The sequence below is a fragment of the Hibiscus syriacus genome, unplaced genomic scaffold, assembly GCF_006381635.1.
Source record: "Hibiscus syriacus cultivar Baekdansim isolate YM2019G1 unplaced genomic scaffold, ASM638163v2 tig00003507_pilon, whole genome shotgun sequence".
Classification (NCBI taxonomy): Eukaryota; Viridiplantae; Streptophyta; class Magnoliopsida; order Malvales; family Malvaceae; genus Hibiscus; species Hibiscus syriacus.
Genome location: NW_024061975.1, coordinates 1,183,207 through 1,255,295, shown reverse-complemented (window position 1 = coordinate 1,255,295; position 72,089 = coordinate 1,183,207). Strand labels below are relative to the sequence as shown.

The window sequence follows — 72,089 nt, the reverse complement described above, 5'->3', positions numbered from 1 at the left end:
TTAATAATATGATAATGGTTCTAATATGAAAGAAAAACACCAAGGTGCTCAAAAGAGATTGCTTGAAATAAATCCTAGAGCTTTATATATGTCATGCGCTTTTCATAATCTTAATCTTTATCTTTTTGATATGACACATTCTTGCCATAACGCTATTTCATTTTTTGGGATTGTGCAATGTATATATTTATTGTTCACACGTTCTACTAAATGGTGAAAATTTTTATGTTATAATATTCCAGAAATTATGAAATATTTATCTGATACTCGATGGGAAAGGCGAATTAAAAATGTCAAAGCTATAAATGTCATGCTCCTGAAATAAGGTTAATTTTGTTACAATTATATGAATCGTTTGGTAATGATGTTAAAGCAAAAAGTGAAGCAGAAAGGTTAGTTAGTTCCCTTCAAAGTTTTGAAATTTTACTTGGAATTGTTATATGGTATGATATTTTATTTGCTATCAACTTGGTGAGTAAGAAATTGTAATCTAAATCAATGTGCATTGATACTAGTATAAAGGGCTTGGAATGCGGAATGTTATATTTTTGAAAACTATAGAAATAAGGAGTTCAAAGCTAGTATAAATATTGCCAAAGTCTTGCATTGAATACGAAAATAGAGTTAATTGTTCTGACTAAGCGTCGTATTTTTTAAAAAAGACAATTTGATGATAATGACCATGATGAAGAAAAGCAATCAATAGAGGAGTCTTTTAGACTTAATTATTTTTTTCGTTGTTGTTGGTATAATGATTGCTTCTTTGAAAGATAGATTTAAGCAATTAAAGGTTTTTGAACATTGTTTTGGATTTTTAATTGATTCTATAAGGTTGAAGTCATTGGATGATAATAAATTAAGAGAATCTTATAATAATTTTAAAATTATTTTTCCTCATAATACTTTTTTGGATGTTGGTACAAATCACTCTTTTTCCTGAAATGAAAGTGTTGCAATTGACTTTGTCAAATGTGTTCATGTCAACGCTTAAATTCTTGAGTTTGTTAAAGCTATAGATTGTTATCCTAATGTTTCAATTCCTTATTGAATCTTATTAACAATGCCTGCGATGTTAGCATCTGCGAAAAGAAGTTTTTCAAAGCTAAAATTATTGAAAATTACTTGAGGTCAACATTGTCACAAGAAAGATTGAATGGGCTACCTATGTCATGTATTGAAGAAAATATGTTAGAAAACATTGATGTTGGCATTATCATAAATGATAAAAAATGACTCGAATATTGTGATAAGTAAATATTTTAAACAACAAAATAAAAATATACGAGTACTTTTTAGAGTTCTTGAAAGTGGATAATACATTTGGATTGAAGTTTTTTAATGAATTAGTAAATATATTGTAGTCTCTTGAGTTGAATGTTGATGACGTGAGGGGTTAATAATATGATAATGGTTCTAATATGAAAGAAAAACACCAAGGTGCTCAAAAGAGATTGCTTGAAATAAATCCTAGAGCTTTATATATGTCATGCGCTTTTCATAATCTTAATCTTTATCTTTTTGATATGACACATTCTTGCCATAACGCTATTTCATTTTTTGGGATTGTGCAATGTATATATTTATTGTTCACACGTTCTACTAAATGGTGAAAATTTTTATGTTATAATATTCCAGAAATTATGAAATATTTATCTGATACTCGATGGGAAAGGCGAATTAAAAATGTCAAAGCTATAAATGTCATGCTCCTGAAATAAGGTTAGTTTTGTTACAATTATATGAATCTTTTGGTAATGATGTTAAACCAAAAAGTGAAGTAGAAAGGTTAGTTAGTTCCCTTCAATGTTTTGAAATTTTACTTGGAATTGTTATCTAGTATGATATTTTATTTGCTATCAACTTGGTGAGTAAGAAATTATAATCTAAATAAATGTGCATTGATACTAGTATAAAGGGCTTGGAATGCGTAATGTTATATTTTTGAAAACTATAGAAATAAGGAGTTCAAAGCTAGTATAAATATTGCCAAAGTCTTGCATTGAATACGAAAAAAGAGTTAATTGTTCTGACTAAGCGTCATATTTTTTGAAAAAGACAATTTGATGAGAATGATCATGATGAAGAAAAGCAATCAATAGAGGAGTCTTTTATACTTAATTATTTTTTTCGTTGTTGTTGGTATAATGATTACTTCTTTGAAAGATAGATTTAAGCAACTAAAGGTTTTTGAACATTGTTTTGGATTTTTAATTGATTCTATAAGGTTGAAGTCATTGGATGATAATAAATTAAGAGAATCTTGTAATAATTTTAAAATTATTTTTCCTCATAATAATTTTTTGGATGTTGGTACAAATCACTCTTTTTCCTGAAATAAAAGTGTTGCAATTGACTTTGTCAAATGTGTTCATGTCAACTCTTAAATTCTCGAGTTTGTTAAAGCTATAGATTGTTATCCTAATGTTTCAATTCCATATCGAATCTTATTAACAATGCCTGTGATGTTACATCTGCGAAAAGAAGTTTTTCAAAGCTAAAATTATTGAAAATTACTTGAGGTCAACATTGTCACAAGAAAGATTGAATGGGCTACCTATGTCATGTATTGAGGAAAATATGTTAGAAAACATTGATGTTGGCATTATCATAAATGATAAAAAATGACTCGAATATTGTGATAAGTAAATATTTTAAACAACAAAATAAAAATATATGAGTACTTTTTAGAGTTCTTGAAAGTGGATAATACATTTGGATTGAAGTTTTTTAATGAATTAGTAAATATATTGTAGTCTCTTGAGTTGAATGTTGGTGACGTGAGGGGTTAATAATATGATAATGGTTCTAATATGAAAGAAAAACACCAAGGTGCTCAAAAGAGATTGCTTGAAATAAATCCTAGAGCTTTATATATGTCATGCGCTTTTCATAATCTTAATCTTTATCTTTTTGATATGACACATTCTTGCCATAACGCTATTTCATTTTTTGGGATTGTGCAATGTATATATTTATTGTTCACACGTTCTACTAAATGGTGAAAATTTTTCTGTTATAATATTCCAGAAATTATGAAATATTTATCTCATACTCGATGTGAAAGGTGAATTAAAAATGTCAAAGCTATTAAATGTCATGCTCCTGAAATAAGGTTAGTTTTGTTACAATTATATGAATCTTTTGGTAATGATGTTAAAGCAAAAAGTGAAGCAGAAAGGTTAGTTAGTTCCCTTCAAAGTTTTGAAATTTTACTTGGAATTGTTATCTGGTATGATATTTTATTTGCTATCAACTTGGTGAGTAAGAAATTGTAATCTAAATCAATGTGCATTGATACTAGTATAAAGGGCTTGGAATGCGTAATGTTATATTTTTGAAAACTATAGAAATAAGGAGTTCAAAGCTAGTATAAATATTGCCAAAGTCTTGCATTGAATACGAAAATAGAGTTAATTGTTCTGACTAAGCGTCGTATTTTTTGAAAAAGACAATTTGATGAGAATGACCATGATGAAGAAAAGCAATCAATAGAGGAGTCTTTTAGACTTAATTATTTTTTTCGTTGTTGTTGGTATAATGATTGTTTCTTTGAAAGATAGATTTAAGCAATTAAAGGTTTTTGAACATTGTTTTGGATTTTTAATTAATTCTATAAGGTTGAAGTCATTGGATGATAATAAATTAAGAGAATCTTGTAATAATTTTAAAATTATTTTTCCTCATAATAATTTTTTGGATGTTGGTACAAATCACTCTTTTTCCTGAAATGAAAGTGTTGCAATTGACTTTGTCAAATGTGTTCATGTCAACGCTTAAATTCTTGAATTTGTTAAAGCTATAGATTGTTATCCTAATGTTTCAATTGCTTATCGAATCTTATTAACAATCCTTGTGACGATAGCATCTGCGAAAAGAAGTTTTTCAAAGCTAAAATTATTGAAAATTACTTGAGGTCAACATTGTTACAAGAAAGATTAAATGGGCTACCTATGTCATGTATTGAGGAAAATATGTTAGAAAACATTGATGTTGGCATTATCATAAATGATAAAAAATGACTCGAATATTGTGATAAGTAAATATTTTAAACAACAAAATAAAAATATATGAGTACTTTTTAGAGTTCTTGAAAGTGGATAATACATTTGGATTGAAGTTTTGTAATGAATTAGTAAATATATTGTAGTCTCTTGAGTTGAATGTTGATGACGTGAGGGGCCAATAATATAATAATGGTTCTAATATGAAAGAAAAACACCAAGGTGCTCAAAAGAGATTGCTTGAAATAAATCCTAGAGCTTTATATATGTCATGCGCTTTTCATAATCTTAATCTTTATCTTTTTGATATGACACATTCTTTCCTTAACGCTATTTCATTTTTTGGGATTGTGCAATGTATATATTTATTGTTCACACGTTCTACTAAATGGTGAAAATTTTTATGTTATAATATTCCAGAAATTATGAAATATTTATCTGATACTCGATGGGAAAGGCGAATTAAAAATGTCAAAGCTATTAAATGTCATGCTCCTGAAATAAGGTTAGTTTTGTTACAATTATATGAATCTTTTGGTAATGATGTTAAAGCAAAAAGTGAAACAGAAAGGTTAGTTAGTTCCCTTCAAAGTTTTGAAATTTTACTTGGAATTGTTATCTGGTATGATATTTTATTTGCAATCAACTTGGTGAGTAAGAAATTGTAATCTAAATCAATGTGCATTGATACTAGTATAAAGGGCTTGGAATGCGTAATGTTATATTTTGAAAACTATAGAAATAAGGAGTTCAAAGCTAGTATAAATATTGCCAAAGTGTTGCATTGAATACGAAAATAGAGTTAATTTTTCTGACTAAGCGTCGTATTTTTTGAAAAAGGCATTTTGATGAGAATGACCATGATGAAGAAAAGCAATCAATAGAGGAGTCTTTTAGACTTAATTATTTTTTTCGTTGTTGTTGGTATAATGATTGCTTCTTTTAAAGATAGATTTAAGCAATTAAAGGTTTTTGAACATTGTTTTGGATTTTTAATTGATTCTATAAGGTTGAAGTCATTGGATGATAATAAATTAAGAGAATCTTATAATAATTTTAAAATTATTTTTCCTCATAATAATTTTTTGGATGTTTGTACAAATCACTCTTTTTCCTGAAATGGAAGTGTTGCAATTGACTTTGTCAAATGTGTTCATGTCAACGCTTAAATTCTTGAGTTTGCTAAAACAATAGATTGTTATCCTAATGTTTCAATTGCTTATCGAATCTTATTAGCAATGCCTGTGATGATAGCATCTGCGAAAAGAAGTTTTTCAAAGCTAAAATTATTGAAAATTACTTGAGGTCAACATTGTCACAAGAAAGATTGAATGGGCTACCTATGTCATGTATTGAGGAAAATATGTTAGAAAACATTGATGTTGGCATTATCATAAATGATTTTGTATCAAGAAATGCTCGAAGACAATGTTTTTTTATAAGCATTTGTATGGTTAAATATATTTTTGATATTTTTTAGATTGCAATGATTACTATTTATTTAATTTAATAAAAAATTAATAGAAATTTTATATCACATATTTCTTAAAAAAAATTAAATGAGGGGCCCCTTTTTTTAATTTGGCCCCGAGCAAAAAAATAGTTAGGACTAAACATGTTATGTTTATTTTTATTTTAGACTATATGTAACACCCTAAATATTGGGTTAGTAGTTTTGGGCTAACCCGAGATTATTTAGACAAGCTCACTAGTCTTATAGAAAAGCTTGGACCAATTAAAGGTGGACTTTGGCTTGGGTTAGGCCCAAATAGTAGAAAAAATGGCATTTTTAATAGTTAAATGTACGAGAAAAGACTAAAAAGGCTATTATACCCTCTTGAAATTTAAAAGTTGATTTTGTTTTAAATGGAATGATACAATGGCTTAACTACTCCCTTATTTTCTATTCTTTTAGCTTTCCTTATCCCCTACCTCCCTTCACTCCATCTTGATATTTTTTTTCTCCAAGTATAGAGTAAAGGTGGAAACTTGGTAACCTTACAAGTTCATTTAAGAATTTATAAGGTAAGAAACAAAATCCCTCCATCCTAAGCTTTTATTCAAGCTCTCAATCTCAAAGTTTAGTCATATTGGCCATAGGTTGGGGTATAGTGGAAGTTTAAGAAACTAGGGATTTCTAGTTCGTTTTTTGTAAGATTGAGATTATGAAAGTGTTCATAATTTCATTTTAGTCTCTTAATTGAGTTAGTAACTCATTTTCCCATATGACATTAGTGAGAGATATTGGAGAAAGTTCCAAAGCCAAAGGAAAAGTGAAGTTGGTTCTTGGTTGATTTGGGAGACCTTACATAATCTTGACACTAAGGTAACACATTTATAACCTTCTATACCATTTGTGGGTCATTAAGTGCATTTGCTTTGCTTGCACTAGTTATGAAGCAAATGAGCATAATCATGGTAGATTCTAGTTTATGATGTTTTAAAGTATGAAATATGATTCGTTATGACCCCTATAAACCTACATAAGACTTAAACATCAATCGATGACCTTAAGGGGAAAATGGGTAGAATATGGTTGCATTTTTCATGACAAAGAGGGCATTTTTGTACTTTTGGTATCGATATTGGAAGAACAATACCAATATTGTTTATTCAGTGGTTAAAATAAGGGGGTTTAAGCTAGAAGTATCAATACTCATTCATTGAGTATCGATAATGAGGGTTGGGTATCGATACTCGTAGGAGGGGTATATATACAGAGTGTACTTAACACATTCCAGAAGAAAATTTTGGTATCGGTACTCCTATAAGTATCGATACTGAGGGTAGAGTATTGATACCCCAAGTATGAGTATCAACACTAGGTATTTTCAAAACGTCAAAGCTATTTTTTATATCAATACTCGGGGTAGTATTGATACTCTTATATAGAAGTAAAAATATTATAGCTAGGAGTATTGATGCTAAGGAAATTTTCAAAAGATCGAAACCAAATTGGGTACTGATACTAAAGGTAGTATCGATACTTTCGTAAGGTTGTATCGATACTCAAACTAAGAGTATTGATACCATCATCTTGATTTGGGTAAGAAATTTTCTTATTTTTAAAAGTATGAGTAGGGAAATTAAAGGCCATCGAAACTTCCTAAATAAGATTTCAAGGGAGAACAATGCTACTAATTATAATTACATTTATAAACGATTTAAATTAGGAAGTCCTAAAACTATCCTTGGGTTGCTCTAGTTACAGGATGAACGTTTGTATGTTAGGATGTCTAAAAAATTCTCATCTAGTGCACAAGGCACTTATTTACCGACTGGGTATAGATGCCCCAAGTACTCGTAAGGCGTTGGTTGGTCGAGTGAACATTTCTGATGTAGAAATTTTGGATCTCACCCTATGTAGGCTAGATGAGTGTGTGACTCTAAGATATAGCGAAACCCTCTGACAACACCATGATGCCTACCTCTATATATATGTTTAACTTAGCATCTTCGTATACTAAATTATACAATTTCTAACATGAACATATAGTAGACACATGTAGTATAGTTTGGTTATTAGTATGTCACTGAGCTAGTGAGCTTAACGTTCAAATTTGTTTTTGTGTTCATGTTATTAGGAGAAGCGTTCAAGTAGCTTATTGAACAGTCCAGAAAGACACAAGCTTTTGAGTCTTGAGTATTTTTTTAAGGGCTTGTATTGTATATAGATCTTTTTGTGTTTGAGTCATAATTGTATTTTGAAACATTGTTAAACTTAATTGGGATGTATTTTGGGGGCTCACAAATTTTGTAAATCAAATACTATTATTTTATTTATTACTCCCTCTATCCCACTAAATATGTCCACTGTTGAATTTTTTTAGTTAAACTTGTTGAATTTTGACTCATTATTGTTTCAAATTATTATTGATAAAAAGATGAAAAATATATTTTAGAAACCTTAAGTCAAGTAGTTTTCAAATATATATTTTATAAAATTTAATTATTTAAAATATTAAAAAAACCATGCTCAAAGTCTAAAATTTTTGACTTTTTAAAATTCAATAATGGACACATTTAATGGGATAGAGAGAGTATCATGGATGAATTTGATGGATATCTTTTTTAAAGAAATTTTTGGGTTAGCCATTTTGGTGGTCCCATGTGACATTTTGGTCCTTCGATCTTCGGTTCGAATTGGATTTGGACGTTACATTAGTAGTATAAGAGCATTTGGTTCATTCGTTCCTAGGACCCACGAATTATAACTAGTAATGGGTCTATATGTGTAGATGCTCCTAGAGTATTGCCATGTACTTTTGTGTGTGGAACATTGATAATGACTCATTTTTCCTTATTTATTTTAGCAAAAAAGGTTATGGAAGATAGCAACCCATAACCACGAGAGTAGAGAGGAGAGTTGCACCTCTTTAGCGGGTGACACCAATGATGAGTTTATCTCAAACTCTGAGTTTGAGTTTCCGGGGGACATTCGGGTCGACGAGGTAGTCTTTTTAGGAATCTAACTGTGGTGAGGCATATAGAGAGGGTCATCCATAGGACTCCATATGTAGCACCTACCCCATCCACACTATTAGTTCCTTCATTCATAGCTCATTAGGAGTCTTCAGTTGAGAGACTTTGTCGATACAAGATGGTAGATCCTTTGGTTTTGGGGATGATGACCCTATCATTTTTTATCATTGACTTAGATAGACCCTCTGCATGCTCTAAGAGTTACACTTGACCCTTAAGGGTAATTTGGAGTGCATCATCGCCCAACTAAAGGGTGATGCCATAGACTAGTGAGAGACTATTGAGATGGCTATGAAGCTCAAAAAATCGATGTGTGAGCACTTCTTGTTAAAGTTTTGAAAGAAGTATATTGGAGAGGCTTACACCAATGATTTAAGAGATAAGTTCCTTCATCTGACCCAGGGAGATCGATCGGTGTTCGAGTATGAGATGGAGTTTCTCTGACTGAGTCGGTACGTGTCAGAGTTTGTGTCATCTGAGTATCATCGTTGCAGGAGGTTCAGGGACGACCTTCATCTCGATATTCTCACCCACTTGACTGCAGACCCACCTGAATCTTCGTTGAGCTGGTTCGCTAGGCAAAGATGATTGAGGAGATTTTGGGGAAGAGGTCTAGAGTATCTATTATTATATCAGGACAGAGTTAGAGGATAACAAAGTCTTCGAGACCCACTCAAGGATCGTCTAAGAGAACTAGAGATTCTTAAGGTTGTGGTGGACCCCAGTAGAATAATTCAAGAGATCAACCTAAAGTGTATATCGAGGGGGTAGATCAGGGCCACATAGGATACCCTTAGCGATAGCGTCAGCGGTGAGTGCTAGCAGGTATATGAGAGAACCTTTTCCAACTTGTCTGACGTATGGACAGAGGCATCTTGGGGTGTTCTACTTAAAGACTGTATGATACTTTGGTTGTGGATCACTATACCATTTTATCTGGGATTGCCACGAGGCATAGAGTGAGACTCCATCACTGATCCATAAATCAACTCAAACAATCCAGAAGGTCTAAAGACCCTCGATAGATGGGAGTTCTATTTTTGGACAACACAATAGTGGCATTGCTAGATCTCTGGCCGGTGTAGAGCCTTGAGTAACCTCACGCCAATATATTGTTCGAGCTTAGGAAGAGTGTGACACAGTTAATGTGATCTCAAGTACTTTTATCGTGTTTTCCATTGAAGGTATGAGTCATGGTTTATAGCCTTTTAAGGTTAGATTTTATGGTCGACAAGGTTCACCACCGATGTCTAGTCAAAATCCAAGGTCAGGTTTTCCCAACTAACCTTAAGTGTTGCCATTTAGAGAGTTCGACATGATCTTGGCATGGATTGGCTTTCAGAGTACGATGTTAATTTGAGGTGTAAATCTATGCAACTCAAGCTTAGGAAGGATGATAGAACCAAAGTATCGATGGTTAGCGAGAAACTTGGGTGTTCAATGATTGTTTCAGAGGATGATCGATCGAGGTTGTGAAGCCTTTTTAGCTCATGTGATCGATGCCCAAATTTTTCTTCACATACTCAATGATATTTGAACCATTCAAGAATTCCATGACGTGTTTCCTAAGGAATTATCAGGTTTACCCCTAGGTCGGGAGTTAGAATTTAGCATTGAGGTATTACCGGGTTTCATTCTGGTGGCCATTACTCTCTATGTTATTGGAATCGACAGAGCTTAAAGAATTAAAAGTCCAACTCCAAAAGTGTTTAGAGAAGGGTTTTATCTGACCAAGTATTTCTCCTTAGGGAGCACCAGTCCTTTTTATAAAGAAGAAGGATTGATCGATGAGGTTGTGTATCAACTATCGTCAGTTGAACAAATTAACCATCAAGAACCATTATCTTCTCCCTATGATCAATGACCTCTTCAACCAACTTAAGGGAAATTGTATGTTCTCGAAGATAGGAGATATGGGTACTACCAGTTGAAGGTTAAGGATGCATACATAGAAAAGACAACGTTTAGGACAAGGTATGGTTACTACGATTTCCTTGTGATGCCTTTTGGACTCACCAACACCCCAGCGATATTCATGGACTTAATGAATCGATTTTTCCACCCGCACTTAGATCAGTTTATGGTGGTGTTCATAGATGATATCCTAGTGCACTAGCAATAAAAGTAGGAGCATGACTAAAGTCTCTGTCTGAGATATCATTTTTTGGTCATGTCGTAATAGCGGATGGCATTCGGATTGACCCTTTGAAAATTCAAGAAGTGTTAAAGTGGGAACCACAAAAAAAACGTGTCAAAAGTGCATAGCTTTTTAGGTCTTTTCGGGTACTACTGTTGGTTTGTAAAGGATTTCTCAATGATAGTTACCCCAATGACTAAACTACTTCAGAAGGGAGTTTCTTTGGTGTGGGATGCGAAGCGATAGAAAAGCTTTGATCAATTGAAAACCATCTTAACTTAAGCCCCAGTGTTGACCCAACCAGAATCGGGCAAGGAATTCACAGTGTTTAACGATATCTCACTGAATGGCCTTGTGTGGGTTCTTATGAAAAAAGTGAAATTGGTAGCTTATGCATCCTGTCAACTCAAGATGCATGAGAGTAATTACCCCATCCACAACTTAGATCTTGCCAGAGCAATTTTTGCTCTAAGATCTGGAGACAAAAGAAGTTGTATCTGAGACAATGTGGATGGATTGAGCTGTTAAAGGATTACGACTGCGTAATTGACTACCACCTGGGAAGGAAAATGTGGTCGTAGATGCGTTGAGTATGAAGCCGATATATGAGTTGTGAGCTTTGTTTGTATGCTTGAATTTGTTTAGTGATGGCATGTTACTAGCCAAACTTCAAGTAGAACCTGAGTTAGTAAGTAAGGTTCAAAGACTGTAGAGTTTGAACAATCCCTTAAGGGCTCGTGTGGAGAAAGTCCACCGAGGTGAGGTCTTGGGTTCTGAATTACGCGAGGGAGGCGTACTCTACTTCAAGGGTCGTTTGTGCGTACCTACAGACAAACAATTGCGTAGTCAAATCCTCTATGAAATACATTGTTGCCCACTCTCAGTTCTTTCAGATAGTAACAAGATGTATCAAGAGCTCCGACCGTTATATTGGTGGCTGGGTATGAAAAAGAAAGTGTCCGAGTTCGTCGTTAAGTGCTTAGTATGCTAGCAAGTTAAGGTTGAACATCAGGTTCCTTTAGGGTTGCTCCAACCAATTCAGATACCACAGTGGAAGTAGAATAGGGTGACCATAGACTTTGTGACTGGGTTACCAATGACTAGACAAAGACACGAAACTATGTGAGTTATTGTGGATAGATTGACCAAATAAATCATCTTTGAGTCCATCTCCGATAGCTCCAAAGTTGATGACATTAAACATAATGCCACTATAACCATCGGTTTTCTTTTTCATCTTCTCCAATGGACGAGAAGATTCAGTCAATGTGGTGCATTGAATCAAAAGTACAAAGAAGAAGATTTTCTTCAAAGTTGTCACAATGATGAACTTTTTTTCACGGGTATATGGAATACAAGGCACTTATACGTATAGGGTATACATATAATTTGTTTTTTAATCCAAGGATGAAAAGGAATTTATTTTTGTAAGACGAGTTAGGATATTTAAATTTAACCCACATTCTTTATATTTGATAGAATCAGTCCTTGTCATACTACAACTATCTATATAACAATATAAATATTTGTTTTTATTATTTTAGTAATTATAATCGAAATCAAATACTAAAAGAATGAAGTTCAGTAGAAGTAGGAATCAATGATCAAAGAAGTACCGATTCATTGCTAACAAGCAGAGCCAATGTTCCCAGTTGTTTTCCTTCTAGATATTTCAAAATGGGGTCGATTTCTATTGATGAAGTCACCTTCTTCCCAGAATTTCCCGCTCTGATCATTTTTCTTCTCTTCCTGATTTAATTCCCCCACAAAATTCTCTTTCCGTGATACGCACGCACTGGATTTGGACTCCTTGCCGTATCCACTATAATGGATCCTAATTCTTAAGTTATGGATCCAACTTTGTTCTTTAATGGTGTTGTTTGTTTGATTTGATATGGTTGACAGTTCTATTTGAATATTGATCTGAATATTAAAAATAAGATAAACATTTGATTCACATTTGATTCACATTTGATTCATATTTGATTCACATTTGATTCATATTGTTTAGTTAAGAACTAGTGTTTAGGGTTTATCGTGACGTGTTGGCAGTGGAGGTGTGTTCTAATTCTCCCTCGGATTCAAATTTTAATAATCGGAAGAAAGAGATATTGAAGAAGCTAATCGAGCTTGAAAGTTTGCTAAAAATCTTGGTTTTATTATTGAAGATTAAGAACAAGACGTGGTACTTGAACTATGCCAAGTTGGATGGGTTAGGGATGGACATGGGTCGGGTCAGTTTTCGGTCCACCTACCCGTCCCGAAAATTATAAATCCTCCACCTGACCTGAACTCCACCCGAAAAATATATATTTTCCACCTGACCTAAACTCAATCCGGTTTTTTGAGATAAAATCCGAACCTGACCCGACCTGACTCAAAATAATATATTTATTAAAAATATTATTTTTATTTAATAAAAATAGGAATTTATTTGAAAGAAAATAATATATAGGGGGTATTATTGCAATTATCCCTAAATATATAAGGTAAAATTATAATTTTTTGGAATCGGGTATTTTTCACCCTAAATCGGAACCCGACCTGACCTGAACATAATCTTAGAAAAACCCGACCCGACCTAGACCCGAATATTTAAAAAAAATCCAATTTGATCGGGTCAGGTCCTGTCGGGTTCGGGTCTCATGCCTATCCCTAGATGAGCTATAGATGTCTCGTTTTTTGGTGCCTGTGTTGACAGGTATGGAGCTAGGACTGAACTATGAGACAGCGCACGTTGTTTAACTTTAAAATAAATGGGCAATTTAAAATTGAATAAATCATAAAATTTAAAGAAGTTAGGGTTTGATTTCAATAATTTTAAAGTTGAAGAGTCTTAAAAAATAATTGGGTTAACTACATGGATGGTAACTTATCTTTGTGTTTTGTCCACTTTTGGTCACTGATTTCAAAAAACATAAGATATGATTACTTTTATTTTTATTTAATTAAGATATGGTCTCCCCGAGTTAATTACTGTTAACAACAATTAAATATTTTGATATATCCACACATTTGGTCATGTTACTTACATATTCTCTCAATTTAGTCATACTTTTAAGAAATTAAAATAAATTATATTTTAAAATTAAAATAAAATATTTTTAAATTAAGTTAATAATAAAATATGTTTAATAAGTTGATATAAAAATATTTTAAGTTAATACATATAAAATTATATTATATATAATTCGGGTCATGGGTACCCAAATGATAATTTTTTATTTTTCTTTAAATTATAATATTTTTATAAAAAAGTTATATAAAAAATTCTAAAATTTAAAATTTAAAAGTCTATAATATATAATATTCAGACATAAAGTTGAAAATTTCAAATTACATAATTGAAAAAAAATTTATTAAAATTTAAAATAAAGAAATATAGTTAAATTTCAAATGTTTTGAAGTTAAAATAAATATTATAAAAAAAATAATTTAGAACATTAATGTGAAATAATTTAAGAAATTAAGAATTTAGAACGTTATGGTGTCAAAATTTAAGAAATTAGGATTTTAGAATGTTAGAGTAAAATAATTTGTGGATCATGAATAGAAATTTAATATAAAATAAAAAGTATATAATAAATCGAGCGTCGAGTCAGAGGGTACTCGGTTAACCAACATTTTGTAACCCATGCTCAACACAGAAACCCGGCCGAGTACCCGACCCGGAAAATCTGGTATTTTTATTATAAATACACGCTATTTTTTAACTAGGTCAGTGGGTCGACGGGTCAGCTCAATTGGATTAGGTATTTTTGAACAACCTTTATGGCATGACATGTGGCATTGTTTGATTGGAGGATTAAATTTATTTTAATTTACTAAATGTATGACTAAATTGAGAGAATATGTAAATAATAGGGATCAAATGTGTGATTATATCAAAGATATTTAACTGCTGTTAACGGCAGTTAACTCGGGGTGATCACATCTTAATTAAATAAAAACGAAAGTGACCATATTTTAATTAAATAAAAACAAAAGTGATCATATCTTATGTTTTTTGAAATCAGTGATCAAAAGTGGACAAAACACAAAGATAAGGTACCATCCATGTAGTTAACCCAAAATAATTAAATAAAAAAACTAGAACTCGGAATTTCATTTTAAAACTAAAAGGGTCCTAAAATATAATTAAATCGGTGAATTTGGAAGGGAAATGACTTAATTGTAATAATTTCAAAAATATTAGTGACCTAAAACCATTTTTTTCACAACAAAAGACATTATATTAATAAAGGTAAAATTGGCCAAAAGCCAAAAATTACCATCTGTTCCACGATAAAAGCTTAGGGAAACAACAAAATAGCAGCCTACCAACACAAGTATATCGGGCTGAAGCAATTAAAAACATATTGCAACGAATCCATTAGACCAACACGACACATTGAAACAATTCAGCTCACTGCAATACGACTGATGCAAACAAAATCAACGCCGTCAAGACAATGTCGAGCATAATAAAACATAACGGGGACACCCCGATTCACCGAGCAAGACAGAAAAAATGACGAAGAAACATCAAAACATCCACGGCCACAACATGTTAGATGCTCAAGGCAAGGCAACCTAGTAACTTCCACAAGGATTGCTCGATTCGCCTTGTAATTGAGCCAGCCCTTCTATGACTGCATCCATCAGGCTACCCACAAAAAATGCAACAAAAAGAGAACCACCATTCGTAAAGAATCGGGCAAAGACCTTCCATTGCCAAGCAATAAACAAAGACAAGAAACTGCCAAACCCCAAGCCACATTGACGCCTTGAATCGAAATAAAAGACACATCACCATCACCTTCTCAAATCACTGCAATGTAATTAACACAAGCACTCTAACCATAACACCGCTCCAGCTCCATGCCACTACAACCATCCACTTGCAAAGCAACGCTGCAAACTATAATCAGATCATCCAGCTTAGAGAAATCTTTCATTTGCAAAGTCAGTAGAGATCTCTCGAAACAAAATCAGCTTCTTTCAATTGATTTGATAAATCATTCAACTTGACATGCAAATATGATTGCCAAGCTACTCAATCATCTTCATCATCAGCCTAAATTGCCCCAAATGCCAACTATGCCAAAGATAAACTATAACACCCCAAAATAGGGGTCAAATTATGACTTTCTTGAACTATTGGATAGTTTTAGGAAGTGCATAAAATTCAGGGACTTGAACCTGAATTTACCCAATTTTAATACACAGTTAAAATTTTTCCTCCGATTAGTAATAACCAAAATTCCCAAATTGTTCAAAATCCATAAAATATTTCCCCCCACCTGATCGAAGCTTCGCCAGCCCTAAGCCTTCGTCGTTCGGCCACCATTCGGCCTTTTCTCTACCCCGTTCGAACCGTCGACAACCGATGATTTTAGCCCAAGCACCCCGCAACGTCAACCGGTGCCAATCAAGGTCGTAAAGCTCGTCGATCATCCCCGTCGCCGCCGCTTCTCTTCCCGATTTCGGCAAATTCGACCATCAACTCGCCTCACCACCTGTACCATCAGACTTAGAACCTTAACGCACTCCAAACTCGGTCGATTTCGTCGTCTGAAGTTGTCCCATCATCGATCTCCGTTTGGGTAAGGTGTGATTTGCTTTTCGATATATATTTTCCCCGTTTTTCTTGATTAATTTGGCTTAGTTGAGTTGGAAATGCTGCTAGGATGCTTCGAGAGTGAACGGCCGAGCGAAATGTCCCTTGTCGCAGTCACACGCGCTTCCATACGCAGCCGTATACTCATTCATTGAGTATCGATAATGAGGGTTGGGTATCGATACTCGTAGGAGGGGTATCTATACAGAGTGTACTTAACACATTCCAGAAGAAAATTTTGGTATCGGTACTCCTATAAGTATCGATACTGAGGGTAGAGTATTGATACCCCAAGTATGAGTATCAACACTAGGTATTTTCAAAACGTCAAAGCTATTTTTTATATCAATACTCGGGGTAGTATTGATACTCTTATATAGAAGTAAAAATATTATAGCTAGGAGTATTGATGCTAAGGAAATTTTCAAAAGATCAAAACCAAATTGGGTACTGATACTAAAGGTAGTATCGATACTTTCGTAAGGTTGTATCGATACTCAAACTAAGAGTATTGATACCATCATCTGATTTGGGTAAGAAATTTTCTTATTTTTAAAAGTATGAGTAGGGAAATTAAAGGCCATCGAAACTTCCTAAATAAGATTTCAAGGGAGAACAATGCTACTAATTATAATTACATTTATAAACGATTTAAATTAGGAAGTCCTAAAACTATCCTTGGGTTGCTCTAGTTACAGGATGAACGTTTGTATGTTAGGATGTCTAAAAAATTCTCATCTAGTGCACAAGGCACTTATTTACCGACTGGGTATAGATGCCCCAAGTACTCGTAAGGCGTTGGTTGGTCGAGTGAACATTTCTGATGTAGAAATTTTGGATCTCACCCTATGTAGGCTAGATGAGTGTGTGACTCTAAGATATAGCGAAACCCTCTGACAACACCATGATGCCTACCTATATATATGTTTAACTTAGCATCTTCGTATGCTAAATTATACAATTTCTAACATGAACATATAGTAGACACATGTAGTATAGTTTGGTTATTAGTATGTCACTGAGCTAGTGAGCTTAACGTTCAAAATTTGTTTTTGTGTTCATGTTATTAGGAGAAGCGTTCAAGTAGCTTATTGAACAGTCCAGAAAGACACAAGCTTTTGAGTCTTGAGTATTTTTTTAAGGGCTTGTATTGTATATAGATCTTTTTGTGTTTGAGTCATAATTGTATTTTGAAACATTGTTAAACTTAATTGGGATGTATTTTGGGGGCTCACAAATTTTGTAAATCAAATACTATTATTTTATTTTATTACTCCCTCTATCCCACTAAATATGTCCACTGTTGAATTTTTTTAGTTAAACTTGTTGAATTTTGACTCATTATTGTTTCAAATTATTATTGATAAAAAGATGAAAAATATATTTTAAAAACCTTAAGTCAAGTAGTTTTCAAATATATTTTATAAAATTTAATTATTTAAAATATTAAAAAAACCATGCTCAAAGTCTAAAATTTTTGACTTTTTAAAATTCAATAATGGACACATTTAATGGGATAGAGAGAGTATCATGGATGAATTTGATGGATATCTTATTTTTTTTAAAGAAATTTTTGGGTTAGCCATTTTGGTGGTCCCATGTGACATTTTGGTCCTTCGATCTTCGGTTCGAATTGGATTTGGACGTTACATTTAGTAGTATAAGAGCATTTGGTTCATTCGTTCCTAGGACCCACGAATTATAACTAGTAATGGGTCTATATGTGTAGATGCTCCTAGAGTATTGACATGTACTTTTGTGTGTGGAACATTGATAATGACTCATTTTTCCTTATTTATTTTAGCAAAAAAGGTTATGGAAGATAGCAACCCATAACCACGAGGGTAGAGAGGAGAGTTGCACCTCTTTAGCGGGTGACACCAATGATGAGTTTATCTCAAACTCCGAGTTTGAGTTTCCGGGGGACATTCGGGTCGACGAGGTAGTCTTTTTTAGGAATCTAACTGTGGTGAGGCATATAGAGAGGGTCATCCATAGGACTCCATATGTAGCACCTACCCCATCCACACTATTAGTTCCTTCATTCATAGCTCATTAGGAGTCTTCAGTCGAGAGACTTTGTCGATACAAGATGGTAGATCCTTTGGTTTTGGGGATGATGACCCTATCATTTTTTATCATTGACTTAGATAGACCCTCTGCATGCTCTAAGAGTTACACTTGACCCTTAAGGGTAATTTGGAGTGCATCATCGCCCAACTAAAGGGTGATGCCATAGACTAGTGAGAGACTATTGAGATGGCTATGAAGCTCAAAAAATCGATGTGTGAGCACTTCTTGTTAAAGTTTTGAAAGAAGTATATTGGAGAGGCTTACACCATGATTTAAGAGATAAGTTCCTTCATCTGACCCAGGGAGATCGATCGGTGTTCGAGTATGAGATGGAGTTTCTCTGACTGAGTCGGTACGTGTCAGAGTTTGTGTCATCTGAGTATCATCGTTGCAGGAGGTTCAGGGACGACCTTCATCTCGATATTCTCACCCACTTGACTGCAGACCCACCTGAATCTTCGTTGAGCTGGTTCGCTAGGCAAAGATGATTGAGGAGATTTTGGGGAAGAGGTCTAGAGTATCTATTATTATATCAGGACAGAGTTAGAGGATAACAAAGTCTTCGAGACCCACTCAAGGATCGTCTAAGATAACTAGAGATTCTTAAGGTTGTGGTGGACCCCAGTAGAATAATTCAAGAGATCAACCTAAAGTGTAGATCGAGGGGGTAGATCAGGGCCACATAGGATACCCTTAGCGATAGCGTCAGCGGTGAGTGCTAGCAGGTATATGAGAGAACCTTTTCCAACTTGTCTGACGTATGGACAGAGGCATCTTGGGGTGTTCTACTTAAAGACTGTATGATACTTTGGTTGTGGATCACTATACCATTTTATCTGGGATTGCCACGAGGCATAGAGTGAGACTCCATCACTGATCCATAAATCAACTCAAACAATCCAGAAGGTCTAAAGACCCTCGATAGATGGGAGTTCTATTTTTGGACAACACAATAGTGGCATTGCTAGATCTCTGGCCGGTGTAGAGCCTTGAGTAACCTCACGCCAATATATTGTTCGAGCTTAGGAAGAGTGTGACACAGTTAATGTGATCTCAAGTACTTTTATCGTGTTTTCCATTGAAGGTATGAGTCATGGTTTATAGCCTTTTAAGGTTAGATTTTATGGTCGACAAGGTTCACCACCGATGTCTAGTCAAAATCCAAGGTCAGGTTTTCCCAACTAACCTTAAGTGTTGCCATTTAGAGAGTTCGACATGATCTTGGCATGGATTGGCTTTCAAAGTACGATGTTAATTTGAGGTGTAAATCTATGCAACTCAAGCTTAGGAAGGATGATAGAACCAAAGTATCGATGGTTAGCGAGAAACTTGGGTGTTCAATGATTGTTTCAGAGGATGATCGATCGAGGTTGTGAAGCCTTTTTAGCTCATGTGATCGATGCCCAAATTTTTCTTCACATACTCAATGATATTTGAACCATTCAAGAATTCCATGACGTGTTTCCTAAGGAATTATCAGGTTTACCCCTAGGTCGGGAGTTAGAATTTAGCATTGAGGTATTACCGGGTTTCATTCTGGTGGCCATTACTCCCTATGTTATTGGAATCGACAGAGCTTAAAGAATTAAAAGTCCAACTCTAAAGTGTTTAGAGAAGGGTTTTATCTGACCAAGTATTTCTCCTTAGGGAGCACCAGTCCTTTTTATAAAGAAGAAGGATTGATCGATGAGGTTGTGTATCAACTATCGTCAGTTGAACAAATTAACCATCAAGAACCATTATCTTCTCCCTAGGATCAATGACCTCTTCAACCAACTTAAGGGAAATTGTATGTTCTCGAAGATAGGAGATATGGGTACTACCAGTTGAAGGTTAAGGATGCATACATAGAAAAGACAACGTTTAGGACAAGGTATGGTTACTACGATTTACTTGTGATGCCTTTTGGACTCACCAACACCCCAGCGATATTCATGGACTTAATGAATCGATTTTTCCACCCGCACTTAGATCAGTTTATGGTGGTGTTCATAGATGATATCCTAGTGCACTAGCAATAAAATTAGGAGCATGACTAAAGTCTCTGTCTGAGATATCATTTTTGGTCATGTCGTAATAGCGGATGGCATTCGGATTGACCCTTTGAAAATTCAAGAAGTGTTAAAGTGGGAACCACAAAAAAACATGTCAAAAGTGCGTAGCATTTTAGGTCTTTTCGGGTACTACTGTTGGTTTGTAAAGGATTTCTCAATGATAGTTACCCCAATGACTAAACTACTTCAGAAGGGAGTTTCTTTGGTGTGGGATGCGAAGCGATAGAAAAGCTTTGATCAATTGAAAACCATCTTAACTTAAGCCCCAGTGTTGACCCAACCAGAATCGGGCAAGGAATTCACAGTGTTTAACGATATCTCACTGAATGGCCTTGTGTGGGTTCTTATGAAAAAAGTGAAATTGGTAGCTTATGCATCCTGTCAACTCAAGATGCATGAGAATAATTACCCCATCCACAACTTAGATCTTGCCGGAGCAATTTTGCTCTAAGATCTGGAGACACTACTTGTTTGTGGAGAAGTGTCATATCTTCACCGATCATAAGAGTCTTAAGTACCCACTCACGCAAAAGTAGTTGTATCTGAGACAATGTGGATGGATTGAGCTGTTAAAGGATTACGACTGCGTAATTGACTACCACCTGGGAAGGAAAATGTGGTCGTAGATGCGTTGAGTATGAAGCCGATATATGAGTTGTGAGCTTTGTTTGTACGCTTGAATTTGTTTAGTGATGGCATGTTACTAGCCAAACTTCAAGTAGAACCTGAGTTAGTAAGTAAGGTTCAAAGACTGTAGAGTTTGAACAATCCCTTAAGGGCTCGTGTGGAGAAAGTCCACCGAGGTGAGGTCTTGGGTTCTGAATTACGCGAGGGAGGCGTACTCTACTTCAAGGGTCGTTTGTGCGTACCTACAGACAAACAATTGCGTAGCCAAATCCTCTATGAAATACATTGTTGCCCACTCTCAGTTCTTTCAGATAGTAACAAGATGTATCAAGAGCTCCGACCGTTATATTGGTGGTTGGGTATGAAAAAGAAAGTGTCCGAGTTCGTCGTTAAGTGCTTAGTATGCTAGCAAGTTAAGGTTGAACATCAGGTTCCTTTAGGGTTGCTCCAACCAATTCAGATACCACAGTGGAAGTAGAATAGGGTGACCATAGACTTTGTGACTGGGTTACCAATGACTAGACAAAGACACGAAACTATGTGAGTTATTGTGGATAGATTGACCAAATAAATCATCTTTGAGTCCATCTCCGATAGCTCCAAAGTTGATGACATTAAACATAATGCCACTATAACCATCGGTTTTCTTTTCATCTTCTCCAATGGACGAGAAGATTCAGTCAATGTGGTGCATTGAATCAAAAGTACAAAGAAGAAGATTTTCTTCAAAGTTGTCACAATGATGAACTTTTTTTCACGGGTATATGGAATACAAGGCACTTATACGTATAGGGTATACATATAATTTGTTTTTTAATCCAAGGATGAAAAGGAATTTATTTTTGTAAGACGAGTTAGGATATTTAATTTAACCCACATTCTTTATATTTGATAGAATCAGTCCTTGTCATACTACAACTATCTATATATAACAATATAAATATTTGTTTTTATTATTTTAGTAATTATAATCGAAATCAAATACTAAAAGAATGAAGTTCAGTAGAAGTAGGAATCAATGATCAAAGAAGTACCGATTCATTGCTAACAAGCAGAGCCAATGTTCCCAGTTGTTTTCCTTCTAGATATTTCAAAATGGGGTCGATTTCTATTGATGAAGTCACCTTCTTCCCAGAATTTCCCGCTCTGATCATTTTTCTTCTCTTCCTGATTTAATTCCCCCACAAAATTCTCTTTCCGTGATGAAGTCACTCGATTTCGTCGTCTGAAGTTGTCCCATCATCGATCTCCGTTTGGGTAAGGTGTGATTTGCTTTCCGATATATATTTTCCCCGTTTTTCTTGATTAATTTGGCTTAGTTGAGTTGGAAATGCTGCTAGGATGCTTCGAGAGTGAACGGCCGAGCGAAATGTCCCTTGTCGCTGTCTCACGCGCTTCCATACGCAGCCGTATGCGCATGGTGCTTGTTCTGGCCCTGGGGAAGATTCCAGAATCGGGTCGACCCGTCTGATCCGACCCGACCCGCTTACCCTTCCAGTCACTGAGTCAACTCCGTCTGAGTCAACTTGTTGACTTTGACCCATCGACTTTAACCAATTGTCTTTGACCGTTAACCGCAAACAAAAAAGTCAACTTTTTCGAAAGGGTCTCATTTTATGTTTTTTAACGTCCTGAGTCCGAATCCAAAGTCCGTTTTGCTAAATTCACACCCGGTAAGTTGTATTTCGATGTTTTACCTTCAGAATTCAATGTGGTTTCTCAATTGAGTTCAGTTTCTGACGTAAATTCGGTTGCTTTGTATTCGAAGAACTATTGGATATTGAATTCAAGTTCTAGGGCAATCGAATGGAGTTTAAATGGTCGATTGGTATGGAACGGAAATTGAGGTAATACTCTAGTACTTTTTGTATGCTTCTTGGACTCTTTGATGGATGTTAATTGCATGAATTGAACTGATTGATACATTAGATGTACTAAATTATCAGTGGACTCACACGTAAAATTGGAACAAGGAAAGAAAACGTTATAAGACACAGACGGCTCGATAAAGAGAAATTGGAAGACCAATCGAAATTAATTATAAGTTCAGTGATCCAATAATAAATGAAACGGTTTCAAGATACATGAAGTTTGATAAATTCTCTTAAAAGTTAAATATTAGGTTTAACTGGATATGAAATTACAGAAAAGAGCACTATGAGATAAAATTACAAAAATGCCTTTGTAATGGAAAAAGGACCAAGACTTCCCCAGATGGTGAAAGATAACTCTAAAATGACATATTTGATTAAATATCTCAGAAACTGCAAATGATTAAACTTAAAGGAATTACTGAAATACCCTCGAGCTTCGTAATAACTATAATAATAACCTTCATTGATCAAAGGATCAAAATACCTTGAACGCTAAGGAACTAGTTTGCATTCAAGCCTAATGTATCAAAAGTATGCCACTAACAGAATTAAGCGGAATTGTGATGATATGCTTAAAATGTAAAATGATCTAAAGTACATATAAGTAATGGAAAAACTAATACCCTTAACTCTGAAATAAACAAATCAACCTCGAATACCAAAATAACTTTATTATATGACCAAATTGAACTGAACGAAATTACAATATGTATCCGAAATTTAGAAACGTCTGAATTACTCTGGTAATCACTAAAGTGATCGGGATAGACTTGTTTACTAAATGATCTACGTAACCTCAATGACTGTGGATTAAGTGATTTGGGTAAGTCTGGATTATTGATGAACTTTTATGATGTATTGTCCCTATGGGTTATGAACCATGAATTAAAGTACGTTGACAATTCCTGATATTGTTACAATGTAAAAATGAAATAAAGATCATTGGAATATCTGTTTGTCCCTTTGAGATATATTCAGCGATGATTCTGAAGGTGATCTATGGACAAGAATTTTTGGTACTAAAGAGTGAATACCCTGAAAGGGCAACGCATGGACCAGTCGACATGCATCAGTTCTAGGAGTTGTTCAACTCGAGTTATTTCGATAATCCGATAAATCGAAACATATTGTAAATGTCCTGAACCTTCATTACTCCTTTATAAGCTCAAATCACTATGATCATATATGATCACACAAGTAACTCAGATGCAAAGGATCCTGACTACCCCAGTTGATTCAGTTGGACTTAAAATCCTGATAATTATATTCATAATCTTGAATAGTTCTGATTGTTGAGTAATTGAATCACTCATGTCATACTTGAAATATTAAGTACCTCTGATACAAGAAGATTATGAATATCTTTCTGATCTCCAAGTAGCTCTCAAGAATATCTGGATCCTCTAGTGTATTCCTTATGTGACATGTAAATGTTTTACTTGTTTTAAAATGTGATTTTTTGAAATCATTGATTTAATGATTTACTGGCTTATGAACTATGACTAGATGGTATATGTTCTCTGGTTACATGTTTTCATTGAAATATATGAATTGTTCCTAATTTATGGAATTATGGAATGTACTTGTTTATGAACTATAGTTTTTATTTTTACGGGTTATACTCGAAATGTTTTATTGGGATATTATTTGGGTAGACTGGAGTATGGAGGTATATCTCTGATCAAGCTGGTAAATCTTTACGGACCCGAGGTGATCCTTGGGTAGGCTCTCAGGCCTCAAGGCACTCCCTTGGGTTAATCATATAACTACTTATGGTGTACATATGGAGATCAATTATACTGTTTATTTCAGTATCACAGTTATAATATATGACTGGATTACGATCCAAATATTACAATTTACGGTTAAAATGGATTTCTATTGGATTTTTATATATGTAGGATTCTGGAGTATGGAGGTATATCCCTGATCCAGCTGGTAAAACTTATAGACCTAAGGTGAACCTTCGGTAGGTTCACAGGCCCTAAGGCATTCTCTTAGGTTGGCTCCCTTTGTTGTGTGCTTAGGGTAAGCCTTTATAGATGCAGTTCTGGAGAACTACATATCGGTGTTCGGTTGGAGGGTTCTACTATTGTTTTGAAAATACGTTATAAATAATTCATGTTTTAAAAAGATTTATATCTTTTAACTAGTTTTGGTTGGAACACACTAGACATCCTATTCGATTTCCTGAAAACTTGATACTAAGAATGTTTCCTATGAACTGAGATCTCCATGGCTTCTACTCGATAAACAACCAGTGGAATATATTTTATTCCAAAAACCTGTATACGTTTGATTCAATAAGGAAATTTTTATTTTAATTTTATATGCATGTCCTGTAGCATCAACTAGTAGTATTATATTACTAAGCTTTCCAAAGCTCACTCTGTTACTCACCATTTCAGGTTAAAAGAATTGTATCAGTGCAGCTATCAACTTCAGTAAGGAAGTTCCACCGGCGTTGCCTGTGGAGTACGGTGCATGTGATTAGGGGGCATGTAGGTTGTAATTTGTTTTACATATGAGTCTGAAATTTGTTTTAATTTTGAATACTATAAAATTTTACTTTTGTATTTATAAAAGATTTTACGATTTTACATGTTTTAATCAAAATTTTAATTTTTTGATATTTTCTTTGGTATGTCACTCCAGTGGTCCTAATGTGACACCCCATATCAAATCGGACCACCCACACCGTCTGAGGGGGTTACATTTAGTGGTATCAAAGCCTAGGTTGAGTCAAATATTTCTAGATAGATATGTCAGTTGAATGTTAAAAGATGTCTGGTTAGTACATGCCCCTAGACTGCAACCGTACTTGTCTAAGCCACAACTCCGAGGTCGAGTCCCTCTCTGTAACAAGCTAACCTAAGTTTTCTATTCGTTATGGCTTGACCTATGCATAAAGGAATATCAATATTGTTTTTCTAAATTCTGTAAAGTACATCTCGAGTTATGTGGGAATTAATCATCCGAGAAATTCTAACTCGACTTCATAAATGAATAGGGATATGTTACCACTCTATGAACCTAACCCCATAACTAAGGTCCAATTGATTCCACAAGGATAATTTCGTCTGATTCTTTTAATAGAGTGGGGGAGAGTCTTGACGAGAATGTATACTCAGCTGGTTAAGGATTAGTAGAGGATCTGTACTTATGTAAAAACTATTGGAAGATATGGAAGAACTGATGGAAGTTTTATTTCTGCAATTCTGTGACATAAATGAATTTTTAGGACGAAATTCTTTTAAGGATGGGAGAATTGTAACACCCCAAATTAGGGGTCAAATTTTAAATTTATGGAACTATTGGACAGTTTTAGGAAGTGTATAAAATTCAGGGACTTGAACATGAATTTGCCCATTTTTAATACCCAATTAAAATTTTTTCCTCTAATTGGTAAGAACCAAAATTCCCAAATTTGTCAAAATCCCTAAAATATTTTTCCCCACCCGATCGAAGCTTTGCCAACCCCAAGCCTTCGCCGTCCGACCATCATTCGGTCTTCTCTATACCCCGTTCGAACCTTCGATGACTGGTGATTTTAGTCCAAGCACCCCCGCAATGTAAAATGGCGTCAATCGACGCCAATCAAGGCTGTAAAGCTCGTCGAACATCCCCGACACCGTCGCTCCTTATCCTGATTTCGGCCAATCTGGCCATCAACTCACCTCATCGCCTGCACAATCAGACTCAGAACCTTTGCGCGCTCTAAACCCGGCCAATTTCATCGTCTGAAGCTCTCTCGTCATCGATCGTCGTTAGTGTAAGGTGTGATTTGCTTTCTGATATATATTTTCCCCGTTTTGCTTGATTAATTTTGCTTGGTTGAGTTAGAAATGCTGCTAGGATGCTTTAGAAGTGAAAGACTGGTCGAAATGTCCCTTGACGTCGTTGTACATGCCTCCATATGTCACCGTATGCGCGTGGGGATTGTTATGGCCTTGGGGAAGATTCTAGAATCAGGTCGACCCGCCTGCCCGACCCATCTAATCCGACCCGTCTGCACTTCCAGTCACTGAGTCAACCAGTTTGATTCAACTCGGTCTGAGTCAACCCATTGACTTTGATCCGTCGACTTTGACCAGTTGACTTTGACCGTTGACCAAAAAGTTAACTTTTTGGAAAGGGTCACATTTTATGTTTTTCGACTTCCTGAGTCTGAATATGAAGTTCGTTATGCCAAAATTCACACCTGGTAAGCTATTTTTCGATCTTTTACCTTCAGAAGTCAATGTTGTTTCTCAATTGAGTTCAGTTTCTGATGTAAATTCGGTTGCTTTGTATCTGAGGAATTATTGGACGTTGAATTCAAGTTCGATGGCAATCGAATGGAGTTTAAATGGGCGATCGATATGAAACGGAAACCGAGGTAATACTCTACTACATTTTCTATGCTTCTTGGACTCTTTGATGAATGTTAGTTGTATGAATTGAACTGATTGATACATTAGATGTATTAAATTATCAGTAAACTCAGACGTAAAATTGGAATAAGGACATAAAACGTTATAAGACTTAGACGGCTCGATAAAGAGAAATTGAAAGACCAATCGAAAATAATTATAAGTTCAATGATCCAATAATAAATAAATCAATTTCAAGATACATGAAGTTTGATAAATTCTCTTAAAAAGTTAAATATTAGGTTTAACTAGATATGAAATTATCGAAAAGAGAACCATGAGATAAAATTACAAAAATGCCCTTGTAATGGAAAAAGGACCAAGACTTCCCCAGATGGTGGAAGATAACTCTAACATGACATATTTGACTAATTATCTGAGAAACTGCAAATGATTGAATTTAAAGGAATTATTGAAATGTCCTCGAGCTTCGTAATAACTGTAATAATAACCTTCATCAATCAAATGATTAAAACACCTTGAACGCTAAGGAACTAGATTGCATTCAAGTCTAATGTATCGAAAGTATACCACTAACAGAATTAAGCGGAATTATGATGATATGCTTAAAATGCAAAATGATCTAAAGTACATCTAAGTCCTAGAATAACTAATACCCTTAACTCTAAAATGAATAAATCAACCTCGAATACCAAAATAACTTTATTATTTGACCAAATTGAACTGAACGGAAATACAATATGTATCCGAAATTCAGAAACGTTCGAATTACTCTGGAAAACACTAAAGTGACCGGGATAGACTTGTTTACTAAATGATTTATGTAACCTCAATGACTTTGGATTAAGTAAGTGATTTGGATAAGTCTGGGATTGTTGATGAACTTTTATAATGTATTGTCCCTATGGGTTATGAACCACGAATTAAAGTACGTTAACAATTCCTGATATTGTTATAATGTGAAAATGAAATAAAAACCATTGGAATGTTTGTTTGTCTCTTTGAGATATATTCAACGATGATTCTGAAGATGATCTATGGACAAGAATTTTTATACTAAAGATTGAATACCCTGGAATGGTAATGAATGGACCGGTCGACATGCATCAGTCCTAGAAGTTGTTCAACTTGAGTTATTTCGATAATCCGATAGATCGACACATATTGTAAATGTCTTAAACCTTCATTACTCCCTTATAAACTCAAATCACTCCGATCATATCTGATCACACAAGTAACTCAGATGCAATGGATCTTGACTACCCCAGTTAATTCAATTGGACATAAAATTCTGAAAATTCTATTCATAATCCTGAATACCTCTGATTGTTGAGTAATTGAATCACTCATGTCATACTTGAAATATTAAGTACCTCTGATACAAGAAGATTATGAATACCTTTCTGATCTCCAAGTAGCTCTCAAGAATATATGGATCCTCTAGTGTGTTCCTTATGTGACATGTAAATGTTTTACTTGTTTTAAAACGTGATTTTCTGAAATCATTGATTTAATGATTTACTGGCTTATGAACTATGTCTACATGGTATATGTTCTCTGGTTACATGTTTTCATTGAAAGATATGAATTGTTCCTAATTTATGGAATCATGGAATTTACTGGTTTATGAACTATGGTTTCCTGTTTTTACGGGTTATACTCGAACTGTTTTATTGAGATATTATATGGGTAAACTGGAGTATGGAGGTATAACTCTGATCAATCTGGTAAATCCTTACGGACCTAAGGTAATCCTTGGGTAGGCTCTCAGGCCCCAAGACACTCCCTTAGGTTAATCATGGAACTACTTACGTTATACAGGTGGAGATCAGTTATATTGTTTATTTTATTATCATGGTTTTGACATATGACTGGATCACGATCCATATATTACAGTCTACGACTAAAACTGATTTCTACTGGATTTTTATATGGGTAGGATTCTAGAGTAAAGAGGTACAACCCTGATCCAGCTGGTAAAATCTTACGGACTTAAGGTGAACCTTGGGTAGGCTCACGGGCCCCAAGGCATTCCTTTAGGTTGGCTCCCTTTGTTGTGTGCCTAGGGTAAGCCCTTATGGATGTAGTTTTGGGGAATTGTATATCGGTGTTCGGTTGGAGGGTTCTACTATGGTTTTGAAAATATATTATAAACAATTCTTGTTTCAAAAATATTTATATCTTTTAACTAGTTTTGGTTGGAACACGTTAGACATCCTATTCGATTTCCTGAAAACTTGATACTAAGAATGTTTCCTATGAACTGAGATCTTCATGGCTTCTACTCGATGAACTACCATTGTAATCCATTTTATTTCGAAAACCTGTATACGTTTGATTCAATAAGGAAATTTTTTGTTCTACTTTTATCTGCCTGTCCTGTAGCATCAACTGGTAGTATTGTATTACTGAGCTTTCCAAAGCTCACTCTATTACTCATCATTTCAGGTTAAAAGAATTGTACCAGTGTAGCTATTGACTTCAGTAAAGGAGTTCCACCGGTGTTACTTGCGGAGTACGGTGCATGTGATTAGGGGACATGTAGGTTGTAATTTGTTTTACATATGAGTCTGAAATTTGTTTTACTTTTGAATACTGTAAAATTTTACTTTTGTATTTATAAATGATTTTATGATTTTACACGTTTTAATAAAAAATGTAATTTTTTGATATTTCCTTCAGTGGGTCGCTCTGGTGGCCCTAATATGACACCACGGATCAGATCAGACCACCTGCATCAGTCTGAGGGGGTTACATAAACTTCAGTGCCATTTCCAACCATCTCAAAAAATTTAGAATGTTAAGTTGAAATAATTTGAGAAATTAAAATTTTAGAATATTGGAGTGAAATAATTTGAGAATTATGAATAAACAGTCTAATATAGAATAAAATAAAAAAAATATATGAGAAATTGAGTATCGGGTTGACAAGTACCTGATTAAGCATTATTTTATTACTTCGTCCCGCCAAAAATAATGGGTTGGGTACCCGACCCAAAAATTCTAGTATTCACTATAAATATATGATAATTTTAGCCAGAGTCAACGGATCAATGGGTCGGTCTTCTGGGTCACCTCTACCTTATACAACACCTCAAAAATTGATCTAAATTTTTTTTATGATTATTTTAATATTTTTGGATTTTTAAAATAGAATTAATTTCATTGTATAAATAAAATTAAAATATAATTTGTTTTGACCAATGTTATTAAAACCGGACCAGACCGACCAGTTCGATCGGTTGAACCGTGAACCGGTGGCCTGTCCGGTCCGGTTAACTCCTAAAACCGGATTAGCACAGAACCGGTAAAGAACCGGAAGAACCGGCTGAAAATCGAGAAAACCGGGGTGAACCGGCTGAAAACCGACAAAACCGGTTTGAACCGCCGGTTCACTTTTTTTCTTTAAAAAAAATTAAACCAAACAACGTCGTTTGTTCAACGAGCCGAGTCAAATTCGAGTATTGCTGAGCTCGACTCGAACTCGAAAACTTTAAAAGTAAGCTCAACTCGACTCAAAAACTCACGAGCTAAAAATTATCAACTCGAAATATAATATTAAAACTTGAAATCGAAAAGGCTCGAACTCAAAAAAAATTTAGAAGTTCGATTGAAGCCTAAAATTTGAGCTCAATTGAAGCCTAAAATTTGAGCTCAATTGAAGCGAAAGAATAGTTCGCTTTGTGCTCACCAAAAGGCTCCATGATTTTGAATGTCAAATTACCTCTATTATTTATAGAAGTAAGTTGGGATGCTCTTCTATGTTTCTTAGCCATGTGGGATTGTTTTGTTCTCATATTTTTACTCTTTAAACTTTTGAGATACTCTTCTATGTTTCTTAGCCATGTGGGATTGTTTTTTTTAAAACAATTAAACCAAATGACATCATTTGTTATGATTTTTTTAAACCCCAATTTTATTTTTTTGATTATAGTTATATAATTATATTTATTATTTAATATGTTTTACCTTAAATATTATGTTGTAGTTGATTTGAATCATTTTGTTTCACTTGATTTTATGGTTTTTCATTTATACATGTTATGACTTATGATATTTTTATACATTTTAATATTATAAACTTAAAAAGTGTTACATATATATTAATATTGCTTTGAATATTATGTAAAATTAAAAAAATATATTATTTTATATAAATTCCGGTTCAACCGCGATTGAACCCGATTGAACCAGTGAACCAGTACCTTCACCGGTTCACTGTCCGGTCCGGTTTTGAAAACATTGGTTTTGAAAATGATTTAAGGATTGATATTTCAGTGAAAATTGAAAACCTAGATGCTCAACTAATATAATAAAAAAATAAATGGCTAATGGTTAATTAACCCATGCAATTATTGGTTGAAAATGGTGGGGGGGGAATGAAGAATAGGTCCATGGTTTCACATTTTTTATGACGAAATTATTATAATTTAGTTATTTTCCATATTTGTTTAATTTTACTTAAAAATTAAACAAACACTTTTAGGTGAGTTTCCTCCATTGGCCATGGGGATTAATAGGTAAAGTAGTAAGTCACCATTGAAACCTTAAAATATTTGAAACCCTAAACTTTTATTTTAGGGATCAAGCCCTTCTACTAATCTAAACTTCAAATTGATTACATATTTGATAATATCTCATTCAAACTTCTTTTTAGGTGAGTATAATCACTTGAGTATATAATTGTTTTATTTGTGTTGATCATTGATACGTAGGCATATTATATACATTGTTATTGGTTCAATTAGAGCAAATAGATGACAAATCATTGTTAAAGAGGCTTAGGTAAAATTTTATGATTTCTTCTTTGTATGTTTTGTGAGCATTGTGGTTGCATTGAAACCATTAATATATATTATTCTCCAATATGTATTCTGACTGTATAGAGCCTACGTTGTTGCATGATCAACACTGGATCAAGAGATCAAACATTGTACATTGGTAAGTAATGAAATGTCACAAGAGTTAGCAACATAGTAAGTGAATAGGGATGGGTAAAATATCCAAATTCGACGGGTTCCAATCCGACCCGACCTTATAGGGTGGGGTTTTTTTTTTTAAATTTTGGGATTCGGTGCGGACTAGGGAAGATTATATATTATATAGGTTCGGGGCAGGCGGGGCTGGGTTTAAGGTGAAAAATAATTGATTCGACCCGACACGATTATATATATATTTAAGATTTTTATTTTTATAATATTACAATATATTATTTAATTATCAAAATTATAATAAATTATTGTAAAATATATTATTTTAATTATTTTAAAATATTGATATATTCGGGTCGGGTCAAGTTGGGTCGGGATTGAGATTTTAGTCTAAAAATCATACGGATTCGAAACGGTAGTAAAACTAAAAATTATCGGGACGGGTTGGAGCCAAATATAAAAAAATATATTTTTGGGTCAGGTCGAGGCGGCCAAAAAATCGGCCCACCCCATCCTATGCCCATGACTACACCCATAAGCTCGAGGTACACCCTTTTAAGAGGAGTCTGTAGACACCCATTTTTGTCTGAGTCTAAAAATATTATTATTATTATTATTATTTACATTTTACATTTTACATCATTTTTGCAGGCCCAACAGACCCAACAAAACCCGACCCATATGCAAGCCAACCCAAGACCCAGATACAAGCCAACCCGAGCCTAATTAGTAAACCCAAGCAAGATGATCTAGAAGTTGACCTGACTGCGTCAAACCCGGCCCGAGATCCGACCCGGTCCAGACCCGTTGGTGAGCCCAAGACCTGGGTAGATTTCTTCACTCGGTTGACCACACCAACTCCTACCAGTCACCATACTCTGTGTCCATGCCTTGCCATCAACTGATGCCACTCCATCCCATGCCCATATACCTCTACACCAGCAGCAAGGCTGACCTCTCCTCCAGAGCATGGCACCACCAAACACATCAAAGAGGAAATCAGCAGAAAAGTTTTTGCATATAATTTTTAATGGGTATATAACCCAACCGAAAAAAACAATGTAAACAACAATTTTATCAGCAATAAAAACAAACAAAAAACCAGTTTAGAAAATTTTTCCCTTTTCTTTCTTACGAAACAAAGCGCAACCAAATCGAAAGTAAAACAAATGAAAAAGAGAGAGAAATGGATTCTTACCCATTCGGTCGGCAACTCCCACGGCATTGGAGAGCTCTATTCGTGAATTCAGACAGTGAGAAGGGATAGTGCACCACCATGAACAATATATCTCAGAATAGGGACGATCCAACGGCGAACAACGATGGATCATGAGAGAAAAACTGAACAGTTTCAGCTAGATTCGTAGAGCTTGGGGTCGATTCTCGCGAAACCGACCCCAGATCGGAGACGGGGAGGCCAAGATAGACTTCCCGGTGTAATTTAGTGGTCATCGGCTACCGGAGACGGCGGCGGACAGCACGACAGTCGGCGAAGGTAACCCACTGGTGACTCCTCGGTTTTCTAGAGAAAGACCCTCTCTCTCTAAAAATAATTTAAACAAAAAAAAGAAAAAAATTTGATATTTATAGAAAACTTTAGGGGGAAATTGCACTTAGGCCTCCCTATGTTTGGCGTGTTTTTGTAGAATGATCACTTGAAGAGACTGTTTTTGTAATTTACCCATTTCTTATGCATATTATATATTCTTGGTTTATTTTTTGTTTGGTCCCTTTACTTTTAGGCGTATTTTGCATTTTGTCATGTGTGGTGATTGTTTAATTTTTTTAATACTTAGGGATTGATTTAGTGATTTTCCTTTTTTTTACTTCTCAACACTAACTTTTTGATTTATTTTCTTCCAGGTCCCTATACTTCATGCCGCATTTTACATTTTAGTCCCTGAATCCCTATGTTTTATTTATTCTATTTTTAGCACTTTAATTTATTACTTTCAATTTAGTCACTAACATGTTATATTCCATGTTTTATTTATTTTAATTTTGGCATTTTACTTTTTGTTTCTTTTGTTTTAGTCATTAACTTTGACTTGGAGATAACTTTGATTTTATTCCCAGTTTAATCCTCTATGTTTTAACTATATTAAGTTTTAGTCATGTAATTATTACATAATAGGTACTTTAATTTAATTTTATTCTGTTTTAATACTCATGTTATGTGATATTTGTATATTAGTCATGACTTGTTATATGTTTATTATTATACCTCTAAAAATTTTTGTTCTTGCTATTTAGTCCTTATTTAATATGTATGATTGAATTTTTATTGGTATTTTAATTTCTCATGTTTGTAAATGTGCATTTTAATTCAAGTTTGTAACTTTGTTTTATCGATCGATATAATTTCATGTATGTATGTATATAAATTATAAAATTGTTATTTCTTTGTATGAAAATTTTTATTCCTTTGTGTTTACTATGTGTATATTTATGTATATGTTTCAATTTTATTTTTATTATTATAATTCCTTACATGTATAAATATGTAAATTATTTTTAGCTATTAATTTTTACTCCTTTATGCGATATTACTCGAATGTTTTCTAACAACAATGATTTGTAGAATGGGCGTGGAAAGCATTACTTGATCAAAGTAGTGTGATCTGATACGCCATTCGAACAAAATGTGAACTTGAAGTAAATCGATTTTATTTTACTAATTAATTCATGTTGTATTTTAAGTCTAACGATGCGATGTATGTTTCTAAATAGCAATTTATTCTATGCAAACGCCAATTTTCAGTTTATATTCGAGTTGCGTTTTTTTCTATAACATTGGTGAGGGGAAATATTTCTTGAATAAAGGAGAAATAGACGATATAGCTTTCCCATTGGAGGATGTGCAAATATCGTTATTTCTTCTCGAATTAAGGAGTGTTTCCTAACAAATAGTTCAAAGCAAATTATTTAATCTTTAATAAATGGGTCATATTCTAACCTTATATTCGATTCATATTTTTTCCCATTTACGACGATGTGTAAACGATTCAGTACCAATTTTTTTGTGATGTGGGGGTGCTTATTCTTCCCCACACGTAATCGACTCCCAGACCCATTAAATTGAATCTTTGATAACGCAGACCGATTTTCGTCTAAAAAACGATTTTTCTTAAAGTTATTTTAAAAGACGCTTTTAGGTATTTAACCTACCTAACCTAAAGGTCGACGACGACTCCTTTTCAATTTAATTCAAATCAATTCGTAAATCCCCAATTTTTCAAATAATAAAGTCATAATTGTTTTTTAATAATATTTAATTGTTTTGAAAAATAGTTATTACAACTACAACTATCACTACAGCAAAAGTGTTATGCAGCGGTGTTTTTAGCGGCGCTTTTAGGGAAAACGCCATAAAATTTAAGGATGTAGCGGCGTTTACAATCGAAACGCCGGAAAATGAAACTTTAGCGGCGTTTTTTCAACAAACGCCGTAATAGGGTGGTAATTTAGCGGCGTTTTTATATAAACGCCGCAATAGAGTTGTTTATAGTGGCGTTTTCTAAAAAAATACCGCAATAGAGTAGTAATTTAGCGGCGTTTTTATATAAACGCCGCAATAGAGTTGTTTATAGTGGCGTTTTACAAGAAACACCGCAAATGGGTCGTACATTAGTGGCCTTTTTATATAAATGCCGCAATAGAGTTGTTTATAGTGGCGTTTTACAAGAAACGCCGCAAATGGGTCGTACATTAGTGGCATTTTTCTGTAAACGCCGCAATTGATTTAACAAACGTGGTGTTTTTTTAATAAAAAACGCCGCAATTAGTTACACATCAGCGGCGTTTGTAATGTTAAACGCCGCAAAGCCAGTTTTAAAACTCCTGAAGCCCTAGCCATTCTTCCTTATTGATTTGTCTACGATTTTCCGATTACAATTTACCCAGAAAACACCAGTAGCTATCTCCTTCACTGCGCCGTGCCTTCTTCGTCTCCGGCGTCGTCGCATTTCGCCATACCCAGGTTAGGCTTTCTTTCTCTCCAGTCGTTTACCCTCTCAGCGGTGTGTTGATTCCTTAATTTTTTTCGCCCTTTTCTCTTAGCCTCAGTTTACCTAGCTAAAATCAAAGCTTTTCTCTCAAGGCTTGGCCTTGAACCCTCTAGAAGACACGTAGCTGAAGACATGTTAATTCACCCTCTAACATTCGTCCATTTACAATAGCCCTGCTGCAATCAGAATGATCTGGGAGCTTCTTATATGGATTACTTTTAACTTTGGGAGTTTATTTTAGCACAGATGAGATCCCTAAAGACATGTTAATTCACCCTCTAACATCATTTTACTTCTGTTACTTTATGCAGACAAGTTAAGAGAGTCTGGAAGCAGTGCCAAAGGTGTTCAATAGAAAAGCTAAAGGTGAGATGCCTTCTTTCTTGTTTTAAATTTTGGATTTATTGTTCATCTTCTACAATGTCCTTTGGTATCATTGGCTATGTTTATCCTTGGCATCTCCACATAAAATAAGAAATTGAAGTTCTTTATTTTATAATTTGTTTTTTCGAAGCAACCTTGTAATACAAAGAAACCATTGTTTTCGAAAGATGGTGTAAATATGATTTTTTTATCTTCCTGTCTGGAAGTAGGAAGGGAGGTAATTTCGTGGGACATAGTAGAAAAGTGACTGCAAATGCGATTAGTGGGTTTTATGTTTCATTTTTCTTCAGCAGTAATGGATTGTTATTTCTAGAACTGAGATTCTCCAGCAGTAAAAAGAACGATCTTGTTGAAAAATATGAAATTGGTTTCGTCGGCGGTCAATTCCTTGAATACAATAGAAATCTCCTAGGTTATAATGGTTTCATTGCAAAAATATATGCAGATAGTGAGCTTTTAGACATGAGAGATTTCCATCTGTTTCCTAGACAGCTGCAATTATGCGCATAGTTCATGGTTGCAAATAACTGCAATTTGTTCAATTGATTAAACATTACATGATTCTAACTTGAAGCAGTACTTTCAGCAATGTACATGACATGTTAATTCAAGACAAATATGTTTGAGCAATGTTCACCCTGCTTTGTGAAAATTGATTTACTTATCCTTACCCAGTCTTGCTGTATTGGAGGGAATTGCAATAAATTCTTATCCAAATTACAAAGTTTTGGGTAGTACATATCCATGGATTGCAAAGAAAGTATTGACTGATAGCTCGCCTCAACTGAAGTCGTCTTTGCAAGCACTTCTTTATAAGGTACATCTATACTGATCTTGGTTCTTTATAGAAATGTTACTGTGTTCTATTTTGTACTTCTACATCATTGACATAGCATGTCGAAATTTAGTACATGACTAGGGCATGTTTTCCACTTTGCATAACTACTTTTCATTATAATATATCTAATAGAATATGCTATTATCTAACCCTATGGTGTAGTGACATTACCATAACATTGTTCAGCCTAATATAACGTAATATTTTATCGTGTATTCAGTTTGATTAATTCTGAGATCGACTATGATGTCTAACTATGGAACTTAGATGAAACCATATTACTGTTCATCATGCCTTCTACTTCTTTGGTCAAACCACTGATAAATCTGATGCTGTCACATGTAACTAAAACTGATAAAATCTAGTAATAATGTAAAAATCGTTGTAAATACTTCCATATGTTGTTTTTCATATCTGCATTGGGAGTGGTATGTATGACATTTTGTACTCTGCACTACTGTTTTAGTTTGTTTCCTCTGTTTCATACATTGTTCCTCAAAATTTTGTCAAACACTGATATGTATATGGAAGTCCAAATTAAAAAAAATAGTTTGTTTGCCTCAACAGTAACATGTGCATCGAAACAGGAAGTCAATAATAATGTTGCTTATGAACCCATGGTGTCGCGTATAGAGAATGAGTTAAAATCAAAGTAATTTTTAGTGGTGAAGAACACAAAGAGGATGCCAAAATGTTAACTTCCTTAAATTGATTCCTTGGTTAAATTGAATTGTCATATGGTTTAGGGGTGAAATAAACTTAATAAACCAGTTAAATTCCTTGTTTAAATTGAATAATCATATGACTTTGTTGTGCTGCTCCATTAGGAGCTTGAATTCGAAAAGAGGGATTTGTTTATTCTCTCATGTATTTATTGTTTGAATTCTGTTTTTGTGTGTATGCTATTGAAATATTAACTTGGTAGGGAATTGGATTATCTTCAAGTTATGTACTCTCATTTTGTCATTTTGATGGTTAGAAATATTATGGCTTTCGCTTGTAAGATACATTTGTTTAAACTATTTAAGAATCTTATAATATTTGTTTAGTAATCATGTTTATCATGTACGATTACTGCTTGTTTATAATTGAAGAGGAGGTGTGAAACAAATGAAGAGTCAGAAGAAATGTCCAGTTAACTCTTAATCAATGATCCATCTTTGGTTCTGTTAACGACATGGTTAGTGACACAAGACGAGGGTCTTCTAAAATTTGCATGAACTATGTTGGAACCATCTTTTCTGTCCTTAACGATCCCTAAATGGTTCTATTTTTGTTTCAAATACATGTCTACTGTGTTGTACACAATAAATGGTTCTTAATTCAGTTCACTTCACTTGTGAAGACGTGTATTCGTGCTCACCTTTTTGGTTTAGGTTCTTTAAATCATTTAACGTATTAGCCCCCTTTTCCCTTATGATGATATATAATCGTGGTTTATTTGATACAGTATACTTGCTTTGCCTGCATGGTTGTCAGAATTTGCAAAAAAAAAGTTACATAAATCACTATTGCTGTTGGAGTTTGATTGAGTTGCACAGGTATTAGTGACATGCATATATTATTCTGGTTCATCGAAATAGCATCATAATAAACATTTTCCAGGTTTGTCCATGATACTCATTAAGTAAAGTATTTTTACGTTGCTTTAAGATTGTCAAGTCAAATGTATTAAATTATTCTTGGTGTCGCATAGTTGACTAAGACTTAAGTGGATTGTCCTTGGAATTCTAACTTCTAACAATCATAATTAATCACAGAGATATATTATGCATTTCACTGAGAAATTGTTGACTACGACTTAAGTCGGTTGTCCTTTTGTGTTATTCTTTTTCTTTATTTCTTCAACCCTTCGCTAATGGGTTAATTGGGTTTATATTTCATTCTAAGTTCTTAATGCCTCTCTCGGTAACAATGAAACAAGATTCTGTTTAGATGTAAATGCTACATTTCGATGAAACATGTGTAAGTATTTAGTTCTATAGTATGCAGTTGTATATAATTCTCGTTATAATTTTTATAAATTAACTGAGATACATTTTCTCCCATACAATTTTATCAATTTAAAAGTTGTATAATTTACAAGTGATTAGTTTTATACTATGCAAATATTATTATGCACTAAATATGATAATTTAATGCTTCTGTTTAGGTTCTAATTTTATCTATATTATTAGCAATTAACATTTGAAATTGAAACTCCAGAAATACGAAATGGATAAGAGTTGGATGAATTTCTCAAGGGTAAGCGTCGAATATCGAAATAGAGTCGAAAACTTTTGAAATTTAGCTTTTCTGAATGCAAGCCAAGAAAATATGATTCTTTTCCCTTGTAAGAATTGTGTGAACATTAATTGGCACATTCGTGAAGTTGTGTACGAGCATCTAGTTATTTTTGGATTTGTTCGGGGGTATAGAAAATGGATCTTTCATGGAGAGATTGTATCAGATAGATCTGCTTCCACGAGTTACTCGACTTATCGTGCTCCTTCTCCCCATCCAACTTTTAGAGAAGATGACATGGAAGGGATGTTACGAGATGCATTTAATATGCACAATCATCAGTCGTATGATACAGAAAATTATTGTCAGGATGATATTAATGATTTCATTGAGATTGGAAGAAGTGGATGTGATGAAGAGCCAAATAGAGAAGCGGCAAAGTTTTACAAGTTGCTGAATGAAATGAATGAACAACTTTATGAGGGATCAAAGTTTTCAAAGCTTTCTTTCTGCATTCGTCTTTTCCACTTAAAATGCATGGGAGGGTGGACTGGTAACTCCTTTACGCAATTGTTGGAGTTACTAGGAGAAGTGTTTCCTTTTGCAAAAATCCCTCAATCATGCAAAGATATGAAGAAAATGATCAAAGATTTGGGTCTTGGATATGACAAAATTCATAGTTGTCCGAATGATTGTATGTTATATTGGGGTGATCGAAAAAATTAGGAGTCTTGTCATGTATGCGGAAAATCTCGATGGATGACTAGAGAGGCAGAAAATGTTACTGAGGATGAAGCTCAAGCACGATCAAGAAAGAAACCGATCAAGATTCTGCGATATTTTCCTCTCATACCTAGGCTACAAAGATTGTTTATGTCCTCCAAGATTGCTGAGTCTATGAGGTGGCATCATGATGGCAGAACCGATGATGGATTATTACGGCATCCTGTAGATTCTTTAGCTTGGAAGTCATTTGACAACAAGTATCCAAGTTTTGCGAGAGATCCTCGAAATGTCAGGCTCGGTCTTGCAACTGACGGGTTTAATCCATTCAAACTCATGAGTACTTCGTATAGTACTTGGCCTGTTGTACTTGTTCCATACAATTTGCCTCCCTGGATTTGTATGAAACAATCATCTTTCATCTCATCCATGATAATCCCCGACGAGAAAGGCCCCAGAAATGATATTGATATTTACATACAGCCGCTAATTACAGAGTTGAAACAGTTATGGGAAGGGGTCGATGTGTTGACGAAAGATAACTTTAATTTACGCGCTACTTTATTATGGACAATTAATGATTTTCCTACGTATGCAAATTTATCTGGTTGGAGTACCAAAGGTCGTTATGCTTGTCCTTGTTGTGCTGCACAAACATGTTCGAAGTGGTTGGTTAATGGAAAAAAGTTCTCTTATATGGGACATCGTCGGTGGTTACCTGATAATCATAGATTTAGATGTCAAAAGAATATGTTTGATGGTGATGAAGAGTTTCGAAATGCTCATGACCAAACAACCGGCTCTGATATATTCAGAATGTTGAAAAATATCAATTTTACTTATGGAAAGATGAATCAACCAACTAGTACACGATCAAAGAAAAAGGCAAAACAGGTCAATGAAGAGCTTGAAGTTGACGAACAAACTGATGATGAGTCTGATGATGAGGATGATCCAAATGAGGTAGACTTGTGGAAAAAGAGGAGTATATTCTTCGAGTTGCCTTATTGGAAAAAGCAGATTTTGAGACATAATCTTGATGTAATGCATATTGAGAAGAATGTTTGTGAGAATATTATCGGGACCATTCTGAATGATGGCAGAAAATCTAAAGATAATCTTAAGAGTCTACTTGACTTAGTGGACATGGGAATTTGACACGATCTTCATCCGTAATTACGTCCGAATGGAAGAAATTTCTTGCAGCCTTCTATTTTTTCTTTTGAAGAAAGAAAAAGAAGTGTTTTGCACGGTGTTGAAGGATATAAAGGTCCCAGATGGGTATGCATCAAACATTTCTCGATGTGTTAGTGTTAAAGATCGAAGACTTTATGGTTTAAAGTCTCATGATTATCACATATTAATGCAAGATTTACTACCAGTAGCTGTTCGCGGTTGCATGTCGAGTAAGGTGACGTCTTGTATCATTGAACTTTCTAATATAATGAAAGCCATATGTGGGAAAGTTCTAATGGTTGAAGAACTTGATAAACTACAAGATCGAGTTGCCTAGACTTTATGCAACTTGGAGAAGATATTTCCGCCTTCATTCTTCACAATTATGGTGCATCTGTTAATTCATCTTCCTCACGAAGCAAGAGTTGGTGGTCTCGTTTTCTATCGATGGATTTACCCTATATAGAGGTGTTAATTGAATTACACGTTTCAAATTACTACTGATTATACATTTAAATAAAATGTATTTATGTAGTATGTTGTTTTCTGTATAGGTTCTTGGGCAAGTTGAAGTCTTATTGTCGTAATAAGCGTTATCCGGAAGGATCAATTGTTGAAGGGTATTTGGCAGAGGAATGTATGACATTTTGCTCTAGATATTTGGAACATGTTGAAACAAGATGGAATAGACCAAATCGAAATGATGAGTTAGGTACTGATGACTTAACTCAACATTATTTGTTTGGAAGTTATGGTCAACCATTAGGGAAAGTTGAAATTGCATATTTAGATGACACGTCTTGGGTACAAGCACACTGATATGTTCTTTTCCATCACGATTCAATAGATCACTTTCGCACGTAAGTCTTTCGGACCCAATCCTAATGAAATCTCTTTCTCTTTTATATTTATCAATTTTTAACGACATAATATTCTTTATAGTGAGTTTAAAGAAATATTGAGATCTCGAGCACGCTCCCGAAGATTAAATCAGCGAGAGCTACATAAGTTATTCACAGAAACTTTTCATGAATGGTTAGGCCAGACGGTAAGCAACTAAATCTTACGGAACACTTATAAATAATATATGTCTTGCTTTTTATATCGACATCAATGCAAATTAATTCATTATTCATGTGTAATAGGTTTAGAGTGGGAGAGAAGTTAGTGAAGAATTTAAATGGCTTTCTCAAGGTCCGAATAGAATAGTTAAAAGATATAATGCCTTCCTCATTAATGGGTTCAGGCTTCACATGAAATCTCGTGAAAGATTAAGGAGGACACAAAATTGTGGAGTCGTAGTTACTTCATCAACTACAAGTTATGCTACTGTAAGGGATAATAATTCGCAGGATGGAGAGGTCGATTATTATGGAAATCTTACGGACATTATTGAGTTAGATTATTATAGAAAACGAAAGGTTGTGTTATTTCGGTGTGACTGGGTTGATGTAAACAGATGTATAAAAAGAAAATTCAGGTTTTCAATGGTGAATTTATCTCGATTAATTCACACGGGTCAACGTTTGATGGATGAACCATATGTATTTTCCTCTCAAGTGAAACAAGTATTTTATTGTCACGATCCAATAGATGACGGTTGGTATGTTGTGCTTCGAAATACTCCCAGAGACTTGATAGACATCGGGGATGGAAGTAGAGATGACATTGAAATAAGATCAGAGTGTTTACCTTTACTACCACAAAACTTAGATGAAACTATCAGTAATACAACACAATTTCAATGGGTTCGGGAGGACGTTGATGAAGATATTTATGACAACTGACATTACATAAGACTGTTGTACGATTTTATATCTTCATTTATTTATTTATAATGTTATAACCCTTAACATGTTGTCTTTCAATGTATTCATTAATTAAATCATTTTTTATTACTCATGTTTGTTTATTACAGATATAATACCGAGGAGAAAAATATCTGATTTGCGGGTTGTTCGAGCTTCTGAAGACCATGAAGAAAGAAATAACGAGGAAACGAATGCACCTGAGTCTTCCGAAGTTCCTGAAACTGTTGAAGAAGTAGAAATTCAAGGTAATCTTCGAAACTTTATTTACTACTTTGTTCATTTTCAAAACTGACATTTAATAATTTCTTATATAGTTGAAAATGCTGGAACGTGCAAGACTCGAGGACGTACAACTTTAAAGGAATTATACCAACTTCCTCATGGGCATCGTGTCAAAGTTTCAAGAAACGATGCCGGTCAACCTATTGGCCCAGAATCACGTCTTCTAGCAGGTTACTTAGGCATAGTTGGACGTAATGCGAATCTGTTACCGATCAATTATGAGTCATGGCGCAAAATGCCTAATAGTAACAAAAATCAAGCGTTGGATTTTGTTAAGGTAATAATGTCATTATAATAGATACTCTATATAAATTCAATACTAATTTATACTTACGGTGCACACTTATTTGCTGTATAGGAGAAATTTGTTTTAGAGGTCTCTGACGATTATGTGAAGCAAGCATTAGGGAAGAGATGAAGGGACCACAAGAGCTCCTTAAAGAAGAAATACTTCAAGAATGATCTCAGCCTTGAAGAGAAGTTGCAAACAGTCCCACCAGGAATGCTCAGGTACCAATGGGAAGATGCAGTCAGATTTTGGAGTTCTCAAAAAGGACAGGTATGATGTATTTTTCATAAATACTTGTAACAAAATTTAAATCATCATTATAAGTGGTTGTTTGACATTGTAGGACCGAGAGCATGTTAGTGTTGCTAGCAGGCAACCACAAAAGTTTACGCACACGGCTGGATCGAAGAGCTTTGCTTGTATAGCTCATGAGGTGGTATTATAGATTATTGAAATAGTTTTTTTGTATTCCATGTACATACTAACTCATAGTAATTACATTATGGTACATTGTAGGAAAATACATCCGGTTCTAAAGTTGGTCGAATCCAACTCTTCGACATGACACATACGAAGAATGATGGCACTCCTATGACTGCTGACGCTGCATAAATTATGGTACGTTTATTGGGTAGATGTTTTAAATTTACCTGACTTTATTTATATTTGTACCATGATATTTTTTATTTTAATTAATTATTCACTTTATTATTAGGAAAAATTGAGGGAGAAAAGGGCAGAGTATCATGCTACTGCTTCGAGTCAATGTATTGTTAATGATGATGACATTGAAAACCAAGCTATTAATGACGTTTTGGGTCCTGAAAGATATGGTCGGGTGCGCTGTCAAGGATCATTCGTTACTCCCACCAAATATTTTGGATCCAGTTCATCACAGTACATGTCATCACAATCTCGATCTTCCCAATTAGAAGTTGGTCGTTTAAAAGAAAAGTTGGCTGAGATTGATCAACAAATGGCTAACTTGAAAGCGGAAAATGAAGCAATGGAAGCAGCAGTGGAAGCAGCTAGAGCAGCAGCGGAAGCAAAGAGAGAAGCAGTGGCAGTACAGAGAGAGGCAGCGGCAGAACAGAGAGAAGTAATATATCAGTAGAGATGTAAAGAATTTGAAAAACGACTCAATGATATGATGCTGATGATACAAAAAACGCAACCTCAGAATCCACCATCGTAGCCTCATTTATGTTATGAGCATTATGTTAATGTTACTGAATCTTGTTTAACTTAACTTATATTACGTTAATGAAAACTTTTATTTATTATATTAGATTTGATGTTATTGTTGTTTTGTTTGTTGGATAATGGAACAGGTTGAAAAAATAGATTTGGGGTATTAAGCATAATTTTTAGAGCTGTTAAATTCTGTGTTATTTAGTGGCGTTTGTAACAAAAAATGCTGAAATATACCATACATTTAGCGGCGTTTGTGATAAAAACGCCACAAAATCTCAAGACATATTGCGGCGTTTTCGACGAAAATGCCGCTAAATCTCAAGACATATTCTGCGGCGTTTGTAGGAAAACATCGCTAAATATCAACATCTTCTGCGGTGTTTGTAGGAAAAATGCCGGTAAAAATAAACATCTACTGCGGCGTTTGTGAAGAAAACGCCGCTAAACATCAACGCCTATTGCGGCGTTTGTCTGCCAAATGCCGTTAAATATCAACACCTATTGCGGCGTTTTTCTGCAAAACACCGCTAAATATGTTGTCACCTATTGCGGCATTTTTTTGTTGAAAAACGCCACAAACTTTAGCGGCGCTTTTAACGGCGTTTGTCTTTACGCCGCAGGTATTTTTAGCGGCGCTTAAAAACACCGCTATAAGTAAAAAAAACACCGTAACAAGCCACTTTTGCTGTAGTGTATAACCCCTCATTGCATGTATATATATATATATATACTCATTGCATATATATATATATATATATAATCTGAGGTGATTAAGATAATATATATTCTTAATCATCGAGAACGCATTCACACTCCTCTACATGAGTATATTTAAATAAATTAAAGGATTGAAGTCATCGCATTTTGATACAGTGAAAATCTCATCTTAAAATGTAAACTTTAACTCTGAAATTTGGGACGTTGCAGTCATCGTTTAGAAGATTTTAACCATCAAAAATAAAAATAAAAAGTTTAGAAGATTTTAGTTATTACTTATTTGTTCAGTTTATTTAGAATTCAAGTCATTTTCGATTTTGACTTAGATTGTTGATTTTTTATTGTCAAATTAGGATGAATTGGATTAAGATTAGGATTAATACCAAAATAAATGTCTAAACTATACCACTCTTCTCAAATAGGTGCCTAAATTAATTTTCGTCTCATCCAGATGCCTAATATTACAACCGTTACCCGTTTTGGTGCCCATGCCATCAACGTCGTTAATTTCCCCATTAAGTGACACGTGTCACAATCTACAGATTTTGAAATTTATTTTTTTTAATAAAATATTACAAATATTATGATATTTATAAAAAAAGCTAATTTTTCTTATATTATAAAACAGCCCAAAAGTCCTAAATCCTAACCTTAATCCGCCACTTTCCGACCATGACCACCGCAACAGACGTAATCCCTGTCATCCTCCTACTCATAAACCGTCGTATTTTCCGTCAATTGGCCGTCAGAATCGCGTGGAATCGCGATTTTAATCATAGGGTTCAAACGGTTTAAAACGTTGATTCGTCGTCGATCGGTCACAATTTCATGGGGTTTTAGTCGTCGGGGGAAGGGGAGGTTGGGTGGAGCTTCGTCAACGGCAAAAGGCGGCGGTTGATATGGGTTTAGTGGTTGAAATGAAGGTTTTCAAAGTTTTGAGTTTATTTTAAAATTTGTGTTTTATGTTTTTAAAAATATATATAATTTTAATTTTTTTTAATTTTAAATAATTTTTTTAAAATTACCAGGTTGTGACACGTTTCATAAAAGGGAAAATTAACAACGTTACCGGGCCAAGCACCTAAATGGGTAACGTTTGTAACGTTAGACACCTAGATGAGACAAATATTAGTTTAGGAACCTATTTGGAAAAATGGGTATAGTTTGCGCACTTATTTTGGTATTAAGCCTAAAATATTATAGGATTGAGTTGAAAATAAGTGGATTCGCGCAGACTATGCAAATATGGCCAGCACTGGATGTCCTGTACACATTGCATTAATCGTGGTTGGTTATGTATCTCAATCACACACTTATTTTCTGTTATGTTGTTTGCTTGTCTTGGCTGTCTGTGTACTCTTCCATATATTAGTGTGGTACAAACTGAAAAATAAAGCTGAAATTTGACAAAGAGAAATAGAAACTAGTTTCTCAAGTTTTATTTTTGGTCTGCTATAAAATGTAATACTAGACTAGACCTAGTGTCTGGTTTGGTTTTACTAATATTATTTAGAACTTTACATGCCAACAATTCAGATTCAAAACTAAACCTTGCTTCCAAGCTCCACTCCATCTTCCTCAGATTCGTTGTCTTTGTTATGGATTTGAATCGGCTTATAAGTATACAGCTTAGCGCAACAGATGTAGTAAACAAGATTAGCCACTTGCAAGACAGTGATCAACCAGTAAAAATACTCCAATTTCCCCTTGTTCAAGTTGTTATCCGGAAGCCAATTCGATCCATCAGCTCCAGCACTGAATTTGTGTACTAAAGAAACCAGCATCGTGCTCGCATAATTTCCGATTGAAATCGCCGTCCAAAACAGTGCGGTGGCAGTGCTCCTCATACTTTCGGGTGACTGATCATAGAAGAATTCCAAGTGCCCGATAGATATGAATGCCTCGGCTACTCCATGAAGACTGTACTGAGGCACAAGCCACACCACTGAAATTGGAATGATTGCCTTAGCCTTGTCTTGAAGCCCATGTGCTAGAGCTGCTTCTTTACGCTTCACTTCAATGAAGCCTGCTACCAGAGTGGCAAATATTGAAATCACAAACCCGATTCCCATCCGGTGCAAGAAGGTGATACCCCGGTCAAGCCCTGTGTATCTTCGACAAATACGGACTAAAACGCGGTCGTAAAAGGCTATGGTGCAGAGCATTGAGACCATGGTGAAGACAGTCATGGAACCAGCAGGGATCTCAAATGACTTGGTGAGGTGCCTGTCCATGGTTTTGGCCTGTTGGAGGGAGAATGTGCTCTGCTGAGCATAGGCTGTGATGAGAAGGATTCCTGCCGCCCATATCGGTCCCATTCGGATCACTGATTTCAGTTCCTCCACTCGATGGACAGTGTTTAGTCTCCATAGATTAGGAGCTTTCCCGGGTTTTACCATATCTTCTTCGGTTACAATGGCTGCCTTGTCAAGGAATCTGCAAACACAAGAAAAATTGGCTTTTGTTTCAATTATGCAATTATGCGGTGTGAATAAGATCTGAGCTTGTGGTGGTCCCTCTTCTGCCAATTATTGTACGATTCACAAGTTATTGAGCCGTTCAATGCATATTTCGAAGATAACCACTTGCAATGAAATCCATGAAATGTAATCTTATCTAGTTTGGAACAACTTACGTCATTTGTTGAGTGTGAATAAGTTTTCCACCTATAGAAATTGAGGCGTCAAGCTCTTCATTCATGTACAACAAGTTGGGATCAGAAACCATGGCCAACTTCCTCTTCCTGAAAGCCGACACACAGACCTGTAACAACCGAGTAAATGGGCTCCCTGCTGGATCCATGTGTCGGTAAAGCCGATAGCCGACGACGAAAGTAATGATTGACAGAAACATGGCGATGGTGGGAATTCCAATCCCCAATCCCCACCCAATATTATCCTGAATGTAAACAGGCACCGTCACAGCCAACAGCATTGATGCCCCCATCACGAAGTAGTACCAATTGAAGTACTTCCATGTCTTTGTTGATTGCTTCGGGTCCGTTTCGTCGAACTGGTCCGCCCCGAATGCAACCACACAAGGTCGGATTCCACCCGATCCCAAGGCTCCCAGTAAGAGAGATCCGTAGAGGATTCCCAATTGTCCTGCCGTTGCTTGTTGGCACACTTGCTCACCTTTACATGGTGGTGGCCTAAGTTGTGGAAGTATTGCTGATACTGTCAAAGATGTCATCCCCTGTAACAAAAGGAAACCTAGCTTAACAACTCAATCCTAGAAAACACCTCTCTTTATGAACCCGAGTCTTACTATTTGGTATATGATCGAAGCAACCGTTATAGTCCAGAACCGACCGGCGTATGCGTCGGCCATGAAGGCTCCTAGCAGCGGTGTCAAGCTTGCAGTTCCACCAAAGTTTGTGAGAGTGTTGGCTGCTTTGGTTAATGGCATGTGAAGCTGTGTTGTTAAGTAGCTTAACATATTAGTACTAAATCCTACCACAGCCAACTTCTCACAGATCTCATTCGCTGCATAAAAACGAACACAAATCAACACATACAGAATGTGTGTGTAATTGTGTAAATACACGTACAGAATTAATTGACATACCAAAAATGAAGGGCATGGTGATCAACCCTCCCTTGGGGCTCCCAACATTGTTTTCTTTAGGATCATTGTCTTCCATTCTTTCCATCTTATCTGAAATGAATGATGCTCCCAGGAACTTATTTATAGAGCCTGTTGAGAAAGGTGTCCACCAGAGGATAATGATTTACTGTAAAATATGCAAAATGTTAAATACAGACGTGGCATATGGAGAAGACAATCAGAAACATGTTTGGCTTTTGTCACCATTTTTTTTTTTGTTAGTTTATTGTTGAGTATTGGGGTGTAATGGTAAGATAATTTTGTCAGATTTTTCTTCTACCTACAATATTCTAAATAATAATCAAATACATCATTTATCAATTAATAGATTTCATTTGTGTATAAAATAGATTAAGAGATCTACGAAGACGGATAATTATTTGAAAATTTTAATTTTTTTATTAAAAATATATTTTCCTCATATAAAATATCATGAATTTATTAACCATTAGCATTAGCAGTGGCGAGTTACCTTGGGACCATGTCCCCCAAGTTTAGTAGGTTATCTTATAATCTTTCTATTATTTGGTTTAAATATTTTTAAGTTTTTATTAACTTTATGATTAAATAACTAAAATTTGGTCTCCTTTTGAAAAATAAACATTCATAAATTCACATCAATTTTAAAATTAGATAAACTAAATCCTAATTTTAATATTTAAATTTGGAATTAATTTCAAAAGTCTAGATTATCTTCTTAATCTATCGATCTTTTCCGTTCATCTTCTTACTTTTTTTTTTTTTGATGTTTCAGTTAAGTTTCACAAATATCTTGTTAGACAAAGTTAGGATCCGAGAAATAAAGTTGCAACAATAATCTATAGAAACTATAATTGAATGGAATAAAAAATAAGATGAGACAAGAGATTATTTACCCGTCGATGTTACAGAATCGAATGAATAAAGTTGTTAGAGCTTGTTTATATAATTTCTTTAAGAAAGATTCTACCACTCCTACGTTGTTGTAGAGTTGATCGACTGTCTCATAAAATACAACACCAAAATTAAGATTTATCTCATCTTTTTTTATCACTGAAAACGCTTGGAAGTAGAGAAAATATTGATAATTGTATGTCTAACCTTGTAAGTTTACAAGATTTAAATAGAGATTCACACTGAAAAATTATTAGAAAGTTTGAAAAATAGAGCATCTAATATTCGAGAATCAATGTACAATTAATGCATAATATTCTCGTACATTAATGTATAACATTTTTATCTATTAATGCTTAATATATTCGTCTATAAATATATAATATTTCATCTTTTAGAATTAAAATAAAAATAATATCTAAATTAGAAAATAATAAATTCAATTTAATTATCCTTTTTAATTCTAAACAAAATTAGTAGTTAAATATGTTATAAAAAATATTAAATTTTATTTTAAATTATTTTTGAGGTGTTCAAACAGTTAATTCGATCATTGATTGAACCATATTTCTATTAACCGAACTTTTTTTGAAAATATTAACCAAACCAAATAAAGTTCGGTTATTTCGGCTGGTTAACTGAATATAACGGAAACTTTTTTATATTTTTTAATTAGATTAATTTGAATACAATAGAGATTTTTTTATTTGGATTAAAGTTTAATTAGGTATTGATAATTTAATGAGTTTAGTATGGTTAAAAAATAATTAGGTCTTAACTTTTAATAGATTTGACCTTAATATATATATATATATATATATATAATTTTAGTTATTTTGGTTTGTTCGATTAATAAACTAATTTAGAAACAAATTAACTGTTAACCAAATATTGAAAAAAATTAACCGTTTCCCAACAAAACTAATTTGATGACAGATCGAATAAACCAAACTAATTCTATCCAATCGGTTAATTCAATTAAAACCGAAAAACTAACATCCTAAAAATTTTAATAATAAATTCGGATTCATATTCATCTTAAGTTTGAATTTTTTAGGTTTATGTTTGAGATTCAATTTTTAGGTTAAATATTTAGGCTCGCTTTCATTTTTGTCACCTATATATAGAATCAAGTAACTCGTCCATTTTCCTCTAAAAGAAGGTAAACTACGTATTTAATATATAAAATATCAGTTTTTGTTTGTTGTTGTACTTAATCTTTTAATTTTTTAAAATCATGTCTAATGCTTAATTTTTATTTCATTTTAGTACCCATCATTAAAAACTTAACACGTTTAGTACTTAAACTATCAGTTTTAGAAAACTAATATGGTTTTGAAAAAAAATTAAAAGTTTAGATACTAAAATAGACCAAAACTGATATTTTATATACTAAATATGTAATTTACCCAAAACAATAACTCGTCCATTTAATAAAAAAAAGGTAACTCTTCCATGCACGGTTATGCAATCTTATATATAAAGGTGATAAAGTTAATTGAAAAATGCTTATTATATTTCACTCATTAGAGTAAAATTAATCATTTATTTTAGTTTAATTATATATTTATTTGATATTCAAATTAAACACTTTTTTCTTAAGTTGGTACTTAAAATATTTTCGCTTTCATGTTGATATTTAAGATAAATACTGTCTCTTGTTACATAAATAATTTTTACACCCAATTTACTATCTAAACTTTAATCTATTCACTCTATATTGTGGAAACATAATTCTATATTACATGCAAATGATGATGTCATAAGTAATTTTTCGAAAGAAATATTTAAAAGTAATCAATATTAAAAAAATAAAATATAATAAAAAAATCTACTAGCCTTGATAATTTCTCTCTAATTGATTAGTCTAGATTTATTCACTTGTTTATTTTAATTCAAAATCTTCATATATTCTTCATTTTATCGCGAGACAATTTGATATTTCACTCTTTCTTTTACAATTTTAAATTTTTTTCTCCTTGCTTTTACGCTTAATTTGAGTGAATATTTTTTTTATAAAAATTTGAGTACTTTTTTTTCAACTACTCAAATAAAAATATGTATTTATCATTGAAACACTCTTATATTTTTACATGAGAAGTTTTTTTTAATGTCAATTTAAAAGTTTTAATTATCAAATTTGAAAAATAATTTTTTATAGATACCGATATATTTCCAATTCACACATTAAAATTAATTTTTCATATACCTTCTACGTTTATAAGAGATGCGACGTAGGATGATATAATAATTAATTCAATTTTCAATTTAGAATATAATGTGAAAATGAACATCTTTTAGTATCGGAAGAAAATGAAGTAGATAGAGAAGTTCGAATGCATAATAATGTTGAAGAGGACTACGCTGCTTTATTGACAGCAAAAAAGGAGGCCTGTGGAACTGACGTGTGGAATGATGCAAGCAAAACTAAAAGGACTCTTTTTTTAGGAAAAAAATTTAAATAGTCCCGACTCACTGTGATCACAATTAAAAAATAACTTTTTATCTATTTTTTTAAGGTGAAATTTTACATGAGCCTGTAAATAAAAGGTAAGTAATTTTTTAAAAATTATTTTAAAATTTATAACTTTAATTAAATAAATTTATATATAACGTGATGAACCGAGATCACAAAATAATTTCGTAGATTTTAGATATAAATACCTTAAGATAGTGGGAAAGAGGAAGGTTCTAGTCTCCAATGACTATGATTTGAAATCAAATCAGTTAATTGCTATTCTTCCTTCCTTTTTTTTAATTAATACATGTATTATATTTATAAGGTAAATACTGAAAATTAAATTTAGGAATGAATCGTAGAGGATAAATGAGGTACTTGTTCCTTGAAAATTTTAAATTTTTATATATTCTATATTTTTTGTATTTTCTATTCAATATATGTGTTTAGCTCTTGAAGTTTTATAAATCCGTTCGTTCTTAAAATTTTATAAGTTCATCTCTTAACATTAAATCATGTGTCAACTCCTAGTCCAACTCAAACAAAATGAGATAAGTATTTTTTTTATCATTCGATCAATTAATAGGTCTCCTTGTCTTTGGAAAGTCTAAGGGATGAGAATCTAATTTACGTATAAGGAACTACATGGAATTGACGTAACCGAAAATATTTTAAAAAAACATAATACTTTTTTATTGTCTCAACTTGAAATGTTAATTTTTTTTAACATAATGCTACTTTCGTTTTTAGCATTTTCAGTTCAATCAAAAATACTAATAAAAAAATTAACATTTTAAGTTGAGCTCAATTGAAAATGCTGATTGTTTTTGCTTTTCTACTAATGAAGTTTTATCTTAACTATTTATTTATTTATTAATTTTGTCAATTAAATTAATTTTTATTAATATTTGATTAAGATTAAAAATTAATATAATCATGTATTTAATCTTTACTACTTATATATTCTACTAAATTAATTTTGAATAAAAAATAATTAAAAATATAATTATCTAATCAGATAATTATATATATTATTATTTGATTTAAGAAAATTTTTTCTTATTATTAATTTATTTAACTTAATTAATTTTTCCACCAATTAATAAAGAATTTTCGGTATCCATAAATGTTGAAGTTTGATAACATGTTTACAAGAATCTCGATGGTTATAAATATCTCAATCATTTAATATGTGAAAAAATAACATTTTGAGAATTAATTTCTCAACTCTCCTATATTTTAGAAAATAAAAATAAAATAACACTATTTAGAAGGGATTTTAAGAAGATACTTTATAATTAATGCATAGAAACGAATGCGGTTTGTTTGGTTCACGGAATGTAAGATTAACAGTAGGAATAAAAGATTACCAGGGAATAGGATTACTTGGAATGTTATATTTTGTGTTTGGTTGGTTTAGCAGGAATGTAAGATTACCGTGTTTGGTTAAAGGAATAAAAGATTATTAGAATGTATATTTGACCAAATTGTCCTTATTATATATTTGTATAATATTTCAAATTGTAAAATATTTATATATTTTCTTTAAAAAATTAAATTCATAATATTTATATAATTTTTTTTACAAAATTAAAAATATAAAAAAGGTTTAATGAAAGAGTAAATTTTTTTAACCCCTGAACTTCATATAAAATTTTAATTATAGACTTTTTTTTGTAAATCTAAAATAATTTAAGGATAAATTTATAATTTAACCTTCATAGAATTTTTATTATTCAATGACAGAAGAAGGATATTTTTGAAAAAAAAAAATTAAGGGCATTTTAGTCCAAAACACCGGTAATGTTACAATACCTAAGGGAATGGAGGTAATGACATTCCCGGTAATATACCCCAAAAAATCTACTATTGATAATAAAACATTACCGGGAATAAGATTTCCGGCCAACCAAACATGGGAATCCCACAATCCTTGAACCAAACACCCCCTAAATTTTTTGAAAATAATATGTCAATCTCCAAAGATAACAAAAAAAGAGATATGCCTCCTTTTTCTATTTGAATAAAATAAGATTAAATTAATAAGGTACTGTTTTCTAATTTATTAAAATTTATTATTTATATGATAGTAAGATGTAATTATGTACACTCACAAAAATGTAATTTTTGCAATATAGTTAGGGGATAAATTTATAAATAAAATGTTATTGTTTAAAATTTATTAAATTTTGAATAATATTACTACTTCTAATTAATGACAGACACATATTTTATGTTAGGAGATAAATTTATAAAATTTTAAAAGAGAATAAATTTATAAAACTTTAGAGTGCGAAAATAAACTAAAATTTATAAAAATTTAAAATTTTTATGAACGACGACTGTGTCACCTGCACTTTCTTCGATTCATCCCTACTTATAATCATTCTAAATTACTAAAAAATAATAACAAAAATTCTTACTAATAAAATAAATTAGTTTGAGAGGCGTTTTCATTTTTCCAATATTCAATCTAATTTAATCGATTAATAGATTATATATCGTTTATTATAAAATAAATAAATTTGTTACGCATGCGTCTGCAAAGGAAAACAACAGGAGCGCACGTTGTGAGGCTGAAAAGAAAGCGTATATCCATAAAAACCAGCGAGAAGGCTTGCCGTCCCAAGTTTTTTGCAGCTGCCAAAATACAAGTCCTCAATTTCATGCTAAAGTCGTTTTCATGAATGATTTTGCTAAGTCGCACTTTTCTTTGTTATCGAAAGCGACAAACAAAATTTGAATTTCAGAATTTCATATAAATCATATATTCTCAGGATTAATATTTGTAATATACAGAATTTGATTTTAATGATTAAAATGAATATTTACTTTTCTAAAGATATTGGGTTTAAGTAGATATATCTATGTGTATATGTGTATTATCAAGATTGGTATATCCAAAAATATTTTTTAGGACGGACACATTTGTATCCGAATATAAAAATTTTTGGATTTTATGGTAGACATCATCAATAAGATAAACAATTAATATAAAGAACTTCGGATTCCATGAGGGCACGTGCCCACATTAGAAGATACATGCATCCACCACTGATTATTAATAACTAAGAAAATTTTTAATTATATACTATCTTGTAATTATCTTAGAATATTAAAAAAAAAATATTTATAAGTTGTCAAAGTCTATAATTGATATAATCAATTGTCATGTGATAATCATTTAATTCAATCAGTAGATTTTTATCTAATTTTTATTTGAATACTTTTTAATAATTTGTATAATTCTTTGAACTATTGAAGTAGTTTAATCAATTCTAGAGTTTATACTATTTGATTCAAACATGTTTAACTGATTAACTTTGTAAGAACGTATTTTTCAAAGGTTAGTAAATTTAATTATGGGTGAATCCGAATACTAATCTCAGTAATAATTTGTGTATGTGATATGCAGTCACCAAACGGACTTCGTAAGTTGTACATGCCTTTATACGTCTCAAAGTCTTAACTACTTTGATCATGAAGGTATCATCTGTAACTAATTTAGACTTTGAAATCATTTTCAAATGTTACCTTCGTGATCTAGTTGTAATATCTAGGTCGGGTACAATATGTTATAGTGTATCGTAAATAATTAGATAAAATTGTTTAAATTGAAATCAATCAGTATCATAGCAATATAAATAATTACATTTATATTTAAATAGAAACTCAGACAAATATATCTTATTCAACTCAAATTTCACAAATCTGACTTTAAATATTTTTTTAACAAATTTTAATGATAAAATGATACTCCTGAATATGATTAACTGAGTTTTTTTTTTCACTCGACGGGATTGAATACTTACTCATGATACATGGAAGAGAATACTCAATATTAGAAGACTTATCCCTATGATTCATGTGTTATTTTAGTTTCCTCTTCAAAAAAAATTGTGTTATTTTAGTATTATTGTATGTACGGACCGAATAGAGAATATAAGGGTTTGTTTAGTTCTAGAAAATATTGTCAATTTTCTGTTTTTGTTTTTAAAAAATATTTTTCATTTTCAATTTTTTAAAATTTAGAAATCATGTTTGGTTAATATAAATGAAAACTTAAATCCAAAACTAAAATAGTAAAATTGTATTTGGTATCTATTTTTTAAAAATAGAAATATACAAATAGTTATTAAATAATTAACTTAAACTATAATTATTATAAAAATTCATTATATAAATTTAACATGTAAGTTATGCAAATATAAAATAATAAAATCGATAAGAAATTCTATAAGCCAAAATTTATTTTAGATTATAATAAGAATATAATATGAATACATATTGGATATCGATTAAATTTTAAAAATACACAAAAATATTGTTATAAGCAAGAGCAAATAAAAAGTTAAATTAACATAAAAAAAATACGTTTAAAGGTAATTGAAACCCTCAAATTCTTTGAAAAATATAATTAGTGTAGTCCCTGAACTTTTTTTGCGTCAAATGTGATCTTTAAAGTTAGAAAAAAAATCTAATCCTTTGAATAGTAAAATCAAATGTTAACCGTCACAATACTTACATGATAGTTCACAAACTTACATGACAATCTACAATATTGATGTGATAATTTATGACATTATTGTGATTGTACAAGATAGATGATGATGTGGTAGGTAGACTTAATAGATTATTTTAGAAAGTTTGAGGACTTATTTAATTTTTTTTAAATAAATAATTATTTAAATAAAAATTATAAAATATAAAAAAATATTAAGATATTAAATACATTAAATATAAAAATGCTATAAAATTAAACTACTCACCAAAATTTTATTTAAGGACTACATTGAATGTAAAAAAAAGTTTAGGGACCAATATTGATCTTTTTAAAAAAGTTTGAGAGTTTCAAATACCATTAACTTAAAAAAAATTGTTAAAGTGATTTAAACCCATGTAAGCTAAGTTAAGAATCTAGATATTGTGTTTCCTTATTTTTAATTTTCCAAAACAACTTTTAATAAAAATACTGAAAATATCTTTTTATGTTTTTGTATTTTTCACTTATTTTTGTTTTCATTTTCCAATTTTACAACCAAATACATTTTCTTCAATGTTTTCTATTTTCTAAGAAAATAAAAATAAAAATAGCCTATATTTTCTAAAAACCAAACATACCCTAAATTTTCTTCTTAAAGTGATTCGTTTTGTAACTCAAACTAGGAAAAATTCCTTCGTTTGTAACTTAGGGTGTGTTTGGTTGGAGGAATGTGAGATTCTCATGGGAATGGAATCCACATTCCTCCGTTTGGTTGGCCGGGAATGTCATTCCCGGTAATCTTACATTACCAATAGTGGATTTTTTTGGTTATATTACTGGGAATATCATTATCTCCCTTTCCTTAGGTATTGTTGGATTACCGACGTTTTGGACTAAAATGCCCTTAATTGTTTTAAATATCTTTATTTTGTCATTGAATAATAAAAATTATACGAAGGTTAAATTACAAATTTATCCTTAAACTATTTTAGATTTACAAAAAAAAAATCTATAATTAAAATTTTATATAAAGTTCAGGGGTTAAAATAAAATTTTACTCATTCATTAAACATTTTTATATTTTCAATTTTGTAATAAAATTATATAAATTTTATGAATTTAAAGTTTTTAAAGAAAATATATAAATATTTTCCAACTTGTAAAAAAACAAATATATAATAAGGACAATTTGGTCAAATATACATTCCAATAATCTTTTATTCCTTTAACCAAACACGGTAATCTTATATTCCTGTTAAATCAACCAAACACAAAATACAACATTCTCAGTAATCATATTCCCTGGTAATCTTTTATTCCCCTGGTAATCTTACATTCCGTGAACCAAACGCACCCTCAAAACCATTTAAGTAAACTTTTAATTGGATTCAAAAGAGTTTCCTCATTAATTTAGCCTAAGTTAGGCCGTAAATAAAATACTTTTTAATTGCTGCAGTGTAATAAGTAAACTTAACTGCAATTAATTATTAGGACAAATATGTCATTAACTTTTAGATAATTGAAGGCACTTTTTAGAAATTTAATGTATATTAAATTTATTTAACCACTTTTTAAATAAAAACTTTTAGTTAGTGAATCACCTTGAGATTTACACCTTTTACCAAATACACAAATACTTTCTTTTAATCTCACACATATCAAATCACTAAGATATGATGCTCTACACTTATCGGGTTTCAATCTTATCATATTGTAGAATCTGAACAGACTTCTCAGGAGAAACAATTCAGACTCTAACTAAAGATCCTTAATCATAACAACATGAATGAGGCCAAAACAATATCATCTCAACGACAACACATAAAAGGCATCTAGAATGTTTTCAGGTTTCAGAGTCGACAAAAGTTGGTGACCAACTAATCTTATTATCTCAAGTATCTGATATAGTTCAGAGAATCCACGACTCATTCTGCCCCTTTACATCTAATCTCAGTACTTTCTTCCAAGAAGATACTTGGATAAAACCTAGTCTTCAACGCTGAATATCAATGTCATAATCCTTTAGGTTATTAGTTTAACATATGATTATGATTGCCATAAACCTCACTTATACCATCATATAAAAAGCTTAACACTTTAGCTAGAAAGGAACAATTCACTCTTCCACACTTGATTACCTTTACAGGCCATGCCTTATACATATCACTATGCAAAGCAAAGTTGTCATTCATGAGTATCGAAATAAATTTTGCATAATATGGATATTGAAATCCCTCGTTATACTCAGAAATTATGCTTACATAATCAAAGATTCAGGCAGATGATACTTGCTTACCTTAAGTGCAACATGTAAACATAACTGTTTTATTTCAGACATAATGGAATCACATTGAGATTTACACTTTTACCAAGTACACAAACACATTTCTTTAATCTCATACCTGTCAAGTCACTAAGGTATGAGGCTCAACACTTAGCAGGTTTCAATCTTATAAAATTGAAATGATAAAGATTCTAGAATTTCTCCTATTCAGTTCATTTAAGAAGAACTTAGGGGAAAATCATCTTGTCAGAGCCTGCATAATATAATTTCTCTATAATTCACTTTGGTAGTAGTTCTTAATCTCGAAATATTACTTATAAAGTTTGGCTACAAGCTTATCATCACAAAATGTTTTGGGTAATGTAACCAGGTCCATGTCGGGAGACGAGTTAGCATCTTCAATCAAGTAACACATACGTTACTCGTGAGACGATTTCCAAAATCGTGATGAATGTTAACGACATTCTTTTCCTTCTTAGATCGAATCTAAATGGTTAGAATACTTAGGTGCACTTATTATAGAAGTAGAACTTGACATTAGAGTTCGGACTCAGAAGAGTACGATTATAATCTAGGGGCATGTAATGACCAGACACACTGTGATGGTCGATCGATCGATCTATCTAGAAGGACTCGACTCAACTAGACCTCTGATACCACTAAATATAACACTCTTACATTGATACAGGTGACTTAATTTGATTCGAGGTGTCACATTAGGGTCATCGGAGTGACCCACAATAAAAATACATGAAAAATAAAATTTTTGTTAAGTCATTTCAAACCATAAAACAATTTATAAAAAAACAAAATTTTAGAAATTCAACTTTATATTAAAACAAAATTCAATAATGCCATATATCAAACTAAATTGCATACTCGATATGAAAACAAATGTGACCTACATACCCCCTAATTACACCTATATCGTACTCTGCAAGCAATGTGGAAGAAACTCCTATTACTGATGTCAATATTACACAAGATGAATTCCTTTAACCAGAAATGGTAAGCAACAGAGTGAGCTTTGGAAAAGTTCAGTAATATAGATGTAATGCCCCAAAATACGGGTTAGGAGTTTCTAGTTTATTTGATTTGGACCTTAAAATAAATCCTCTTAGCCCAAAACGATTTTGACCCAAGTGGGATTTAATTTGGGATTGGGTTGAGCCTAACAAGTAATAGAAAGTGTGTTTTTAATTTGGACTCTTATGTGAAGGGACTAAGGAAGTAATTAACCCATTTTTCAAATAGAAGGTTGATTTCCCAATTAATGAGATGATATCACGTCTAAAACCCACACATCTTTTTCAACCCATGTTTTGTCTTCTTCCTCTCTTTTTCTTTTTCATTCTTTTCCCTGTCAAGTCAAGCTAAAGCTTGAATCTTTAAGAAACTCAAACCTCATTAGAGAATTCCAAGGTAAGAACTACAACCCTCATCTCCCAAGCTTCCATTTAAACCTTCTTTTGCAAGGTTTGGGTATGTTAAAAAACATGTTTAGAGGGGTTTACGGAATCTTGAAGTTTAATATATTTTTGGCAGAGTTTTGAGTTGTAGGATCGTTTTAACACCTTCCAAAGTTCTAAAATGAGTTAATAACTCATTTCCATAGTTTTGATTAGTGTAAGAGCAAGGGGAGAGCTCAAAGGCTAGAGGCAAGGAAAAGTCGATCCTTAGGTGATTTGAGAACGTTTTTCAGTCACCTAGATTCAAGGTAACACGTTTCTAACTTTACTATACTAGATGTAAGTCATTGGGTGTGCATTTTGGTATGTTTTGGTTCATGTGAGCATGCTAGAGTATTTCCATGGCAAAATTCATATTTTTTGTTTGTAAGCATGAAAGTTTATAACTTTTGACCTGTAAGACCTCAAATAAGACTTTAAAAATATTTGCTAGTATAGGGTGTGAATGAGTGAGATTTGGGTATGTTTTCATGCTCAAAACAGATCATTCTGGTCTGTCAGTGTCGATACTGAAAGAACAATACCGATATTGTTCTTCGTGAAAGGCTAAAACCCAACATATTATAAGGGAAGTATCGATACCCCTTCAAGGAGTATCGATAATCGGGGTCCAGTATTGATACTCAGAGGGTCAGTATCGATATTGAGATAATTTTGAAAACATCGAAGTTGATGTGGGTATCGATACTCATGGGATTATCGATACCCAGGGTAGAGGGGAGTATTGATACCCAAGTATTTTTTAAAACATCGAAGCAAATTTTGGGGTGAGTATCGAAACTGTTGGCCCAGTATCGATACCCACAGAGATTTTTGGAGGATTTTGGTTAAATTGATCGAGTGTTCAGGCAAAGGTGTTTTGAGCTCGTGTAAAATACAAGTATCCAATAAAAGTGAAAATAATTAAGATCACTAATTTATCACTTAGAAAAAAGCAAGTTAGGATATCATAAGATTTACCTTGTGTGACGCTCAGGAAATGGTTCGGACACTCGAGTTACTCTAGCATTATAACGATCATCCTTTGTCTGTAAATAATCTGGATAATGTCTGATGGTACGCATATGATGTATGTAAATTTAGGGTCGTACCGATACGAATTCTGGTGCACGTAAATTCTGGAATCGTGACATATGTTCGACTAGGTTCAAGGTGTGAGTTTCTGATGCACGTAAATTATGGTCCTCACCCCGACCTCTCGAGAGTATGAGATAGACTAAGGGCTATATGTTCCGATGCACAGTCTTATTAAATAAATCTTCAGGTAACAGTCAGGAATCCTACAATTCAGATGAAACATTCGGAGAAACGATTCAATAGATTGAAATGGGGAGATGCCTAGTGTGTTCCCACAAAACAAGAATAAATGTGCATATAATTTAAAACAGTAATATTTATATTAGAAAAAAATATTTTAAAATCATAGTAATATCCTCCAACCTAACACCGATACGTAGTTCCCCATAACTACATCCATGCAAACTTACCCTAGGTTTATTGTGTGCAGAAGCCAACCTAAGGGATCACCTTGGGTTCATAAGGACTTACCCTAGCCGAAGCGTAGGAGCCACCTGAGGGATATGCATCAAGTCCATAAGGACTTAACCTAAGCACAAAGTAAAAGAGCCATCCTAAAGGAGTACCTTAGGATCCATTGGGTTTTACCCTAGACCCACTAGGCCTGGAGCCCACCCAAGGGTCACTTTAGGCCCATAAAGAATTACCAGTCTCATCGGACCTGAACTTGCAGAATTCCATGCCATATCCCAGAAAGTACCCCAATAAAGTAGTTTCAAATAGTAAACAGTAGCATCAAACAAATTTATATTTCTGATTAAAATAGGTAACTAGATAAATATATAAGGTAAAAATAGTTTTTAATTAGTAAATCAAGGATCAGAATTTCAATTACATAATTTTTTCATAAATCAAAATATATAAAATAGTTGATAACTCCGTAAAAAAGTTATATTTTTTTCCTTTTTACTTAAATTATTAGTTTTCTAAAAGCCCACTTCATTTTATTTAGTTGTATTTAGGGTCATATAATTGCATGTGGTGGTAAAGTTTTGTTGCAACATTTTTTATGCCAAAATCAATGTTGCTGAAGGGGAAAGTCTTGTTTTGTTGGTATAGTGCAAGTGAAGAAAGAAAACGATGAGAAAATATTTGTTGTAGCATTATAGACTATGAGATCCGAAGGATTGATGATGTTGATCGAGAGAAAATATTGCTACAACATTTTTGGACAGCAATTCTGGGCGCAGAAAAGGATAAAATAGCAAAAATATCAAGCTACCAAGTTGTCCAAGCCTCACTGATTGCACTGTCAAGATGACATTTTTGGGACCACATGCCAGCCTACACCAATCTTCACATGAAGGGAATGTCACCTATGGTACAAAAAGAATTTTGGCACAAAAACCCTATTAAATTCCCTACTATAAATACTAAAGGTTACGCTACATTTTAGAGAGCTTTTGGGAAGTGATTTAACCAATGACGCAATAACTCACCAACCTTTCATTTTTTCCTTCCTTTTCTCATTTTTCGTGGTGAAATTCATAATCGGGCTTCAAATGGGTAGCGGCTAAGACCTTGAGAGAAGCTAGCTTGCTAAGGCGATGCATGGCGGTGGAGCTAAGTGTCACGGCAACAGCTCATTGGGAGTTTTCTTCTCCTTGTGCTTTCATTTTTTTTATCTTATTTGGGATTATACTAAACTTGAATGATCTTGGATGATTACTTTAAGCTCGATGAAGAACACCAAGAGGAGCTCGAAGAAATTCCAACGGAGGTGCAATAGTCTAGTTTATTCATAGCTAGACCAGGTATGAAATTCAAACCCTTGGATTTCATTGAATTTAATTCTTCCAAATCTTTACTTGTGCACCCATCCACTTTAGAGTTAAAGCCCTTACCTTCACATCTTAAGCATGTTCATTTGGGTTCCAATGTGACTTTGCATGTGATTAATTCTGGTAATCTTTAGCCTTAGTATGATAGTAGCTTGATTCATGTTTTAAAGGCTTTAGATTGGATCATTATTGACTTGAAGGGCATTAAAAACCAAGTAGCTGCCCATCTTTCTAGGCTAGAAATTATGAAAGAACTAAGGAATGAAATAGAGATTAAGGAAGAATTCCCTTATGAGAAATTATTATTTGTTGTGGTAATTTCGTGGTATACTGACATTATCAATTTTCTCATTAGTTGTATTTTTTCTTGATTTGATTAGCTAGGGAAAGAACACGTTCATCCACGATGTTCGCTAATATCATTGGGATGACCCTACCTCTTCAAAGAATTTGCTGACCAAATGATTAAAAGATGCTTCATCAAAGAAGAACAAAAAGAGATACTATTCTACTACCATTCAGCTTCCTGTGTAAAACACTTTGGAGGAGAGAGGACTACTGCGAAAGTCTTACATTTTGGGTTTTATTGGCTTACACTCTTCAGGGAAACCCAAGATTTCTATAAATCTTGTGATAGATGCCAAGGGATGAGGAACATATATGGAGACACAAAATGCCCAAGAAAAAGTGTTGAAGGTGGAACTGTTATATGTGTGCGACATTTTGGTCTATACCGGTGCTCCAATTGAACATCACAAAAAATTGCCATAAAAATTCAAGATGTTTGAGAGTTTGCATCCTTTCATCTCTTTTTAATTTTTGCTATAACAACTTTTATTTTTTTCTTTATTTACTTTATGTCTTTATTTTTTAATTTTAATATTATTTTTTTATAGTAGAACATGTTCCCAAGCATATTTGCCAAGACCAAATCAAATGGATGTTGCACCTACTTTGGAAGAAGACTTATTTGTTGTTGCCATAAACGATGACATTGTTGATGATGTTCCTCCTATTGAACAAATGCCACATCAAATTGCAACACCTCTAACCAAGCGTCACTTAAAGAGGACATCTGATCACGTTTGGACTTCTCCACCTGAAGAATCTGAGGAAGACACGACACCACCCACTACCCTAGAGCATGACCAACCCATTCACTTTTCTCGTTCTTCGGTTTTCTCTCTTCTGGTAGAATTTTAAAAAACAATGTTGAAATCGACTAAAATAACAAGAACAAAAGAAAAATAAGGGAAAAAAGAATTAACTTTAAGAAAAAATCTTTTTTGTTGCTTGTATTCTCAAATTACAACATTTTAGGTGGCTCACATTCTCCTCTCTTTTTTGTCTCCCCTTATTATATAATAAGAGTTTCTATTTATCTTTTTTTTCCTAAAAAAAAGAGTGTCTATTTATATAGGCTTCCAACACCCTAAAAGAAAACCCTAATATCTTTTCATTAATGCAAGATATATTAATTAAAGAAAAAATATTAAAAGGATCCTAAATTTCCCTAAATAAATAATGAAAACTATAAAACATAATTCAATAACAAATAATCAATAAAATAATTGAAAATTCATAATATATTAAAATTCTCGTATTGGACTCGTATTTAATTTTTTTTCACGTGTTGTCCTCGTTAAAATAAACATATATTGAGTTCGCGATGTTCGATTAAGATGTTTCAAACTGTATAGAAAAGCTAACCGAAAGTTGATTCTATCTCAAGAAGACATTATGCATTGGACATGTTTGGATCTTACTTGAAAATTTATTGCAAGTCGACTGATACTTCAAAATCAGCTTCAATAAAATTGTTTGGGCCTTGCAAAATACAATGTAGACCGGATGAAAACTGAGTATTACATACATCTCGAAGATTTCAATCTTACCAACTCCTTTGCCTTTAAGTTTCTTTTTCTATAATTACTTGATCTATTTTTTTCTCCAATTTTGAGATGACTTTATCCTGAATCTCAAGCATGGAATCATATTTATTAACTCAACTTGAGTGCTTCCTATGAAGCTCGGGGAAAGAGGCTCTTATTTCAGGTATGTCAACTCCCATAAGGTCTCTAGCTTCTTAAATCGTGGGGAGAATATTATTAGCTAAATTAGTGCTGGAATGGAAGCCCAAAAATTGGCTCCCAAGACTCTACGAAACGTTCTGATGCAGCAACGCTTATGTTGAGTAGATTCTATTTGTGGCTTGGTAATTGGTAATATGTCCATCATCCGGGCATCCTATTGGGCTTGAGATCAAGCTCAGACACACTTCAGACCTACATCAATGATTTGGTTCGAACTATTGAAGTAGCTCAATTTCATAACATCCTCATGGGCATGAGTAGTGATTTCAAAGCGCTTCAAACCAGCCACATCATGTTGGGTTGAGTTATTGTTGAGACCCACGTCGGTTGGGGTCAAAGCCTTAAAACCCTAAACATTAACAAGCGTATTGTCGATGAACTCTTCTTCTCCTATCTGGCTTAGTGATGTAAATGAGGCGAGACAAATTGCGAGTTACTCGAGATCGATTCAGTCAAAACTCGATAAATACTTTACTCGAATAGACTCGACTCGAGTTCTTATCGAGCCGAAACGAGTTACTTGATACTCGACTCAAAAAGATCGTGAGTAGTTCAAAAATATAATATATTAATTTTTTAAATAAATTATTAATAATATTAATATGTATATGTTGGTTTTTTTTAAAAAATAATATAAGGTTTTCATGTATTTAAGGTTCATGTTCGAGTTTGAGGCCTCAATCGAGTTAAATTTAACTTTTTTTTCATTTCTAGTTTTTTCGAGCTTCAGTTCATAATTTCGAGTTCGAATTGAGTTTGAAAATTTTAGGCTCGCGAATTTTCGAGTCGAATCGAATTCCATTTCAGAATTTTCAAGTCGAGCTTAACATCATTCAAAAAGTTTTCGAGTTAGGTCTAGCTAAACTAGGTTCGATTACAGCCCTAATTCTAGCTGTCCGAGTACCCGAGAATATTGCCGTCAGAAGCATAGGTTTCTTTTCTAACGGGAATAGGATTCAATGACTCGTCTTCTATAGGGCTAGCAATGGATCGGAGATGGATCGGAGATGGGTCGGGTGGAGCTTCATCCGCCCCATCACCCGCGGTCCAAATCTCCATCCACACCATCCATCACCCTCCAAAAATTTCATCCATATCCGCTCCATCCATCATCCGTGAGTGGAGCGGATGAGAAATGGATGATACTATGAACAAAACCTATTTTTACATCCTAAACTCAAATTCTTCTAACATTCATAGAAACCAAACATTGATACTCAAACATTCATAGAAACCAAAACATGAACAATAAATTTTCGTCAAATTCAAACAAAAACAAAATAGAACACAATTTATATAGTTTTGTGAACAATGTTTGTGATACATTTTTCAAGTGAACAGATGCATCATGTATAGTCTTGTACACCAAATATAATCTTCAAATCTTCATAAACAAACTATCACTTCTCAAAAGTCCTCTCCATCCTAGTATCAATAGGGATAAAACAATATTAAAAAATTAGACATATTTTCAATGGGATAAAAGTCAGAATTAAGAGAATAAGAATATTTACAATCATCCGTTTATTTTTTTAATTTATATATATATATATATATATATATATATATATTAATGGGTGAATGGATGATGCGGGTGATGGGTCAAAAAAATTGCATCCATATCCGATCCATTCATCACCCGCCAATCATCTGTTTCACAGCGGGTTTTCATCCAATTATTCGAGGCGAGTGGGTGGATAATCCACTCACCCATGGATAATTGCCAGCCCTAGTCTTCTACGAGGCGATCAACACTTGGATATTGAAGTTAAGCTTGGTCCATAATTTTAATAATCAATTTTTTTGTTTAAAATATTTTCTAGATTTAATATTTATTTTTTTATTTTCTAAAATGTTTTATAAACTTTTAAATATAAACAAATAATTTTATTTTTTAACATGTTTAACGTAAATAATACAAAAAAATATAATTATATACTAGTATCGTATATATTTTATATTATTTTTTTAAAGCCTTAAATTCGAGCAATTACGTTTGTAAGGTATATATACATTGTCAATTGATTGCGAACATATATTATCATTTAATTACTCCAAACTAATAAAAATAATAACAAGATAAAATCTAAATTTTAAACCACACGACACTCTTAGTTGACCTCTCATATTTTTCTGGAAAAAAAATGATGTCGAATAGCACATAAAGACGGATCTACCGTCTACGTTAGAGGCGACAGAGGTAATTGTCTTTCAAATTTGATGATTTAATTATTTTTAAATCATTAATAATGTTGAAATTATTACAATTAAACCTTTGTTCTTCTCAAAATTTATGGATTTAATTTTTTTGGGATTCTTCTAGTTTTAAAATAAAATTATATCTTGACCTCTAATTTTTTATTTAATTATTCTTAAGATCCTTCAATTTTAAAATTAATTAAATTATATTTTTTAAATTTTTATTATTTATTTAATTTTAAAGATTCTATTTATTTCAATATTAAATATTTTGTCCCTCATAATTCAATTTGATTTCGTCCTTCATCACAAAAATAATATAGGATAAAGTACTCAAATAGTCAGATGACCACTTAATTATGGTCGGTGTCGATATGACCACTATACTTTTAATTATGTCTATATGAACATATATTATTTAAGTGGTTTTGATCAAGCCATCTGTCATTAATCTTTAATGGAAGTGTTAATGTGACAATTAACAAAATTGACTTAATTATACATTTAGTCCTTAGTACGTACATGTTCTATCAATTTAATCCTAATTTTAATTTAATTAAAAAAATAACTCTCGAAACAAGAGGTAACACGTGTCACCACTATTTAAAGGGAAAACAAATAAGAGATGCTTTATATTGCCCAAGGGAAATGAACCAAGGACCTTAGGTGAAGCTAAGCATACCTTTACCACCAAGATAATGTAACACCCACAATTTTTAGTCTTTTCAATTTAAAATTATTTTTCTTAATTTTTGGGGATCAAATTGCAAGATCCTAAAAAAATTAGGGTAGTTTTTGAAATTTTAGAAAAGTCAGAGACTTAACCCTGCATTATCCCATCCCTTTTCAGCTAAGAAAAAAATGTAGAAAAAAGATGAAAATGTGATTGTGGTGGTTTGACCCACATCACAAGCATGGTGCCCCATACCCCTTGCTATCTAAGCTAGGGCACTGTTGAGCTTAAATTATTGAAATTTACCTTTTATATCTGATTCGAATAAAATCTAGTAGAAAAAAATCACCCCTCAACTTTCTAGTGGAGCACTTGAACCTTTTGAAACCATAAAAACTTATAACCCTCCGTCATCGCTCATCCCTCGCTGTCGAAAGTGTTTTCATATAGATTTTCTTACTCTAGCATTCTTCGAGGTTTCTTAAAAAGAACTGATAATAATTTTCTTTTAATTCTTGTTACACCACAAATTTCTAAGGTAAAATTTATTTAATTTAATTGAGGGACCAAAATGGGTAATTTTGAAAGATTTTGGGTCAATCTCATAAGTTTGGGAGTTCAGGGACTTAACCCTAAATTTCCCATTTTTTTGGTCAGTGGAAAATAAAAAAATGGGAAGTTGGTGGTTGGGATAGTTTAAACTCGTGGCCTAAGGTATGACCAACCATTCCTCTACCATCTACCTTAAGTCATTGTTTTTGTATAATTTAATAAGATATGTATTTTAATAATTTTGTTTGGGATATAACCCAAAACTATTCCCCATTTTCAGAACCAAGTACCCAACCCCCTCTTCGTGAAATCCCAAACCAAACCGACCCAGTTACCCCACCGTCGAACCACCCCGCTCCGACCGTTGTTATTATGCCCTATCACCATCATCAGAACAGCGTCCTCCGACGACCCGTCCCCAACCGACAATGACCCCAAAGTGGCCACCATTTGGCCTAAATCTAAAGCAAGCCATTCAAACCCCTTACTATCAATTCATCTTCGTCCAGCCTCTGTTGCCGTCATCGACCCTACCAGTATGACCGACGGCCTCCCATGACCAAAATCCCTTTATCCCCTTATCGTGGATCACCGTAGTTCGTCATTAATTGGCATTCAAATATGCATTGAAAATCGTCAACCATTGTTGATTTCTTTAATTTTGGCTGAACCTAACGTCGATTCGCCTCACCGTGATCATAGTTGGGTTCCTCACCATCGTGCACTCGAAACCCGACTGAAATCGTCACCCATCGTCGCTCCGTTGTCGATCGTCGATTTGAATGAGTTTCAAATATTTTTTCGATTGATTTAAATTGTTTTGGGTTGAATATTGAGTTGTTGTGGATTAATTTTGGTTCATTAAAGCTGTTGGAGTACTCAGTTGCCATCCCCAACCCCGTCACTATTGTCATCCACTGCCACACGTCACTGCATGTGCCTGGGTCTCCTCCCTAGACTTAGAACTTCCTAGAACCGGTTCCAGTTGACTCGAACCAGTCTGAGTCAACTTAGATCAAACTGAGTCAACCCGAACTGGTCTGACCCATCGACCTTGACCCGAACCATTGACTTTATCCTGCCCGTTGACCTACCCATTAACTTTAACTTTGACCAATTTGACCTTTGACTTTTATCAAAAATTTAAACTTTTCAAAGTCATATTTTATATTTTTTGACATCCTGAGTCCGAATCCAAAGTTCGTTTTGCCAAATTCAAACTCGGTAAGTTATTTTTCGGCATTTTATCTCCCAATTCAATATAAATTTTTCACGTTTAAGTTCTACTTCTAATGTAATTGGTTTGGCTAAGTATCCGAGACATTATAGGATGTGGAATTAAAGTTCGAGGGCGATTAAATGGAGTTTAATTAGTTAACTGATGTGGCTTAAAAATCGAGGTAATACTTTACTACTCTATCCATACTTTATGGTACATGTTGGTGATTTGTTAATGCATGATTGGAGTTATTGGTTAATTACATAGAGTTAATTATTGATGGAATCAAATTAAATAAGGTATAAAGACAATAAACCCAATAAGACTCAATTGAATCGTGTAAGGAACTAGAAGATTGATAAGGTATGAAACTAAGTTCAGTGTTCTAATCAGTAAATCAATTAATCTCAGGACTCGTAAATTCTGATTAATCTCTTTAAAGGTTAAATTACCGAAAGTACTTTACACGTCTGGATTACTCGAAATGAAAATATTATATGACAAAGTTGAACTAAATTGAAGTACAATACATATCTGAATTGTTGAAATAATCGAATTACTCTGGAAACTCTAAAATAACCGGAATAAACTTGAATACTAAATGACCTAAAAACCCTCAATGACCTAGAATTAAGTGGATGACTGGGATAAGTCTGGAAACGTTGATGAACTTATATGTTGTATGTCCATAAGGATTATGAACCAAAAATCAAGCACATCGATATTTCTTGATATCGTTGCAATACATAAATGACATAAATACCATTGGAATGCATGTTCGTCTCCCTAAGATCCATTCAACAATGATTCTAAAGATTACCAGTTCAACTAGAGCAATCAGTATTAAGAAGTGAATAATGGTGAAGTACCTCGGTCTGAATGGTTGGTAAGTATCGTAGTGTTGGGATTGGTTAGTTTAATTTAACTTAAAATCCTGATAATTCGATATAAATCCTAAATTCTATAAATGGTTGTTTTACTCTCATTGGGTTAAATTACTAAGAATTCTTCGAGAAAATAAAATGTCTAAAATGCCTCTTATTTCCTGGATAATGGAATCACTTATGTCATATCTGAAATCTTAAGTAACTCTGATGTAAAAGATTTTGAATACCTTTTTGATTACTTAGTGCCCCCGAAAAAAATATCTGAATATTATGATCTTGGTAAATCACTTCATGAATGACGGATAAATTCGCTAGCTAACAAACTTCCTTTTTATAAGGATCTCATTTATGAAATTCAATCAGGTTATAGAAGTTTCGTGTTTCCCCCGCTTGATAATTGATAAGTACCTCCGAAAAATAACTGGATCCTCTAGTGTGTTCCTTATGTTCCATATAATTGTTTTACCTGTTTTAGAATGTGATTTTCCGAAATTACGGATTTACTGTTTATGAACTATGGATACATGATATTGTTCACTGGTTACTGTTTTTACTTATAAATAAATATATTTGAACTCTGATTTCTTGCTACCATTGGTTATTGTCTTAAAAACTGTTTTTCTTCGGGGTACTTTTGATA

The 72,089-nt window shown here is 33.2% G+C and overlaps 1 protein-coding gene and 1 long non-coding RNA gene across 2 annotated transcripts; one reads left to right on the top strand and one right to left on the bottom strand.

The window, feature by feature from the left end:
- The first annotated feature begins 18,293 nt into the window (after nucleotides 1-18,293).
- LOC120178868 lies at nucleotides 18,294-47,453 on the top strand. The gene is made up of 4 exons (XR_005521559.1): nucleotides 18,294-18,314; nucleotides 32,262-32,267; nucleotides 33,155-33,161; nucleotides 47,332-47,453. It is a non-coding gene; the product is annotated as an uncharacterized LOC120178868 (long non-coding RNA).
- On the bottom strand, nucleotides 47,198-49,474 carry LOC120178860 (protein NRT1/ PTR FAMILY 3.1-like). Its single transcript, XM_039184640.1, has 4 exons — nucleotides 49,363-49,474; nucleotides 49,063-49,280; nucleotides 48,431-48,990; nucleotides 47,198-48,231 (listed from the first exon to the last, which is right to left on the bottom strand). Exons 1-4 carry the CDS (start codon nucleotides 49,445-49,447, stop codon nucleotides 47,340-47,342), a joined length of 1,755 nt encoding a protein of 584 aa, XP_039040571.1. The 5' UTR covers nucleotides 49,448-49,474; the 3' UTR covers nucleotides 47,198-47,339.
- Between the last annotated feature and the right edge of the window lie 22,615 nt (nucleotides 49,475-72,089).

Coding starts and splice junctions, on each gene's coding strand:
- LOC120178860 (XM_039184640.1), bottom strand. CDS start 49,447: ATGGAAAGAATGGAAGACAATGATCCTAAAGAAAACAATGTTGGGAGC. Junction 48,991..49,062: donor CTTCGATCATATACCAAATA/GTAAGACTCGGG, acceptor CTTTTGTTACAG/GGGATGACATCTTTGACAGT. Junction 48,232..48,430: donor ATTCACACTCAACAAATGAC/GTAAGTTGTTCC, acceptor TTGTGTTTGCAG/ATTCCTTGACAAGGCAGCCA.